Genomic DNA, 70,851 nt, shown 5'->3' on the forward strand with positions numbered 1-70,851 from the left:
CTACATTGCTTTGGTTAAAGAAAGACTTTATATCGTGCCTTTTATGACCACCGGACATCGCAAAACGGGAGTACGTTTGGAGTGGAGTCACTATTGCAATATTAACTGGCTGCTTGGTGCATATACAACTATGTAAAGCTGATGTAATGATTAAACATCTTTGCTTCGGACCTTCTTTGCCACAGGATATAATAAGGGACGTGGAAATGGATGATTGCAGAAGCTCTTGAAGAGCCATAAACCGGTTGCTCTCCAAAGTGGAGATGAACTGGAACTTGCAGTGGGAACTCCAATATGACCACGAACTAAATCAATATCAAATCTGTAATTTACATACTATTATATATAGAGTCAATAAAAAAATTTGAACTTCACCACATTATTCGCATTTGTCTCATTTTCTTGTCCATATTGGAGATCCCACTGCAAGCTCCAGTTCATCCCCACTTTGACAGAGCAATCGGGGTATGGGTGTTGAAGAGCTTTTGTCACCATCCATCACCACGTGACCTTATTATATTCTATGGCAAAGCAGGACTGAAGCAAATGAGTTTCATCTTTACATCAGCTTTACATTTCTTGATGTTCACTATAAAATCACACCATGAACAGTTGGGACCACTGCATATCTAATATTGTTGGCATTGAACTGTTTTTTTTTCTAATTTCATTGATTTTAAATACTAAAATCATTGAAGAAAGAATAGGAAATGTAAGACAAAATATAAATATTCGAAACAAACTTTCGTTAAAAGAAGGAAATATGTCATGCTTCATGTGCTTTACGTTATGTAAATCTTATCTGATAAATGTATATTTCTATGCTAAACATCTATGCCCTTTTGTTGAAGTGATGTTATAGATGATAATGATGGGCTCTCTTTGGTTGACGAAAATATCTATTTTGACCTTATCTAGCAGATTTCTGCAAAGGAGAGATGGAGGAAGCGAGGATGGAAAATTTGTGCATAGTTTTAAAGCAGGTGAAAGACATTTGTAGCTAAATGTGACTGTACATTAAGCACAAAGCAAGCTTCTTCAAATAACTATGGGGATGAATGAGCAGTTAATTGTGTTTCAAAGCAGTAAACCAGACGCCCCACCCATCCTTTCCTTCATGACTGTCTGTCCCATTTGTGACAGAGACTGTAATCCCCATATTGGACTGTTCAGTCATCTAAGAACTAACTTTTAGAGTGGAAGCAAGTCTTCCTCGATTTCCAGGGACTGCATATGATAATGGTAATCTAGTTTGGTGGTGCTGGCTGAGGTAGGTATATTGGCCAGCACACTTCGAGTGTTCCCTGCTTTTCTTTTGTAAAGTGCCTTTGGAATTTTTACACGAGCGGATGAGGCCTTGGTTTAAGCTTCCAGTTTCAGGGTGGGAAAGTAACCATTTCCTCCTCTCTGTGAGACATGCACAAATGATTTTATTTGATATAGCTGCACCAGCTAAGAAAAAGAGTATTGTTCTATCGGGAGCCTAACTAAGTCCACTTCATTTTCTCCCAGTGGATATTGCAAACTTCTATCCAAGTCGTTTAGGTCGAAATAGACACCTAGCACCAGCACTGCCACTCGCCACAAGGCGACCTCCGAAGCAATGCAATCAGCAGCTTGGGAAATCTACTAGTTGTCTTTAAGTTTCTCTGAAAACCAGTACTATTCTGCCTGGGACTTGCTCACATTCACTAACCAGATCCAAACACAGACATCCAGATATATGATCATACAGTCCATTGTAGCAATGAATAACACTTAATGAGGCAGAGAGAAGGTGCAAAAATAATTTATTGTAACATTGAAAAAATGAATTTATAAAAAACCTTTCGAACAAGGATCTAGTCAACTTATAAATATGATTCAATAAATATAAAAAAAATAACATGTTCTTGTAATTTACTTTCCTCACGGTGCAAAATCTTAACGCGGTATCGCAAAAATATATGAATATAATAACTAAAAATAATTTAACATCTTATTACATGATAATTTCATGATTCCTTCACATTAGCTCTTGAAATGAGAGTTGCTGTAACATTGTCGATGTTTTAAATAGCAATAACATTGGAATTGTAAAAATATTTGAATAAATACATCAATATCTCCCAGTAATGAGAAAATATTCTGTTTAAAATGTTCACTGCGTGACCTTCAGTTGCTTTTGCTGATTTTTGCTATTATGGTCTGAATCTGCTGTAAACGGGCCTTGGTCTGAGAGCAGACGATTTTCCAGGCACACTCGCCGAATCTCTGTAAAAGGCAGAAATATTGAAATGTATTACCGGGAATATACTGGGAGAAAAAGCAACAATCTATATTGCAAACTCATAGTACAGTTTTTACGGAAGGATAAGGATTACTTTGGTCCCGGGGAGCATTGGGACATGGCAAATCTCTTCATGCCGAATTCCTCTGACTGATGTTGCAGTGAAATGATTAATATTTCCAACAGATTTCACCGGAAATTCGCACCAGAGGAAATCTTCACAAATACACCGTTAGTGTCTCCTTGTAGGGCCTGGAGTCATCGGCAATTTACAGATTGAGGGATGTATATTTGGGATACCCACATGGTGCTTCACTCGGGATAAAACATTCAAATATTCATTCCCATACCTCCAGTTCTAAAAACTCCCTCAACTTCCCGAAGTATTCCTGAATTTCCTCGCTGTTGGAGTATGACAGAGGTTCCCTGACACATCCTCTCAGATCCTCCAGCTGCTGAATCAGTAGAATACGAAACCCTTCCAGCAGCGCAGCGTCCCAGGGCGCGGTGCTCAGATTCTGGGTGAAGGTCTTGTTGATTTGATCCAAAGTTTGATGGATAACCCGGATCTTGTCCTCGGCCTATAAAATACATAGCGTTACTTCACGGGAAAGCTCGGTGTTACTCAAAAGGTTACTTGACAATATAGAATATTGCGGTCTGTCCAAATATTATTTATACAATTAAAAGACTGGTCAATAAGTCAGGCACTGCTACAACAGAAATACATTCTGAACTGGATACTTACATTTAAGTTGTTTGAAAGTGTGATCAGATCGAGGGGTTGGGTCTGCAGTGCCACTCTCCTTGTCACACAGTGCCGGGGCAGTCTACCTCCCTGGAACACAGGAGAATTCCGCTTAATACAATTGGCCACACACACAAACTCTGGAGATGGGAGAGATGGCGATCAGTTCAAACTCACCATTTCAATCAGTTTGCCCAGAGTCTTTGTGTTGTGAATGCGCAGCCTCTCACAGCCCAGACTCATGGTCCCGGCCAACCAGGCCAACATAATCCAACATCTCCAAGCACACGAGAGCGCCATGTTCCAGCACACAGGGTGAAGCACCGAGCTGGAATTGCAGAGGGATAAAATCATTAGCGATCAGCATCCGACAAAAGTCATTTTAATGTGGGTTAGTAAGTGAACAAACTCGGCAGTGTCTTACCTGTTTAAGGTGAATCCTCTGACAGAGACAAGTGTCAATTGTTGTCAGCCTCAGGAGTGAAGTATCAGAGTAAGACCATGCCGAATATAAATGATCTGCTGTTTGCATCACAAAAGTGAAAAGGCAGGTTGGTACCCACAGGGAGATTTTCTGCCCACATTCGATTTTCAGATGCGAGGAATTCACCGTATAAAACAATCCCCAAGAAAAACTGTAAAAGCGGCTCCGATTTCGTCTTCAGTCTTTAGGCAGTCTTAGCAGTACCTCGGACTGGAGGATGTGGTTGTAGCCGCACTCGCGAACTGCCCTGCTCTGAATTGAGGAAATACCAAAACCCTGTTAAATCCGAAATGAAAGCTACACTGCACTGGGACAATCGGAGCATTTCTAACTGTTGTATTGACCAATGAATCCCCCAAAATCAGATTGTTCCAACTTTTTGAGAAACCGTCGGTGACCTGACGAGTAAAGCATCAGCTGTTTGCAATATTTAACAAATGAACGTCCCCTCCCTCTATGGGTGATCGTTATTCCCTGAGTTATATCCTTCAATTTCCCGAGTTGGGTCTCCCAATATTTTCCTCCTGGGGACGTCCCAGATCTGGCCGGCGGGCCGGAGCTCCATTATTCCGTCTCCCTTTCCCTTTCCCTTTTTTTGCGGAAAGATGAATCCCGCCCTTCAGCCTCCGCTCTTTAACCTTAAGGACTGGAGCCTGGTCCCTGTTTGGTAGATTGAGGGAAGCCTCAATTATGTTTTAAGCCCACCCTTTTCTCCTGATTCACTGGGGCACAGGGCAGCAGTGTTGCTCTATTGAAAAGTCTGAAGAAGACTTCGCAGACGCAACGTGAACTTGTCTGATGCTGAGCGACCTGCTGAGCACGTTCCCAGAGTTTTCTTTAACTTCCCGCTGCTCTCTAAGGCTGAATTGCTTTGAACGCGTGTAGTTGAGGCAGAGACCATTCCATCTCTTGAAACAAAGCACAGGAAGGAGCAATAGAGAGTCAGGCAGCATTTCAGCGGGATGCTTACCAGATACTCCTCCCCCACCCACCCCGGTGTTGGATGAACATTGGTTTTCCGATGGCTGGAGACTGGATTTTGTTGGTGATGTTGCCCGGGACATGAGCCAGGACTGCCAGTGGCTGCAGTACAGCAAGTTTTTAAAGGAATTCTCAAGAGTGAAATGGTGAGTTTAAAGAGAGAACATTTTTTAAATGGTGAGAAACTATGAAATGTTGGTTTTCAGAGAGATGTGTGTGTCCTCGTGCAACAAACACAGACAGCTGGCATTCAGATACAGCAAGCAATAATATGTTTTCCTTGATTGCAAGGGGTTTCGTTCATAAGAGTAAGGAAGACTTGCTGCAATTGTATAGGGCCTTGGTGAGACCATACCTGGAATACTGTGCACAGTTTTGGTCTCCTTATCTAAGGAAGGAGATTGAAGGCAGCACAACAAAGGTTGACTGGATTGATTCCTCAGATGAGAAGCTGTCCTATGAGGATAGATTGCGTAGATTGGACCTATACTCTCTAGAGTTTAGAAGAATGAGGGGTGCGGGGGGCGTGGGGGGCGGAATTGCGGTCAGAGGCTTCCTTCGAACGCAAGCATCCGACATCAAAAAAGTCTACGAAAGTACCTGGTGGTCTCAGAGGAACGTAGGATCCAAGCGGTGGCCTGCCGGCCTGGACCACCAATCACTGTGTAGTATTCTTATTGATAAAAATTGGTACTCGGTTTGTACGAGTTCCCATGACTATCAATGAGAATACCCTCCTAAAACACCGAAACACAACATAAAAATAAAACACCTCACATATTTAAAATTAATTAAAATTAAATGTAATTAAATGTTTTAGAAAAAAATATATTTTTTGAAAAGTTTAAAATGTGATTTAATAGGGTTGAAAATAAACTTACCTTAATAGACAGGGGGTTTTAATTTAAAAATGAGTGATTACATTTAATTTTTATATGTTTTAAAACTCTTTTATTGGTAAAAGTAAGCTATGTACCTGTTTTTCGCAGGCGTAAAACTTTGAAGGACATCCGCTGGGCATGAGTTGGACAAATAGCCCAATCTCTCCCGCGTGGATGTCCTTCTACTGGGGATGCGACGGATCTGTATGGAGAAACCTGGATCGATTGTAAAAGACGGATTTCGGCACATGCGCATCGCAACCCGGAAAGTGGCTTTTATGGGCCCTCACTGGGTCCATGCGCATTTTGTATGGACCCGATGAGATGACACCTTTCGGCCCTGAGTTGTGATCTCATTGAAACATACAAGGTTCTGAAGGGGATTGATGGGGTGGATACTGAGAGGTTGCTACCCCTGGCTGAGACATCTAGAACTTGAGTGTGCCGTCTCAGGATAAGCGGAAGGCCATTTAAGACCAAGACGAGGAGCAATTTCTTCACTCAGGGAGTTGTGAGTCTTTGCAATTCTCTGCCCCAGAGTGCTGTGGATGCTCAGTCTTTGAGTATGTTCAAGGCTGTGTAAACAGATTTTTGGACTCTCGGGGATTCAAGGGTTCTGGAGATTGGGCGGGAAAATGGAGTTGAGGTCAATGAATGGCGGCCTACTCCTGCTCTTATCTGGGGATTAGAGTAACCAATCTTAACTACTAGTTTCTAGGGCTAATCTCCTGTCGGGGAACGGCTGAGGTTGAATAGGTTTTATTACAAACTGCATCGACCCCGATGTGGGATATTTCCTTGGCGTAATTCACATTGAAGTATTAAAATAATGAAGAAATTGTGAAGAAACTGGGTACCAAAATCAAAAGGCCATTTGGGAAGATGAGAATACTACTGACGAACATCATTCTGGGAGAAGATCACCGATGTCATATTTTGGCAGGCCTGAAATTCAATGATCTTGCAAAGCATTGATACCAATGTCAATGGGAAGAGGTTTGAGCATCAATGCTAAATTTGTGCAATGTCATTCTGGTGTCGATGTCGGAACAGCCTCTGAAGCTAACTAGCCGGAATGCAGGATTGTGGAATTACATGGAATTGCACAGAATTTCTAGCACAGAAACTGATCATTCGGCCCACGTGCTTTATGCTGGTGTTTATGCTCCATCAAACGCTGTCTGCATAGCCAGCTATTCCTGCCTCCCTCTTGTGATTATGTAGCTTTTCCTTAAAAGCATCGATTCTATTTGACCTAACTTCTCGATGTTGGAGCATGTTCCACATTTTAACCACTCTCTGAGTGAAAACGAATGTCTTATTGATTTAAGAGAATGATTAGTAGTCTCCTGGATTCCAGTCGCCAAAGCAGTTTATCTCTCTGCTTCTTCTGATGCACAGACTGGTGAGACTCTGGCAGTCAGTCATACCATGTATTCGCCATTCAGATCTCCTTGAAAGGCATCAAGGGGTATGGGGAAAAAGATGGAATATGGTGTTGAGATGGAGATCAGCCATGAATATATTGAATGGCGGTGCAGATTCGAAGGACCCAATGGCTGACTACTGCTCCTATTTTCTATGTTTCTATATTTCCAAAGAATCATTCACTTTTAGGGGAATGTTCGTAAAATAGCTGGTGACAATGTACTCTTCCATTGTAGAGGGAGGGTTTTACCATTGGTAATTCAGCTCAGCGCTCTTTACATTGATGTACAATGTTTATGCAGAAAATGGCACACTAAAAGATTTTGTGAAACACAATTATATTCTGATAATTATCTACCACAAAGTTTACATTTCCACTAATGGCTTAAGAATAATCAAAGTGCATGACTGGAATTTGCATTAAGTTACCGAATTTTATTCCAGTGCTACATTGCTTTTGTTAAAGAAAGACGTTATATCGTGCCTTTTACGATCACCGGACATCGCAAAACGCTTTACAGTCAATGGAGTACGTTTGGAGTGGAGTCACTATTGTAATATTAACTGGCTGCTTGGTGCATATACAACTATGTAAAGCTGATGTAATGATTAAACATCTTTGCTTCAGGCCTTCTTTGCCACAGGATATAATAAGGTACGTGGAAATGGATGATTGCAGAAGCTCTTGAAGAGTCATAAGCCGGTTGCTCTGCAAAGTGGAGATGAACTGGAACTTGCAGTGGAAACTCCAATATAACCAAGAAGTAAATCAGTATCAAATCTGTAATTTACATACTATTTTATATATATAGTCAATAAAAAATTTGAACTTTCCCACATTATTCGCATTTGTCTCATTTTCTTGTCCATATTGGAGATCCCACTGCAAGCTCCAGTTCATCCCCACTTTGACAGAGCAATCGGGGTATGGGTGTTGAAGAGCATTTGTCACCATCCATCATCACGTGACCTTATTATATTCTGTGGCAAAGCAGGACTGAAGCAAATGAGTTTCATCTTTACATCAGCTTTACATTTCTTGATGTTCACTATAAAATCACACCATGAACAGTTGGGACCACTGCATATCTAATATTGTTGGCAGTAAACTGCTTTTTTTCTGATTTCATTGATTTTAAATACTGAAATCATTGAAGGAAGCATAGGAAATGTAAGACAAAACATAAATGTTCGAAACAAACTTTCGTTAAAAGAAGGAATTATGTCATGCTTCATGTGCTTTACGTTATGTAAATCTTATCTCATAAATGTACATTTCTATGCTAAACATCTATGCCCTTTTGTTGATGTGATGTTATAGATGATAATGATGGGCTTTCTTTGGTTGACGAAAATATCTGTTTTGACCTTATCTAGCGGATTTCTGCGAAGGACAGATGGAGGAAGCAAGGATGGAAAATTTGTGCATAGTTTTAAAGCTGGTGAAAGACATTTGTAGTTAAATGTGACTGTACATTAAGCACAAAGCAAGCTTCTGCAAATAACTGTGGGATGAATGAGCAGTTAATTGTGTTTCAAAGCAGTAAACCAAACTCCTCACCCATCCTTTCCTATATCGAGACTATCTGTCCCACCTGTGACAGAGACTGCAATCCCCATATTGGACTGTTCAGTCACCTAAGAACTAACTTTTAGAGTGGAAGCAAGTCTTCCTCGATTTCCAGGGACTGCATATGATAATGGTAATCTAGTTTGGTGGTGCTGGCTGAGGTAGGTATATTGGCCAGCACACTTCGAGTGTTCCCTGCTTTTCTTTTGTAAAGTGCCTTTGGAATTTTTACACGGGCGGATGAGGCCTTGGTTTAAGCTTCCAGTTTCAGGGTGGAAAAGTAACCATTTCCTCCTCTCTGTGAGACATGCACAAATGATTTTATTTGATATAACTGCACCAGCTAAGAAAAACAGTATTGTTCTTCCAGGAGCCAAACTAAGTCCACTTCATTGTCTCCCAGTGGATATTACAAACTTCTATCCAAGTCGTTTAGGTCGAAATAGCCACCTAGCACCAGCACTGCCACTCACCACAAGGCAACCTCCGAAGCAATGCAATCAACAGCTTGGGAAATCTACCAATTAGTTGTCTTTAAGTTTCTCTGAAAACCAGTACTTTTCTGCCTGGGACTTGCTCACATTCACAAACCAGATCTAAACACAGACATCCAGATATATGATCATACAGTCCATTGGAGCAATGAATAACACTTAATGAGGTTGAGAGAAGTTGCAAAAATAATTTATTGTAACATTGAAAAATTGTATTTATAAAAAAACCTTTCGAACAAGGATCTAGTCAACTTATAAATATGATTCAATAAATATAAAAAAATAACATGTTCTTGTAATTTACTTTCCTCACGGTGCAAAATCTTAACGCGGTATCGCAAAAATATATGAATATAATAACTAAAAATAATTTAACAGCTTATTACATGATAGTTTCATGATTCCTTCACATTAGCTCTTGAAATGAGAGTTGCTGTAACATTGTCGATGTTTTAAATAGCAATAACATTGGAATTGTAAAAATATTTGAATAAATACATCAATATCTCCCAGTAATGAGAAAATATTCTGTTTAAAATGTTCACTGCGTGACCTTCAGTTGCTTTTGCTGATTTTTGCTATTATGGTCTGAATCTGCTGTAAACGGGCCTTGGTCTGAGAGCAGACGATTTTCCAGGCACACTCGCCGAATCTCTGTAAAAGGCAGAAATATTGAAATGTATTACCGGGAATATACTGGGAGAAAAAGCAACAATCTATATTGCAAACTCATGGTACAGTTTTTACGGAAGGATAAGGATTACTTTGGTCCCGGGGAGCATTGGGACATGGCAAATCTCTTCATGCCGAATTCCTCTGACTGATGTTGCAGTGAAATGATTAATATTTTCCAACAGATTTCACCGGAAATTCGCACCAGAGGAAATCTTCACAAATACACCGATAGTGTCTCCTTGTAGGGCCTGGAGTCATCGGCAATTTACAGATTGAGGGATGTATATTTGGGATACCCACATGGTGCTTCACTCGGGATAAAACATTCAAATATTCATTCCCATACCTCCAGTTCTAAAAACTCCCTCAACTTCCCGAAGTATTCCTGAATTTCCTCGCTGTTGGAGTATGACAGAGGTTCCCTGACACATCCTCTCAGATCCTCCAGCTGCTGAATCAGTAGAATACGAAACCCTTCCAGCAGCGCAGCGTCCCAGGGCGCGGTGCTCAGATTCTGGGTGAAGGTCTTGTTGATTTGATCCAAAGTTTGATGGATAACCCGGATCTTGTCCTCGGCCTATAAAATACACAGCGTTACTTCACGGGAAAGCTCGGTGTTACTCAAAAAGTTACTTGACAATATAGAATATTGCGGTCTGCCCAAATATTATTTATACAATTAAAAACTGGTCAATAAGTCAGGCACTGCTACAACAGAAATACATTCTGAACTGGATACTTACATTTAAGTTGTTTGAAAGTGTGATCAGATCGAGGGGTTGGGTCTGCAGTGCCACTCTCCTTGTCACACAGTGCCGGGGCAGTCTACCTCCCTGGAACACAGGAGAATTCCGCTTAATACAATTGGCCACACACACAAACTCTGGAGATGGGAGAGATGGCGATCAGTTCAAACTCACCATTTCAATCAGTTTGCCCAGAGTCTTTGTGTTGTGAATGCGCAGCCTCTCACAGCCCAGACTCATGGTCCCGGCCAACCAGGCCAACATAATCCAACATCTCCAAGCACACGAGAGCGCCATGTTCCAGCACACAGGGTGAAGCACCGAGCTGGAATTGCAGAGGGATAAAATCATTAGCGATCAGCATCCGACAAGAGTCATTTTAATGTGGGTTAGTAAGTGAACAAACTCGGCAGTGTCTTACCTGTTTAAGGTGAATCCTCTGACAGAGACAAGTGTCAATTGTTGTCAGCCTCAGGAGTGAAGTATCAGAGTAAGACCATGCCGAATATAAATGATCTGCTGTTTGCATCACAAAAGTGAAAAGGCAGGTTGGTACCCACAGGGAGATTTTCTGCCCACATTCGATTTTCAGATGCGAGGAATTCACCGTATAAAACAATCCCCAAGAAAAACTGTAAAAGCGGCTCCGATTTCGTCTTCAGTCTTTAGGCAGTCTTAGCAGTACCTCGGACTGGAGGATGTGGTTGTAGCCGCACTCGCGAACTGCCCTGCTCTGAATTGAGGAAATACCAAAACCCTGTTAAATCCGAAATGAAAGCTACACTGCACTGGGACAATCGGAGCATTTCTAACTGTTGTATTGACCAATGAATCCCCCAAAATCAGATTGTTCCAACTTTTTGAGAAACCGTCGGTGACCTGACGAGTAAAGCATCAGCTGTTTGCAATATTTAACAAATGAAAGTCCCCTCCCTCTGTGGCGATCGTTATTCCCTGAGTTATATCCTTCAATTTCCCGAGTTGGGTCTCCCAATATTTTCCTCCTGGGGACGTCCCAGATCTGGCCGGCGGACCGGAGCTCCATTATTCCGTCTCCCTTTCCCTTTCCCTTTTTTTGCGGAAAGATGAATCCCGCCCTTCAGCCTCCGCTCTTTAACCTTAAGGACTGGAGCCTGGTCCCTGATTGGTAGATTGAGGGAAGCCTCAATTATGTTTTAAGCCCACCCTTTTCTCCTGATTCACTGGGGCACAGGGCAGCAGTGTTGCTCTATTGAAAAGTCTGAAGAAGACTTCGCAGACGCAACGTGAACTTGTCTGATGCTGAGCGACCTGCTGAGCACGTTCCCAGAGTTTTCTTTAACTTCCCGCTGCTCTCTAAGGCTGAATTGCTTTGAACGCGTGTAGTTGAGGCAGAGACCATTCCATCTCTTGAAACAAAGCACAGGAAGGAGCAATAGAGAGTCAGGCAGCATTTCAGCGGGATGCTTACCAGATACTCCTCCCCCACCCACCCCGGTGTTGGATGAACATTGGTTTTCCGATGGCTGGAGACTGGATTTTGTTGGTGATGTTGCCCGGGACATGAGCCAGGACTGCCAGTGGCTGCAGTACAGCAAGTTTTTAAAGGAATTCTCAAGAGTGAAATGGTGAGTTTAAAGAGAGAACATTTTTTAAATGGTGAGAAACTATGACATGTTGGTTTTCAGAGAGATGTGTGTGTCCTCGTGCAACAAACACAGACAGTTGGCATTCAGATATAGCAAGCAATAATATGTTTTCCTTGATTGCAAGGGGTTTCGTTCATAAGAGTAAGGAAGACTTGCTGCAATTGTATAGGGCCTTGGTGAGACCATACCTGGAATACTGTGCACAGTTTTGGTCTCCTTATCTAAGGAAGGAGATTGAAGGCAGCACAACAAAGGTTGACTGGATTGATTCCTCAGATGAGAAGCTGTCCTATGAGGATAGATTGTGTAGATTGGACCTATACTCTCTGGAGTTTAGAAGAATGAGGGGTGCGGGGGGGTGGGGGGCGAAATTGCGGTCAGAGGCTTCCTTCGAACGCAAGCATCCGACATCAAAAAAGTCTACGAAAGTACCTGGTGGTCTCAGATAAACGTAGGATCCAAGCGGTGGCCTGCCGGCCTGGACCACCAATCACTGTGTAGTATTCTTATTGATAAAAATTGGTACTCGGTTTGTACGAGTTCCCATGACTATCAATGAGAATACCCTCCTAAAACACGGAAACACAACATAAAAATAAAACACCTCACATATTTAAAATTAATTAAAATTAAATGTAATTAAATGTTTTAGAAAAAAATATATTTTTTGAAAAGTTTAAAATGTGTTTTAATACGGTTGAAAATAAACTTACCTTAATAGACAGGGGGTTTTAATTTAAAAATGAGTGATTAAATTTAATTTTTATATGTTTTAAAACTCTTTTATTGGTAAAAGTAAGCAATGTATCTGTTTTTCGCAGGCGTAAAACTTTGAAGGACATCCGCTGGGCATGAGTTGGACAAATAGCCCAATCTCTCCCGCGTGGATGTCCTTCTACTGGGGATGCGATTGATCTGCATGGAGAAACCTGGATCGATTGTAAAAGACGGATTTCGGCACATGCGCTTCGCAACCCGGAAAGTGGCTTTTATGGGCCCTCACTGGGTCCATGCGCATTTTGTATGGACCCGATGAGATGACACCTTTCGGCCCTGAGTTGTGATCTCATTGAAACATACAAGGTTCTGAAGGGGATTGATGGGGTGGATACTGAGAGGTTGCTACCCCTGGCTGAGACATCTAGAACTTGAGTGTGCCGTCTCAGGATAAGCGGAAGGCCATTTAAGACCAAGACGAGGAGCAATTTCTTCACTCAGGGAGTAGTGAGTCTTTGCAATTCTCTGCCCCAGAGGGCTGTGGATGCTCAGTCTTTGAGTATGTTCAAGGCTGTGTAAACAGATTTTTGGACTCTCGGGGATTCAAGGGTTCTGGAGATTGGGCGGGAAAATGGAGTTGAGGTCAATGAATGGCGGCCTACTCCTGCTCTTATCTGGGGATTAGAGTAACCAATCTTAACTACTAGTTTCTAGGGCTAATCTCCTGTCGGGGAACGGCTGAGGTTGAATAGGTTTTATTACAAACGGCATCGACCCCGATGTGGGATATTTCCTTGGCGTAATTCACATTGAAGTATTAAAATAATGAAGAAATTGCGAAGAAACTGGGTACCAAAATCAAAAGGCCATTTGGGAAGATGAGAATACTACTGACGAACATCATTCTGGGAGAAGATCACCGATGTCATATATTGGCAGGCCTGAAATTCAATGATCTTGCAAAGCATTGATACCAATGTCAATGGGAAGAGGTTTGAGCATCAATGCTAAATTTGTGCAATGTCATTCTAGTGTCGATGTCGGAACAGACTCTGAAGCTAACTAGCCGGAATGCAGGATTGTGGAATTACATGGAATTGCACAGAATTTCTAGCACAGAAACTGATCATTCGGCCCACGTGCTTTATGCTGGTGTTTATGCTCCATCAAACGCTGTCTGCATAGCCAGCTATTCCTGCCTCCCTCTTGTGATTATGTAGCTTTCCCTTAAAAGCATCGATTCTATTTGACCTAACTTCTCGATGTTGGAGCATGTTCCACATTTTAACCACTCTCTGAGTGAAAACGAATGTCTTATTGATTTAAGGAAATGATTAGTAGTCTCCTGGATTCCAGTCGCCAAAGCAGTTTGTCTCTCTGCTTCTTCAGATGCACAGACTGGTGAGACTCTGGCAGTCAGTCATACCATGTATTCGCCATTCAGATCTCCTTGAAAGGCATCAAGGGGTATGGGGAAAAAGATGGAATATGGTGTTGAGATGGAGATCAGCAATGAATACATTGAATGGCGGTGCAGATTCGAAGGACCCAATGGCTGACTACTGCACCTATTTTCTATGTTTCTATATTTCCAAAGAATCATTCACTTTTAGGGGAATGTTCGTAAAATAGCTGGTGACAATGTACTCTTCCATTGTAGAGGGAGGGTTTTACCATTGGTAATTCAGCTCAGCGCTCTTTACATTGATGTACAATGTTTATGCAGAAAATGGCACACTAAAAGATTTTGTGAAACACAATTATATTCTGATAATTATCTACCACAAAGTTTACATTTCCACTGATGGCTTAAGAATAATCAAAGTGCATGACTGGAATTTGCATTAAGTTACCGAATTTTATTCCAGTGCTACATTGCTTTTGTTAAAGAAAGACGTTATATCGTGCCTTTTACGATCACCGGACATCGCAAAACGCTTTACAGTCAATGGAGTACGTTTGGAGTGGAGTCACTATTGTAATATTAACTGGCTGCTTGGTGCATATACAACTATGTAAAGCTGATGTAATGATTAAACATCTTTGCTTCAGACCTTCTTTGCCACAGGATATAATAAGGTACGTGGAAATGGATGATTGCAGAAGCTCTTGAAGAGTCATAAGCCGGTTGCTCTGCAAAGTGGAGATGAACTGGAACTTGCAGTGGAAACTCCAATATAACCAAGAAGTAAATCAGTATCAAATCTGTAATTTACATACTATTTTATATATATAGTAAATAAAAAATTTGAACTTTCCCACATTATTCGCATTTGTCTCATTTTCTTGTCCATATTGGAGATCCCACTGCAAGCTCCAGTTCATCCCCACTTTGACAGAGCAATCGGGGTATGGGTGTTGAAGAGCATTTGTCACCATCCATCATCACGTGACCTTATTATATTCTGTGGCAAAGCAGGACTGAAGCAAATGAGTTTCATCTTTACATCAGCTTTACATTTCTTGATGTTCACTATAAAATCACACCATGAACAGTTGGGACCACTGCATATCTAATATTGTTGGCAGTAAACTGTTTTTTTTCTGATTTCATTGATTTTAAATACTGAAATCATTGAAGGAAGCATAGGAAATGTAAGACAAAACATAAATGTTCGAAACAAACTTTCGTTAAAAGAAGGAATTATGTCATGCTTCATGTGCTTTACGTTATGTAAATCTTATCTCATAAATGTACATTTCTATGCTAAACATCTATGCCCTTTTGTTGATGTGATGTTATAGATGATAATGATGGGCTTTCTTTGGTTGACGAAAATATCTGTTTTGACCTTATCTAGCGGATTTCTGCGAAGGACAGATGGAGGAAGCAAGGATGGAAAATTTGTGCATAGTTTTAAAGCTGGTGAAAGACATTTGTAGTTAAATGTGACTGTACATTAAGCACAAAGCAAGCTTCTGCAAATAACTGTGGGATGAATGAGCAGTTAATTGTGTTTCAAAGCAGTAAACCAAACTCCTCACCCATCCTTTCCTATATCGAGACTATCTGTCCCACCTGTGACAGAGACTGCAATCCCCATATTGGACTGTTCAGTCACCTAAGAACTAACTTTTAGAGTGGAAGCAAGTCTTCCTCGATTTCCAGGGACTGCATATGATAATGGTAATCTAGTTTGGTGGTGCTGGCTGAGGTAGGTATATTGGCCAGCACACTTCGAGTGTTCCCTGCTTTTCTTTTGTAAAGTGCCTTTGGAATTTTTACACGGGCGGATGAGGCCTTGGTTTAAGCTTCCAGTTTCAGGGTGGAAAAATAACCATTTCCTCCTCTCTGTGAGACATGCACAAATGATTTTATTTGATATAACTGCACCAGCTAAGAAAAACAGTATTGTTCTTCCAGGAGCCAAACTAAGTCCACTTCATTGTCTCCCAGTGGATATTACAAACTTCTATCCAAGTCGTTTAGGTCGAAATAGCCACCTAGCACCAGCACTGCCACTCACCACAAGGCAACCTCCGAAGCAATGCAATCAACAGCTTGGGAAATCTACCAATTAGTTGTCTTTAAGTTTCTCTGAAAACCAGTACTTTTCTGCCTGGGACTTGCTCACATTCACAAACCAGATCTAAACACAGACATCCAGATATATGATCATACAGTCCATTGGAGCAATGAATAACACTTAATGAGGTTGAGAGAAGTTGCAAAAATAATTTATTGTAACATTGAAAAATTGTATTTATAAAAAAACCTTTCGAACAAGGATCTAGTCAACTTATAAATATGATTCAATAAATATAAAAAAATAACATGTTCTTGTAATTTACTTTCCTCACGGTGCAAAATCTTAACGCGGTATCGCAAAAATATATGAATATAATAACTAAAAATAATTTAACAGCTTATTACATGATAGTTTCATGATTCCTTCACATTAGCTCTTGAAATGAGAGTTGCTGTAACATTGTCGATGTTTTAAATAGCAATAACATTGGAATTGTAAAAATATTTGAATAAATACATCAATATCTCCCAATAATGAGAAAATATTCTGTTTAAAATGTTCACTGCGTGACCTTCAGTTGCTTTTGCTGATTTTTGCTATTATGGTCTGAATCTGCTGTAAACGGGCCTTGGTCTGAGAGCAGACGATTTTCCAGGCACACTCGCCGAATCTCTGTAAAAGGCAGAAATATTGAAATGTATTACCGGGAATATACTGGGAGAAAAAGCAACAATCTATATTGCAAACTCATGGTACAGTTTTTACGGAAGGATAAGGATTACTTTGGTCCCGGGGAGCATTGGGACATGGCAAATCTCTTCATGCCGAATTCCTCTGACTGATGTTGCAGTGAAATGATTAATATTTTCCAACAGATTTCACCGGAAATTCGCACCAGAGGAAATCTTCACAAATACACCGATAGTGTCTCCTTGTAGGGCCTGGAGTCATCGGCAATTTACAGATTGAGGGATGTATATTTGGGATACCCACATGGTGCTTCACTCGGGATAAAACATTCAAATATTCATTCCCATACCTCCAGTTCTAAAAACTCCCTCAACTTCCCGAAGTATTCCTGAATTTCCTCGCTGTTGGAGTATGACAGAGGTTCCCTGACACATCCTCTCAGATCCTCCAGCTGCTGAATCAGTAGAATACGAAACCCTTCCAGCAGCGCAGCGTCCCAGGGCGCGGTGCTCAGATTCTGGGTGAAGGTCTTGTTGATTTGATCCAAAGTTTGATGGATAACCCGGATCTTGTCCTCGGCCTATAAAATACACAGCGTTACTTCACGGGAAAGCTCGGTGTTACTCAAAAAGTTACTTGACAATATAGAATATTGCGGTCTGCCCAAATATTATTTATACAATTAAAAACTGGTCAATAAGTCAGGCACTGCTACAACAGAAATACATTCTGAACTGGATACTTACATTTAAGTTGTTTGAAAGTGTGATCAGATCGAGGGGTTGGGTCTGCAGTGCCACTCTCCTTGTCACACAGTGCCGGGGCAGTCTACCTCCCTGGAACACAGGAGAATTCCGCTTAATACAATTGGCCACACACACAAACTCTGGAGATGGGAGAGATGGCGATCAGTTCAAACTCACCATTTCAATCAGTTTGCCCAGAGTCTTTGTGTTGTGAATGCGCAGCCTCTCACAGCCCAGACTCATGGTCCCGGCCAACCAGGCCAACATAATCCAACATCTCCAAGCACACGAGAGCGCCATGTTCCAGCACACAGGGTGAAGCACCGAGCTGGAATTGCAGAGGGATAAAATCATTAGCGATCAGCATCCGACAAGAGTCATTTTAATGTGGGTTAGTAAGTGAACAAACTCGGCAGTGTCTTACCTGTTTAAGGTGAATCCTCTGACAGAGACAAGTGTCAATTGTTGTCAGCCTCAGGAGTGAAGTATCAGAGTAAGACCATGCCGAATATAAATGATCTGCTGTTTGCATCACAAAAGTGAAAAGGCAGGTTGGTACCCACAGGGAGATTTTCTGCCCACATTCGATTTTCAGATGCGAGGAATTCACCGTATAAAACAATCCCCAAGAAAAACTGTAAAAGCGGCTCCGATTTCGTCTTCAGTCTTTAGGCAGTCTTAGCAGTACCTCGGACTGGAGGATGTGGTTGTAGCCGCACTCGCGAACTGCCCTGCTCTGAATTGAGGAAATACCAAAACCCTGTTAAATCCGAAATGAAAGCTACACTGCACTGGGACAATCGGAGCATTTCTAACTGTTGTATTGACCAATGAATCCCCCAAAATCAGATTGTTCCAACTTTTTGAGAAACCGTCGGTGACCTGACGAGTAAAGCATCAGCTGTTTGCAATATTTAACAAATGAAAGTCCCCTCCCTCTGTGGCGATCGTTATTCCCTGAGTTATATCCTTCAATTTCCCGAGTTGGGTCTCCCAATATTTTCCTCCTGGGGACGTCCCAGATCTGGCCGGCGGACCGGAGCTCCATTATTCCGTCTCCCTTTCCCTTTCCCTTTTTTTGCGGAAAGATGAATCCCGCCCTTCAGCCTCCGCTCTTTAACCTTAAGGACTGGAGCCTGGTCCCTGATTGGTAGATTGAGGGAAGCCTCAATTATGTTTTAAGCCCACCCTTTTCTCCTGATTCACTGGGGCACAGTGCAGCAGTGTTGCTCTATTGAAAAGTCTGAAGAAGACTTCGCAGACGCAACGTGAACTTGTCTGATGCTGAGCGACCTGCTGAGCACGTTCCCAGAGTTTTCTTTAACTTCCCGCTGCTCTCTAAGGCTGAATTGCTTTGAACGCGTGTAGTTGAGGCAGAGACCATTCCATCTCTTGAAACAAAGCACAGGAAGGAGCAATAGAGAGTCAGGCAGCATTTCAGCGGGATGCTTACCAGATACTCCTCCCCCACCCACCCCGGTGTTGGATGAACATTGGTTTTCCGATGGCTGGAGACTGGATTTTGTTGGTGATGTTGCCCGGGACATGAGCCAGGACTGCCAGTGGCTGCAGTACAGCAAGTTTTTAAAGGAATTCTCAAGAGTGAAATGGTGAGTTTAAAGAGAGAACATTTTTTAAATGGTGAGAAACTATGACATGTTGGTTTTCAGAGAGATGTGTGTGTCCTCGTGCAACAAACACAGACAGTTGGCATTCAGATATAGCAAGCAATAATATGTTTTCCTTGATTGCAAGGGGTTTCGTTCATAAGAGTAAGGAAGACTTGCTGCAATTGTATAGGGCCTTGGTGAGACCATACCTGGAATACTGTGCACAGTTTTGGTCTCCTTATCTAAGGAAGGAGATTGAAGGCAGCACAACAAAGGTTGACTGGATTGATTCCTCAGATGAGAAGCTGTCCTATGAGGATAGATTGTGTAGATTGGACCTATACTCTCTGGAGTTTAGAAGAATGAGGGGTGCGGGGGGGTGGGGGGCGAAATTGCGGTCAGAGGCTTCCTTCGAACGCAAGCATCCGACATCAAAAAAGTCTACGAAAGTACCTGGTGGTCTCAGATAAACGTAGGATCCAAGCGGTGGCCTGCCGGCCTGGACCACCAATCACTGTGTAGTATTCTTATTGATAAAAATTGGTACTCGGTTTGTACGAGTTCCCATGACTATCAATGAGAATACCCTCCTAAAACACGGAAACACAACATAAAAATAAAACACCTCACATATTTAAAATTAATTAAAATTAAATGTAATTAAATGTTTTAGAAAAAAATATATTTTTTGAAAAGTTTAAAATGTGTTTTAATACGGTTGAAAATAAACTTACCTTAATAGACAGGGGGTTTTAATTTAAAAATGAGTGATTAAATTTAATTTTTATATGTTTTAAAACTCTTTTATTGGTAAAAGTAAGCAATGTATCTGTTTTTCGCAGGCGTAAAACTTTGAAGGACATCCGCTGGGCATGAGTTGGACAAATAGCCCAATCTCTCCCGCGTGGATGTCCTTCTACTGGGGATGCGATTGATCTGCATGGAGAAACCTGGATCGATTGTAAAAGACGGATTTCGGCACATGCGCTTCGCAACCCGGAAAGTGGCTTTTATGGGCCCTCACTGGGTCCATGCGCATTTTGTATGGACCCGATGAGATGACACCTTTCGGCCCTGAGTTGTGATCTCATTGAAACATACAAGGTTCTGAAGGGGATTGATGGGGTGGATACTGAGAGGTTGCTACCCCTGGCTGAGACATCTAGAACTTGAGTGTGCCGTCTCAGGATAAGCGGAAGGCCATTTAAGACCAAGACGAGGAGCAATTTCTTCACTCAGGGAGTAGTGAGTCTTTGCAATTTTCTGCCCCAGAGGGCTGTGGATGCTCAGTCTTTGAGTATGTTCAAGGCTGTGTAAACAGATTTTTGGACTCTCGGGGATTCAAGGGTTCTGGAGATTGGGCGGGAAAATGGAGTTGAGGTCAATGAATGGCGGCCTACTCCTGCTCTTATCTGGGGATTAGAGTAACCAATCTTAACTACTAGTTTCTAGGGCTAATCTCCTGTCGGGGAACGGCTGAGGTTGAATAGGTTTTATTACAAACGGCATCGACCCCGATGTGGGATATTTCCTTGGCGTAATTCACATTGAAGTATTAAAATAATGAAGAAATTGCGAAGAAACTGGGTACCAAAATCAAAAGGCCATTTGGGAAGATGAGAATACTACTGACGAACATCATTCTGGGAGAAGATCACCGATGTCATATTTTGGCAGGCCTGAAATTCAATGATCTTGCAAAGCATTGATACCAATGTCAATGGGAAGAGGTTTGAGCATCAATGCTAAATTTGTGCAATGTCATTCTAGTGTCGATGTCGGAACAGACTCTGAAGCTAACTAGCCGGAATGCAGGATTGTGGAATTACATGGAATTGCACAGAATTTCTAGCACAGAAACTGATCATTCGGCCCACGTGCTTTATGCTGGTGTTTATGCTCCATCAAACGCTGTCTGCATAGCCAGCTATTCCTGCCTCCCTCTTGTGATTATGTAGCTTTCCCTTAAAAGCATCGATTCTATTTGACCTAACTTCTCGATGTTGGAGCATGTTCCACATTTTAACCACTCTCTGAGTGAAAACGAATGTCTTATTGATTTAAGGAAATGATTAGTAGTCTCCTGGATTCCAGTCGCCAAAGCAGTTTGTCTCTCTGCTTCTTCAGATGCACAGACTGGTGAGACTCTGGCAGTCAGTCATACCATGTATTCGCCATTCAGATCTCCTTGAAAGGCATCAAGGGGTATGGGGAAAAAGATGGAATATGGTGTTGAGATGGAGATCAGCAATGAATACATTGAATGGCGGTGCAGATTCGAAGGACCCAATGGCTGACTACTGCACCTATTTTCTATGTTTCTATATTTCCAAAGAATCATTCACTTTTAGGGGAATGTTCGTACAATAGCTGGTGACAATTACTCTTCCATTGTAGAGGGAGGGTTTTACCATTGGTAATTCAGCTCAGCGATCTTTACATTGATGTACAATGTCTATGCAGAAAATGGCGCGCTAAAAGATTTTGAGAAACACAATTATATTCTGATAATTATCTACCACAAAGTTTACATTTCCACTGATGGCTTAAGAATAATCAAAGTGCATGACTGGAATTTGTATTAAGTTACCGAATTTTATTCCAGTGCTGCATTGCTTTTGTTAAAGAAAGACGTTATATCGTGCCTTTTACGATCACCGGACATCGCAAAACGCTTTACAGTCAATGGAGTACGTTTGGAGTGGAGTCACTATTGTAATATTAACTGGCTGCTTGGTGCATATACAACTATGTAAAGCTGATGTAATGATTAAACATCTTTGCTTCAGACCTTCTTTGCCACAGGATATAATAAGGTACGTGGAAATGGATGATTGCAGAAGCTCTTGAAGAGTCATAAGCCGGTTGCTCTGCAAAGTGGAGATGAACTGGAACTTGCAGTGGAAACTCCAATATAACCAAGAAGTAAATCAGTATCAAATCTGTAATTTACATACTATTTTATATATATAGTAAATAAAAAATTTGAACTTTCCCACATTATTCGCATTTGTCTCATTTTCTTGTCCATATTGGAGATCCCACTGCAAGCTCCAGTTCATCCCCACTTTGACAGAGCAATCGGGGTATGGGTGTTGAAGAGCATTTGTCACCATCCATCATCACGTGACCTTATTATATTCTGTGGCAAAGCAGGACTGAAGCAAATGAGTTTCATCTTTACATCAGCTTTACATTTCTTGATGTTCACTATAAAATCACACCATGAACAGTTGGGACCACTGCATATCTAATATTGTTGGCAGTAAACTGTTTTTTTTCTGATTTCATTGATTTTAAATACTGAAATCATTGAAGGAAGCATAGGAAATGTAAGACAAAACATAAATGTTCGAAACAAACTTTCGTTAAAAGAAGGAATTATGTCATGCTTCATGTGCTTTACGTTATGTAAATCTTATCTCATAAATGTACATTTCTATGCTAAACATCTATGCCCTTTTGTTGATGTGATGTTATAGATGATAATGATGGGCTTTCTTTGGTTGACGAAAATATCTGTTTTGACCTTATCTAGCGGATTTCTGCGAAGGACAGATGGAGGAAGCAAGGATGGAAAATTTGTGCATAGTTTTAAAGCTGGTGAAAGACATTTGTAGTTAAATGTGACTGTACATTAAGCACAAAGCAAGCTTCTGCAAATAACTGTGGGATGAATGAGCAGTTAATTGTGTTTCAAAGCAGTAAACCAAACTCCTCACCCATCCTTTCCTATATCGAGACTATCTGTCCCACCTGTGACAGAGACTGCAATCCCCATATTGGACTGTTCAGTCACCTAAGAACTAACTTTTAGAGTGGAAGCAAGTCTTCCTCGATTTCCAGGGACTGCATATGATAATGGTAATCTAGTTTGGTGGTGCTGGCTGAGGTAGGTATATTGGCCAGCACACTTCGAGTGTTCCCTGCTTTTCTTTTGTAAAGTGCCTTTGGAATTTTTACACGGGCGGATGAGGCCTTGGTTTAAGCTTCCAGTTTCAGGGTGGAAAAGTAACCATTTCCTCCTCTCTGTGAGACATGCACAAATTATTTTATTTGATATAACTGCACCAGCTAAGAAAAACAGTATTGTTCTTCCAGGAGCAAAACTAAGTCCACTTCATTGTCTCCCAGTGGATATTACAAACTTCTATCCAAGTCGTTTAGGTCGAAATAGCCACCTAGCACCAGCACTGCCACTCACCACAAGGCAACCTCCGAAGCAATGCAATCAACAGCTTGGGAAATCTACCAATTAGTTGTCTTTAAGTTTCTCTGAAAACCAGTACTTTTCTGCCTGGGACTTGCTCACATTCACAAACCAGATCTAAACACAGACATCCAGATATATGATCATACAGTCCATTGGAGCAATGAATAACACTTAATGAGGTTGAGAGAAGTTGCAAAAATAATTTATTGTAACATTGAAAAATTGTATTTATAAAAAAACCTTTCGAACAAGGATCTAGTCAACTTATAAATATGATTCAATAAATATAAAAAAATAACATGTTCTTGTAATTTACTTTCCTCACGGTGCAAAATCTTAACGCGGTATCGCAAAAATATATGAATATAATAACTAAAAATAATTTAACAGCTTATTACATGATAGTTTCATGATTCCTTCACATTAGCTCTTGAAATGAGAGTTGCTGTAACATTGTCGATGTTTTAAATAGCAATAACATTGGAATTGTAAAAATATTTGAATAAATACATCAATATCTCCCAGTAATGAGAAAATATTCTGTTTAAAATGTTCACTGCGTGACCTTCAGTTGCTTTTGCTGATTTTTGCTATTATGGTCTGAATCTGCTGTAAACGGGCCTTGGTCTGAGAGCAGACGATTTTCCAGGCACACTCGCCGAATCTCTGTAAAAGGCAGAAATATTGAAATGTATTACCGGGAATATACTGGGAGAAAAAGCAACAATCTATATTGCAAACTCATGGTACAGTTTTTACGGAAGGATAAGGATTACTTTGGTCCCAGGGAGCATTGGGACATGGCAAATCTCTTCATGCCGAATTCCTCTGACTGATGTTGCAGTGAAATGATTAATATTTTCCAACAGATTTCACCGGAAATTCGCACCAGAGGAAATCTTCACAAATACACCGATAGTGTCTCCTTGTAGGGCCTGGAGTCATCGGCAATTTACAGATTGAGGGATGTATATTTGGGATACCCACATGGTGCTTCACTCGGGATAAAACATTCAAATATTCATTCCCATACCTCCAGTTCTAAAAACTCCCTCAACTTCCCGAAGTATTCCTGAATTTCCTCGCTGTTGGAGTATGACAGAGGTTCCCTGACACATCCTCTCAGATCCTCCAGCTGCTGAATCAGTAGAATACGAAACCCTTCCAGCAGCGCAGCGTCCCAGGGCGCGGTGCTCAGATTCTGGGTGAAGGTCTTGTTGATTTGATCCAAAGTTTGATGGATAACCCGGATCTTGTCCTCGGCCTATAAAATACACAGCGTTACTTCACGGGAAAGCTCGGTGTTACTCAAAAAGTTACTTGACAATATAGAATATTGCGGTCTGCCCAAATATTATTTATACAATTAAAAACTGGTCAATAAGTCAGGCACTGCTACAACAGAAATACATTCTGAACTGGATACTTACATTTAAGTTGTTTGAAAGTGTGATCAGATCGAGGGGTTGGGTCTGCAGTGCCACTCTCCTTGTTACACAGTGCCGGGGCAGTCTACCTCCCTGGAACACAGGAGAATTCCGCTTAATACAATTGGCCACACACACAAACTCTGGAGATGGGAGAGATGGCGATCAGTTCAAACTCACCATTTCAATCAGTTTGCCCAGAGTCTTTGTGTTGTGAATGCGCAGCCTCTCACAGCCCAGACTCATGGTCCCGGCCAACCAGGCCAACATAATCCAACATCTCCAAGCACACGAGAGCGCCATGTTCCAGCACACAGGGTGAAGCACCGAGCTGGAATTGCAGAGGGATAAAATCATTAGCGATCAGCATCCGACAAGAGTCATTTTAATGTGGGTTAGTAAGTGAACAAACTCGGCAGTGTCTTACCTGTTTAAGGTGAATCCTCTGACAGAGACAAGTGTCAATTGTTGTCAGCCTCAGGAGTGAAGTATCAGAGTAAGACCATGCCGAATATAAATGATCTGCTGTTTGCATCACAAAAGTGAAAAGGCAGGTTGGTACCCACAGGGAGATTTTCTGCCCACATTCGATTTTCAGATGCGAGGAATTCACCGTATAAAACAATCCCCAAGAAAAACTGTAAAAGCGGCTCCGATTTCGTCTTCAGTCTTTAGGCAGTCTTAGCAGTACCTCGGACTGGAGGATGTGGTTGTAGCCGCACTCGCGAACTGCCCTGCTCTGAATTGAGGAAATACCAAAACCCTGTTAAATCCGAAATGAAAGCCACACTGCACTGGGACAATCGGAGCATTTCTAACTGTTGTATTGACCAATGAATCCCCCAAAATCAGATTGTTCCAACTTTTTGAGAAACCGTCGGTGACCTGACGAGTAAAGCATCAGCTGTTTGCAATATTTAACAAATGAAAGTCCCCTCCCTCTGTGGCGATCGTTATTCCCTGAGTTATATCCTTCAATTTCCCGAGTTGGGTCTCCCAATATTTTCCTCTTGGGGACGTCCCAGATCTGGCCGGCGGGCCGGAGCTCCATTATTCCGTCTCCCTTTCCCTTTCCCTTTTTTTGCGGAAAGATGAATCCCGCCCTTCAGCCTCCGCTCTTTAACCTTAAGGACTGGAGCCTGGTCCCTGATTGGTAGATTGAGGGAAGCCTCAATTATGTTTTAAGCCCACCCTTTTCTCCTGATTCACTGGGGCACAGGGCAGCAGTGTTGCTCTATTGAAAAGTCTGAAGAAGACTTCGCAGACGCAACGTGAACTTGTCTGATGCTGAGCGACCTGCTGAGCACGTTCCCAGAGTTTTCTTTAACTTCCCGCTGCTCTCTAAGGCTGAATTGCTTTGAACGCGTGTAGTTGAGGCAGAGACCATTCCATCTCTTGAAACAAAGCACAGGAAGGAGCAATAGAGAGTCAGGCAGCATTTCAGCGGGATGCTTACCAGATACTCCTCCCCCACCCACCCCGGTGTTGGATGAACATTGGTTTTCCGATGGCTGGAGACTGGATTTTGTTGGTGATGTTGCCCGGGACATGAGCCAGGACTGCCAGTGGCTGCAGTACAGCAAGTTTTTAAAGGAATTCTCAAGAGTGAAATGGTGAGTTTAAAGAGAGAACATTTTTTAAATGGTGAGAAACTATGAAATGTTGGTTTTCAGAGAGATGTGTGTGTCCTCGTGCAACAAACACAGACAGTTGGCATTCAGATATAGCAAGCAATAATATGTTTTCCTTGATTGCAAGGGGTTTCGTTCATAAGAGTAAGGAAGACTTGCTGCAATTGTATAGGGCCTTGGTGAGACCATACCTGTAATACTGTGCACAGTTTTGGTCTCCTTATCTAAGGAAGGAGATTGAAGGCAGCACAACAAAGGTTGACTGGATTGATTCCTCAGATGAGAAGCTGTCCTATGAGGATAGATTGTGTAGATTGGACCTATACTCTCTAGAGTTTAGAAGAATGAGGGGTGCGGGGGGTGGGGGGCGAAATTGCGGTCAGAGGCTTCCTTCGAACGCAAGCATCCGACATCAAAAAAGTCTACGAAAGTACCTGGTGGTCTCAGATAAACGTAGGATCCAAGCGGTGGCCTGCCGGCCTGGACCACCAATCACTGTGTAGTATTCTTATTGATAAAAATTGGTACTCGGTTTGTACGAGTTCCCATGACTATCAATGAGAATACCCTCCTAAAACACCGAAACACAACATAAAAATAAAACACCTCACATATTTAAAATTAATTAAAATTAAATGTAATTAAATGTTTTAGAAAAAAATATATTTTTTGAAAAGTTTAAAATGTGTTTTAATAGGGTTGAAAATAAACTTACCTTAATAGACAGGGGGTTTTAATTTAAAAATGAGTGATTAAATTTAATTTTTATATGTTTTAAAATTCTTTTATTGGTAAAAGTAAGCAATGTATCTGATTTTCGCAGGCGTAAAACTTTGAAGGACATCCGCTGGGCATGAGTTGGACAAATAGCCCAATCTCTCCCGCGTGGATGTCCTTCTACTGGGGATGCGATGGATCTGTATGGAGAAACCTGGATCGATTGTAAAAGACGGATTTCGGCACATGCGCATCGCAACCCGGAAAGTGGCTTTTATGGGCCCTCACTGGGTCCATGCGCATTTTGTATGGACCCGATGACATGACACCTTTCGGCCCTGAGTTGTGATCTCATTGAAACATACAAGGTTCTGAAGGGGATTGATGGGGTGGATACTGAGAGGTTGCTACCCCTGGCTGAGACATCTAGAACTTGAGTGTGCCGTCTCAGGATAAGCGGAAGGCCATTTAAGACCAAGACGAAGAGAAATTTCTTCACTCAGGGAGTTGTGAGTCTTTGCAATTCTCTGCCCCAGAGGGCTGTGGATGCTCAGTCTTTGAGTATGTTCAAGGCTGTGTAAACAGATTTTTGGACTCTCGGGGATTCAAGGGTTCTGGAGATTGGGCGGGGAAATGGATTTGAGGTCAATGAATGGCGGCCTACTCCTGCTCTTATCTGGGGATTAGAGTAACCAATCTTAACTACTAGTTTCTAGGGCTAATCTCCTGTCGGGGAACGGCTGAGGTTGAATAGGTTTTATTACAAACGGCATCGACCCCGATGTGGGATATTTCCTTGGCGTAATTCACATTGAAGTATTAAAATAATGAAGAAATTGTGAAGAAACTGGGTACCAAAATCAAAAGGCCATTTGGGAAGATGAGAATACTACTGACGAACATCATTCTGGGAGAAGATCACCGATGTCATATTTTGGCAGGCCTGAAATTCAATGATCTTGCAAAGCATTGATACCAATGTCAATGGGAAGAGGTTTGAGCATCAATGCTAAATTTGTGCAATGTCATTCTGGTGTCGATGTCGGAACAGCCTCTGAAGCTAACTAGCCATGCAGGATTGTGGAATTACATGGAATTGCACAGAATTTCTAGCACAGAAACTGATCATTCGGCCCACGTGCTTTATGCTGGTGTTTATGCTCCATCAAACGCTGTCTGCATAGCCAGCTATTCCTGCCTCCCTCTTGTGATTATGTAGCTTTTCCTTAAAAGCATCGATTCTATTTGACCTATCTTCTCGATGTTGGAGCATGTTCCACATTTTAACCACTCTCTGAGTGAAAACGAATGTCTTATTGATTTAAGAGAATGATTAGTAGTCTCCTGGATTCCAGTCGCCAAAGCAGTTTATCTCTCTGCTTCTTCTGATGCACAGACTGGTGAGACTCTGGCAGTCAGTCATACCATGTATTCGCCATTCAGATCTCCTTGAAAGGCATCAATGGGTATGGGGAAAAAGATGGAATATGGTGTTGAGATGGAGATCAGCCATGAATATATTGAATGGCGGTGCAGATTCGAAGGACCCAATGGCTGACTACTGCTCCTATTTTCTATGTTTCTATATTTCCAAAGAATCATTCACTTTTAGGGGAATGTTCGTACAATAGCTGGTGACAATGTACTCTTCCATTGTAGAGGGAGGGTTTTACCATTGGTAATTCCGCTCAGCGCTCTTTACATTGATGTACAATGGTTATGCAGAAAATGGCGCGCTAAAAGATTTTGTGAAACACAATTATATTCTGATAATTATCTACCACAAAGTTTACATTTCCACTGATGGCTTAAGAATAATCAAAGTGCATGACTGGAATTTGCATTAAGTTACCGAATTTTATTCCAGTGCTACATTGCTTTTGTTAAAGAAAGACGTTATATAGTGCCTTTTACGATCACCGGACATCGCAAAACGCTTTACAGTCAATGGAGTACGTTTGGAGTGGAGTCACTATTGTAATATTAACTGGCTGCTTGGTGCATATACAACTATGTAAAGTTGATGTAATGATTAAACATATTTGCTTCACACCTTCTTTTCCACAGGATATAATAAGGTACGTGGAAATGGATGATTGCAGAAGCTCTTGAAGAGTCATAAGCCGGTTGCACTGCAAAGTGGAGATGAACTGGAACTTGCAGTGGAAACTCCAATATAACCAAGAAGTAAATCAGTACCAAACCTGTAATTTACATACTATTTTATATATATAGTTAATAAAAAATTTGAACTTTCCCACATTATTCGCATTTGTCTCATTTTCTTGTCCATATTGGAGATCCCACTGCAAGCCCCAGTTCATCCCCACTTTGACAGAGCAATCGGGCTATGGGTGTTGAAGAGCATTTGTCACCATCCATCACCACGTGACCTTATTATATTCTGTGGCAAAGCAGGACTGAAGCAAATGAGTTGCATCTTTACATCAGCTTTACATTTCTTGATGTTCACTATAAAATCACACCATGAACAGTTGGGACCACTGCATATCTAATATTGTTGGCAGTAAACTGTTTTTTTTCTGATTTCATTGATTTTAAATACTGAAATCATTGAACGAAACATAGGAAATGTAAGACAAAACATAAATGTTCGAAACAAACTTTCGTTAAAAGAAGGAATTATGTCATGCTTCATGTGCTTTATGTTATGTAAATATTATCTCATAAATGTACATTTCTATGCTAAACATCTATGCCCTTTTGTTGATGTGATGTTATAGATGATAATGATGGGCTTTCTTTGGTTGACGAAAATATCTGTTTTGACCTTATCTAGCGGATTTCTGTGAAGGACAGATGGAGGAAGCAAGGATGGAAAATTTGTGCATAGTTTTAAAGCTGGTGAAAGACATTTGTAGTTAAATGTGACTGTACATTAAGCACAAAGCAAGCTTCTGCAAATAACTGAGGGATGAATGAGCAGTTAATTGTGTTTCAAAGCAGTAAACCAGACTCCCCACCCATCCTTTCCTATATCGAAACTATCTGTCCCACCTGTGACAGAGACTGTAATCCCCATATTGGACTGTTCAGTCACCTAAGAACTAACTTTTAGAGTGGAAGCAAGTCTTCCTCGATTTCCAGGGACTGCATATGATAATGGTAATCTAGTTTGGTGGTGCTGGCTGAGGTAGGTATATTGGCCAGCACACTTCGAGTGTTCCCTGCTTTTCTTTTGTAAAGTGCCTTTGGAATTTTTACACGGGCGGATGAGGCCTTGGTTTAAGCTTCCAGTTTCAGGGTGGAAAAGTAACCATTTCCTCCTCTCTGTGAGACATGCACAAATGATTTTATTTGATATAACTGCACCAGCTAAGAAAAACAGTATCCCAGTGGATATTACAAACTTCTATCCAAGTCGTTTAGGTCAAAATAGACACCTAGCACCATCACTGCCACTCACCACAAGGCGACCTCCGAAGCAATGCAATCAACAGCTTGGGAAATCTACCAATTAGTTGTCTTTAAGTTTCTCTGAAAACCAGTACTTTTCTGCCTGGGACGTGCTCACATTCACAAACCAGATCCAAACACATACATCCAGATATATGATCATACAGTCCATTGTAGCAATGAATAACACTTAATGAGGCAGAGAGAAGTTGCAAAAATAATTTATTGTAACATTGAAAAATTGTATTTATAAAAAACCTTTCGAACAAGGATCTAGTCAACTTATAAATATGATTCAATAAATATAAAAAAAATAACATGTTCTTGTAATTTACTTTCCTCACGATGCAAAATCTTAACGCGGTATCGCAAAAATATATGAATATAATAACTAAAAATAATTTAACATCTTATTACATGATAATTTCATGATTCCTTCACATTAGCTCTTGAAATGAGAGTTGCTGTAACATTGTCGATGTTTTAAATAGCAATAACATTGGAATTGTAAACATATTTGAATAAATACATCAATATCTCCCAGTAATGAGAAAATATTCTGTTTAAAATGTTCATTGCGTGACCTTCAGTTGCTTTTGCTGATTTTTGCTATTATGGTCTGAATCTGCTGTAAACGGGCCTTGGTCTGAGAGCAGACGATTTTCCAGGCACACTCGCCGAATCTCTGTAAAAGGCAGAAATATTGAAATGTATTACCGGGAATATACTGGGAGAAAAAGCAACAATCTATATTGCAAACTCATGGTACAGTTTTTACGGAAGGATAAGGATTACTTTGGTCCCGGGGAGCATTGGGACATGGTAAATCTCTTCATGCCGAATTCCTCTGACTGATGTTGCAGTGAAATGATTAATATTTTCCAACAGATTTCACCGGAAATTCGCACCAGAGGAAATCTTCACAAATACACCGATAGTGTCTCCTTGTAGGACCTGGAGTCATCGGCAATTTACAGATTGAGGGATGTATATTTGGGATACCCACATGGTGCTTCACTCGGGATAAAACATTCAAATATTAATTCCCATACCTCCAGTTCAAAAAACTCCCTCAACTTCCCGAAGTATTCCTGAATTTCCTCGCTGTTGGAGTATGACAGAGGTTCCCTGACACATCCTCTCAGATCCTCCAGCTGCTGAATCAGTAGAATACAAAACCCTTCCAGCAGCGCAGCGTCCCAGGGTGCGGTGCTCAGATTCTGGGTGAAGGTCTTGTTGATTTGATCCAAAGTTTGATGGATAACCCGGATCGTGTCCTCGGCCTATAAAATACACAGCGTTACTTCACGGGAAAGCTCGGTGTTACTCAAAAGGTTACTTGACAATATAGAATATTGCGGTCTGCCCAAATATTATTTATACAATTAAAAGACTGGTCAATAAGTCAGGCACTGTTACAACAGAAATACATTCTGAACGGGATACTTACATTTAAGTTGTTTGAAAGTGTGATCAGATCGAGGGGTTGGGTCTGCAGTGCCACTCTCCTTGTCACACAGTGCCGGGGCAGTCTACCTCCCTGGAACACAGGAGAATTCCGCTTAATACAATTGGCCACACACACAAACTCTGGAGATGGGAGAGATGGCGATCAGTTCAAACTCACCATTTCAATCAGTTTGCCCAGAGTCTTTGTGTTGTGAATGCGCAGCCTCTCACAGCCCAGACTCATGGTCCCGGCCAACCAGGCCAACATAATCCAACATCTCCAAGCACACGAGAGCGCCATGTTCCAGCACACAGGGTGAAGCACCGAGCTGGAATTGCAGAGGGATAAAATCATTAGCGATCAGCATCCGACAAAAGTCATTTTAATGTGGGTTAGTAAGTGAACAAACTCGGCAGTGTCTTACCTGTTTAAGGTGAATCCTCTGACAGAGACAAGTGTCAATTGTTGTCAGCCTCAGGAGTGAAGTATCAGAGTAAGACCATGCCGAATATAAATGATCTGCTGTTTGCATCACAAAAGTGAAAAGGCAGGTTGGTACCCACAGGGAGATTTTCTGCCCACATTCGATTTTCAGATGCGAGGAATTCACCGTATAAAACAATCCCCAAGAAAAACTGTAAAAGCGGCTCCGATTTCGTCTTCAGTCTTTAGGCATTCTTAGCAGTACCTCGGAGTGGAGGATGTGGTTGTAGCCGCACTCGCGAACTGCCCTGCTCTGAATTGAGGATATACCAAAACCCTGTTAAATCCGAAATGAAAGCTACACTGCACTGGGACAATCGGAGCATTTCTAACTGTTGTATTGACCAATGAATCCCCCAAAATCAGATTGTTCCAACTTTTTGAGAAACCGTCGGTGACCTGACGAGTAAAGCTGTTTGCAATAGTTAACAAATGAACCTCCCCTTCCTCTGTGGGCGATCGTTATTCCCTGAGTTATATCCTTCAATTTCCCTAGTTGGGTCTCCCAATATTTTCCTCCTGGGGACGTCCCAGATCTGGCCGGCGGGCCGGAGCTCCATTATTCCGTCTCCCTTTCCCTTTCCCTTTTTTTGCGGAAAGATGAATCCCGCCCTTCAGCCTCCGCTCTTTAACGTTAAGGACTGGAGCCTGGTCCCTGATTGGTAGATTGAGGGAAGCCTCAATTATGTTTTAAGCCCACCCTTTTCTCCTGATTCACTGGGGCACAGGGCAGCAGTGTTGCTCTATTGAAAAGTCTGAAGAAAACTTCGCAGACGCAACGTGAACTTGTCTGATGCTGAGCGACCTGCTGAGCACGTTCCCAGAGTTTTCTTTAACTTCCCGCTGCTCTCTAAGGCTGAATTGCTTTGAACGCGTGTAGTTGAGGCAGAGACCATTCCATCTCTTGAAACAAAGCACAGGAAGGAGCAATAGAGAGTCAGGCAGCATTTCAGCGGGATGCTTACCAGATACTCCTCCCCCACCCACCCCGGTGTTGGATGAACATTGGTTTTCCGATGGCTGGAGACTGGATTTTGTTGGTGATGTTGCCCGGGACATGAGCCAGGACTGCCAGTGGCTGCAGTACAGCAAGTTTTTAAAGGAATTCTCAAGAGTAAAATGGTGAGTTTAAAGAGAGAACATTTTTTAAATGGTGAGAAACTATGAAATGTTGGTTTTCAGAGAGATGTGTGTGTCCTCGTGCAACAAACACAGACAGTTGGCATTCAGATATAGCAAGCAATAATATGTTTTCCTTGATTGCAAGGGGTTTCGTTCATAAGAGTAAGGAAGACTTGCTGCAATTGTATAGGGCCTTGGTGAGACCATACCTGGAATACTGTGCACAGTTTTGGTCTCCTTATCTAAGGAAGGAGATTGAAGGCAGCACAACAAAGGTTGACTGGATTGATTCCTCAGATGAGAAGCTGTCCTATGAGGATAGATTGTGTAGATTGGACCTATACTCTCTAGAGTTTAGAAGAATGAGGGGTGCGGGGGGGTGGGGGGCGGAATTGCGGTCAGAGGCTTCCTTCGAACGCAAGCATCCGACATCAAAAAAGTCTACGAAAGTACCTGGTGGTCTCAGAGGAACGTAGGATCCAAGCGGTGGCCTGCCGGCCTGGACCACCAATCACTGTGTAGTATTCTTATTGATAAAAATTGGTACTCGGTTTGTACGAGTTCCCATGACTATCAATGAAAATACCCTCCTAAAACACCAAAACACAACATAAAAATAAAACACCTCACATATTTAAAATTAATTAAAATTAAATGTAATTAAATGTTTTAGAAAAAAATATATTTTTTGAAAAGTTTAAAATGTGTTTTAATAGGGTTGAAAATAAACTTTCCTTAATAGACAGGGTGTTTTCATTTAAAAATGAGTGATTAAATTTAATTTTTATATGTTTTAAAACTCTTCTATTGGTAAAAGTAAGCTATGTACCTGTTTTTCGCAGGCGTAAAACTTTGACGGACATCCGCTGGGCATGAGTTGGACAAATAGCCCAATTTCTCCCGCGTGGATGTCCTTCTACTGGGGATGCGATGGATCTGTATGGAGAAACCTGGATCGATTGTAAAAGACGGATTTCGGCACATGCGCATCGCAACCCGGAAAGTGGCTTTTATGGGCCCTCACTGGGTCCATGCGCATTTTGTATGGACCCGATGAGATGACACCTTTAGGCCCTGAGTTGTGATCTCATTGAAACATACAAGGTTCTGAAGGGGATTGATGGGGTGGATACTGAGAGGTTGCTACCCCTGGCTGAGACATCTAGAACTTGAGTGTGCCGTCTCAGGATAAGCGGAAGGCCATTTAAGACCAAGACGAAGAGCAATTTCTTCACTCAGGGAGTTGAGTCTTTGCAATTCTCTGCCCCAGAGGGCTGTGGATGCTCAGTCTTTGAGTATGTTCAAGGCTGTGTAAACAGATTTTTGGACTCTCGGGGATTCAAGGGTTCTGGAGATTGGGCGGGAAAATGGAGTTGAGGTCAATGAATGGCGGCCTACTCCTGCTCTTATCTGGGGATTAGAGTAACCAATCTTAACTACTAGTTTCTAGGGCTAATCTCCTGTCGGGGAACGGCTGAGGTTGAGTAGGTTTTATTACAAACTGCATCGACCCCGATGTGGGATATTTCCTTGGCGTAATTCACATTGAAGTATTAAAATAATGAAGAAATTGTGAAGAAATTGGGTACCGAAATCAAAAGGCCATTTGGGAAGATGAGAATACTATTGACGAACATCATTCTGGGAGAAGATCACCGATGTCATATTTTGGCAGGCCTGAAATTCAATGATCTTGCAAAGCATTGATACCAATGTCAATGGGAAGAGGTTTGAGCATCAATGCTAAATTTGTGCAATGTCATTCTGATGTCGATGTCGGAACAGCCTCTGAAGCTAACTAGCCGGAATGCAGGATTGTGGAATTACATGGAATTGCACAGAATTTCTAGCACAGAAACTGATCATTCGGCCCACGTGCTTTATGCTGGTGTTTATGCTCCATCAAACACTGTCTGCATAGCCAGCTATTCCTGCCTCCCTCTTGTGATTATGTAGCTTTCCCTTAAAAGCATCGATTCTATTTGACCTAACTTCTCGATGTTGGAGCATGTTCCACATTTTAACCACTCTCTGAGTGAAAACGAATGTCTTATTGATTTAAGAGAATGATTAGTAGTCTCCTGGATTCCAGTCGCCAAAGCAGTTTGTCTCTCTGCTTCTTCTGATGCACAGACTGGTGAGACTCTGGCAGTCAGTCATACCATGTATTCGCCATTCAGATCTCCTTGAAAGGCATCAATGGGTATGGGGAAAAAGATGGAATATGGTGTTGAGATTGAGATCAGCCATGAATATATTGAATGGCGGTGCAGATTCGAAGGACCCAATGGCCGACTACTGCTCCTATTTTCTATGTTTCTATATTTCCAAAGAATCATTCACTTTTAGGGGAATGTTCGTACAATAGCTGGTGACAATGTACTCTTCCATTGTAGAGGGAGGGTTTTACCATTGAAAATTCAGCTCAGCGCTCTTTACATTGATGTACAATGTCGATGCAGAAAATGGCGCGCTAAAAGATTTTGTGAAACACAATTATATTCTGATAATTATCTACCACAAAGTTTACATTTCCACTGATGGCTTAAGAATAATCAAAGTGCATGACTGGAATTTGCATTAAGTTACCGAATTTTATTCCAGTGCTACATTGCTTTTGTTAAAGAAAGACGTTATATAGTGCCTTTTACGATCACCGGACATCGCAAAACGCTTTACAGTCAATGGAGTACGTTTGGAGTGGAGTCACTATTGTAATATTAACTGGCTGCTTGGTGCATATACAACTATGTAAAGCTGATGTAATGATTAAACATCTTTGCTTCAGACCTTCTTTGCCACAGGATATAATAAGGTACGTGGAAATGGATGATTGCAGAAGCTCTTGAAGAGTCATAAGCCGGTTACTCTGCAAAGTGGAGATGAACTGGAACTTGCAGTGGAAACTCCAATGTAACCAAGAAGTAAATCAGTATCAAATCTGTAATTTACATACTATTTTATATATATAGTCAATAAAAAATTTGAACTTTCCCACATTATTCGCATTTGGACAGATGGAGGAAGCAAGGATGGAAAATTTGTGCATAGTTTTAAAGCTGGTGAAATACATTTGTAGCTAAATGTGACTGTACATTAAGCACAAAGCAAGCTTCTGCAAATAACTGTGGGATGAATGAGCAGTTAATTGTGTTTCAAAGCAGTAAACCAAACTCCCCACCCATCCTTTCCTATATCGAGACTATCTGTCCCACCTGTGACAGAGACTGTAATCCCCATATTGGACTGTTCAGTCACCTAAGAACTAACTTTTAGAGTGGAAGCAAGTCTTCCTCGATTTCCAGGGACTGCATATGATAATGGTAATCTAGTTTGGTGGTGCTGGCTGAGGTAGGTATATTGGCCAGCACACTTCGAGTGTTCCCTGCTTTACTTTTGTAAAGTGCCTTTGGAATTTTTACACGGGCGGATCAGGCCTTGGTTTAAGCTTCCAGTTTCAGGGTGGAAAAGTAACCATTTCCTCCTCTCTGTGAGACATGCACAAATGATTTTATTTGATATAACTGCACCAGCTAAGAAAAACAGTATTGTTCTTCCAGGAGCCAAACTAAGTCCACTTCATTGTCTCCCAGTGGATATTACAAACTTCTATCCAAGTCGTTTAGGTCGAAATAGACACCTAGCACCAGCACTGCCACTCACCACAAGGCAACCTCCGAAGCAATGCAATCAACAGCTTGGGAAATCTACCAATTAGTTGTCTTTAAGTTTCTCTGAAAACCAGTACTTTTCTGCCTGGGACGTGCTCACATTCACAAACCAGATCCAAACACAGACATCCAGATATATGATCATACAGTCCATTGTAGCAATGAATAACACTTAATGAGGCAGAGAGAAGTTGCAAAAATAATTTATTGTAACATTGAAAAATTGTATTTATAAAAAACCTTTCGAACAAGGATCTAGTCAACTTATAAATATGAATCAATAAATATAAAAAAAATAACATGTTCTTGTAATTTACTTTCCTCACGGTGCAACATCTTAACGCGGTATCGCAAAAATATATGAATATAATAACTAAAAATAATTTAACATCTTATTACATGATAATTTCATGATTCCTTCACATTAGCTCTTGAAATGAGAGTTGCTGTAACATTGTCGATGTTTTAAATAGCAATAACATTGGAATTGTAAAAATATTTGAATAAATACATCAATATCTCCCAGTAATGAGAAAATATTCTGTTTAAAATGTTCACTGCGTGACCTTCAGTTGCTTTTGCTGATTTTTGCTATTATGGTCTGAATCTGCTGTAAACGGGCCTTGGTCTGAGAGCAGACGATTTTCCAGGCACACTCGCCGAATCTCTGTAAAAGGCAGAAATATTGAAATGTATTACCGGGAATATACTGGGAGAAAAAGCAACAATCTGTATTGCAAACTCATGGTACAGTTTTTACGGAAGGATAAGGATTACTTTGGTCCCGGGGAGCATTGGGACATGGCAAATCTCTTCATGCCGAATTCCTCTGACTGATGTTGCAGTGAAATGATTTATTTTCCAACAGATTTCACCGGAAATTCGCACCAGAGGAAATCTTCACAAATACACCGATAGTGTCTCCTTGTAGGGCCTGGAGTCATCGGCAATTTACAGATTGAGGGATGTATATTTGGGATACCCACATGGTGCTTCACTCGGGATAAAACATTCAAATATTCATTCCCATACCTCCAGTTCTAAAAACTCCCTCAACTTCCCGAAGTATTCCTGAATTTCCTCGCTGTTGGAGTATGACAGAGGTTCCCTGACACATCCTCTCAGATCCTCCAGCTGCTGAATCAGTAGAATACGAAACCCTTCCAGCAGCGCAGCGTCCCAGGGCGCGGTGCTCAGATTCTGGGTGAAGGTCTTGTTGATTTGATCCAAAGTTTGATGGATAACCCGGATCTTGTCCTCGGCCTATAAAATACACAGCGTTACTTCACGGGAAAGATCGGTGTTACTCAAAAGGTTACTTGACAATATAGAATATTGCGGTCTGCCCAAATATTATTTATACAATTAAAAGACTGGTCAATAAGTCAGGCACTGCTACAACAGAAATACATTCTGCACTGGATACTTACATTTAAGTTGTTTGAAAGTGTGATCAGATCGAGGGGTTGGGTCTGCAGTGCCACTCTCCTTGTCACACAGTGCCGGGGCAGTCTACCTCCCTGGAACACAGGAGAATTCCGCTTAATACAATTGGCCACACACACAAACTCTGGAGATGGGAGAGATGGCGATCAGTTCAAACTCACCATTTCAATCAGTTTGCCCAGAGTCTTTGTGTTGTGAATGCGCAGCCTCTCACAGCCCAGACTCATGGTCCCGGCCAACCAGGCCAACATAATCCAACATCTCCAAGCACACGAGAGCGCCATGTTCCAGCACACAGGGTGAAGCACCGAGCTGGAATTGCAGAGGGATAAAATCATTAGCGATCAGCATCCGACAAGAGTCATTTTAATGTGGGTTAGTAAGTGAACAAACTCGGCAGTGTCTTACCTGTTTAAGGTGAATCCTCTGACAGAGACAAGTGTCAATTGTTGTCAGCCTCAGAAGTGAAGTATCAGAGTAAGACCATGCCGAATATAAATGATCTGCTGTTTGCATCACAAAAGTGAAAAGGCAGGTTGGTACCCACAGGGAGATTTTCTGCCCACATTCGATTTTCAGATGCGAGGAATTCACCGTATAAAACAATCCCCAAGAAAAACTGTAAAAGCGGCTCCGATTTCGTCTTCAGTCTTTAGGCAGTCTTAGCAGTACCTCGGAGTGGAGGATGTGGTTGTAGCCGCACTCGCGAACTGCCCTGCTCTGAATTGAGGAAATACCAAAACCCTGTTAAATCCGAAATGAAAGCTACACTGCACTGGGACAATCGGAGCATTTCTAACTGTTGTATTGACCAATGAATCCCCCAAAATCAGATTGTTCCATCTTTTTGAGAAACCGTCGGTGACCTGACGAGTAAAGCATCAGCTGTTTGCAATATTTAACAAATGAACGTCCCCTCCCTCTGTGGGCGATCGTTATTCCCTGAGTTATATCCTTCAATTTCCCTAGTTGGGTCTCCCAATATTTTCCTCCTGGGGACGTCCCAGATCTGGCCGGCGGGCCGGAGCTCCATTATTCCGTCTCCCTTTCCCTTTCCCTTTTTTTGCGGAAAGATGAATCCCGCCCTTCAGCCTCCGCTCTTTAACCTTAAGGACTGGAGCCTGGTCCCTGATTGGTAGATTGAGGGAAGCCTCAATTATGTTTTAAGCCCACCCTTTTCTCCTGATTCACTGGGGCACAGGGCAGCAGTGTTGCTCTATTGAAAAGTCTGAAGAAAACTTCGCAGACGCAACGTGAACTTGTCTGATGCTGAGCGACCTGCTGAGCACGTTCCCAGAGTTTTCTTTAACTTCCCGCTGCTCTCTAAGGCTGAATTGCTTTGAACGCGTGTAGTTGAGGCAGAGACCATTCCATCTCTTGAAACAAAGCACAGGAAGGAGCAATAGAGAGTCAGGCAGCATTTCAGCGGGATGCTTACCAGATACTCCTCCCCCGCCCACCCCGGTGTTGGATGAACATTGGTTTTCCGATGGCTGGAGACTGGATTTTGTTGGTGATGTTGCCCGGGACATGAGCCAGGACTGCCAGTGGCTGCAGTACAGCAAGTTTTTAAAGGAATTCTCAAGAGTGAAATGGTGAGTTTAAAGAGAGAACATTTTTTAAATGGTGAGAAACTATGAAATGTTGGTTTTCAGAGAGATATGTGTGTCCTCGTGCAACAAACACAGAAAGCTGGCATGCAGATATAGCAAGCAATAATATGTTTTCCTTGATTGCAAGGGGTTTCGTTCATAAGAGTAAGGAAGACTTGCTGCAATTGTATAGGGCCTTGGTGAGACCATACCTGGAATACTGTGCACAGTTTTGGTCTCCTTATCTAAGGAAGGAGATTGAAGGCAGCACAACAAAGGTTGACTGGATTGATTCCTCAGATGAGAAGCTGTCCTATGAGGATAGATTGCGTAGATTGGACCTATACTCTCTAGAGTTTAGAAGAATGAGGGCTGCGGGGGGTGGGGGGCGGAATTGCGGTCAGAGGCTTCCTTCGAACGCAAGCATCCGACATCAAAAAAGTCTACGAAAGTACCTGGTGGTCTCAGAGGAACGTAGGATCCAAGCGGTGGCCTGCCGGCCTGGACCACCAATCACTGTGTAGTATTCTTATTGATAAAAATTGGTACTCGGTTTGTACGAGTTCCCATGACGATCAATGAGAATACCCTCCTAAAACACCGAAACACAACATAAAAATAAAACACCTCACATATTTAAAATTAATTAAAATTAAATGTAATTAAATGTTTTAGAAAAAAATATATTTTTTGAAAAGTTTTAAATGTGTTTTAATAGGGTTGAAAATAAACTTACCTTAATAGACAGGGGGTTTTAATTTAAAAATGAGTGATTAAATTTAATTTTTATATGTTTTAAAACTCTTTTATTGGTAAAAGTAAGCTATGTATCTGTTTTTCGCAGGCGTAAAACTTTGAAGGACATCCGCTGGGCATGAGTTGGACAAATAGCCCAATCTCTCCCGCGTGGATGTCCTTCTACTGGGGATGCGATGGATCTGTATGGAGAAACCTGGATCGATTGTAAAAGACGGATTTCGGCACATGCGCATCGCAACCCGGAAAGTGGCTTTTATGGGCCCTCACTGGGTCCATGCGCATTTTGTATGGACCCGATGAGATGACACCTTTCGGCCCTGAGTTGTGATCTCATTGAAACATACAAGGTTCTGAAGGGGATTGATGGGGTGGATACTGAGAGGTTGCTACCCCTGTCTGAGACATCTAGAACTTGAGTGTGCCGTCTCAGGATAAGCGGAAGGCCATTTAAGACCAAGACGAGGAGCAATTTCTTCACTCAGGGAGTTGTGAGTCTTTGCAATTCTCTGCCCCAGAGGGCTGTGGATGCTCAGTCTTTGAGTATATTCAAGGCTGTGTAAACAGATTTTTGGACTCTCGGGGATTCAAGGGTTCTGGAGATTGGGCGGGAAAATGGAGTTGAGGTCAATGAATGGCGGCCTACTCCTGCTCTTATCTGGGGATTAGAGTAACCAATCTTAACTACTAGTTTCTAGGGCTAATCTCCTGTCGGGGAACGGCTGAGGTTGAATAGGTTTTATTACAAACGGCATCGACCCCGATGTGGGATATTTCCTTGGCGTAATTCACATTGAAGTATTAAAATAATGAAGAAATTGCGAAGAAACTGGGTACCAAAATCAAAAGGCCATTTGGGAAGATGAGAATACTACTGACGAACATCATTCTGGGAGAAGATCACCGATGTCATATTTTGGCAGGCCTGAAATTCAATGATCTTGCAAAGCATTGATACCAATGTCAATGGGAAGAGGTTTGAGCATCAATGCTAAATTTGTGCAATGTCATTCTGGTGTCGATGTCGGAACAGACTCTGAAGCTAACTAGCCGGAATGCAGGATTGTGGAATTACATGTAATTGCACAGAATTTCTAGCACAGAAACTGATCATTCGGCCCACGTGCTTTATGCTGGTGTTTATGCTCCATCAAACGCTGTCTGCATAGCCAGCTATTCCTGCCTCCCTCTTGTGATTATGTAGCTTTCCCTTAAAAGCATCGATTCTATTTGACCTAACTTCTCGATGTTGGAGCATGTTCCACATTTTAACCACTCTCTGAGTGAAAACGAATGGCTTATTGATTTAAGGGAATGATTAGTAGTCTCCTGGATTCCTGTCGCCAAAGCAGTTTGTCTCTCTGCTTCTTCTGATGCACAGACTGCTGAGACTCTGGCAGTCAGTCATACCATGTATTCGCCATTCAGATCTCCTTGGAAGGCATCAAGGGGTATGGGGAAAAAGATGGAATATGGTGTTGAGATGGAGATCATCCATGAATATATTGAATGGCGGTACAGATTCGAAGGACCCAATTGCCGACTACTGCTCCTATTTTCTATGTTTCTATATTTCCAAAGAATCATTCACTTTTAGGGGAATGTTCGTACAATAGCTGGTGACAATGTACTCTTCCATTGTAGAGGGAGGGTTTTACCATTGGTAATTCCGCTCAGCGCTCTTCACATTGATGTACAATATCTATGCAGAAAATGGCGCGCTAAAAGAATTTGTGAAACACAATTATATTCTGATAATTATCTACCACAAAGTTTACATTTCCACTGATGGCTTAAGAATAATCAAAGTGTATGACTGGAATTTGCATTAAGTTACCGAATTTTATTCCAGTGCTACATTGCTTTTGTTAAAGAAAGACGTTATATAGTGCCTTTTACGATCACCGGACATCGCAAAACGCTTTACAGTCAATGGAGTACGTTTGGAGTGGAGTCACTATTGTAATATTAACTGGCTGCTTGGTGCATATACAACTATGTAAAGCTGATGTAATGATTAAACATCTTTGCTTCAGACCTTCTTTGCCACAGGATATAATAAGGTACGTGGAAATGGATGATTGCAGAAGCTCTTGAAGAGTCATAAGCCGGTTGCTCTGCAAAGTGGAGATGAACTGGAACTTGCAGTGGAAACTCCAATATAACCAAGAAGTAAATCAGTATCAAATCTGTAATTTACATACTATTTTATATATATAGTCAATAAAAAATTTGAACTTTCCCACATTATTCGCATTTGTCTCATTTTCTTGTCCATATTGGAGATCCCACTGCAAGCTCCAGTTCATCCCCACTTTGACAGAGCAATCGGGGTATGGGTGTTGAAGAGCATTTGTCACCATCCATCACCACGTGACCTTATTATATTCTGTGGCAAAGCAGGACTGAAGCAAATGAGTTTCATCTTTACATCAGCTTTACATTTCTTGATGTTCACTATAAAATCACACCATGAACAGTTGGGACCACTGCATATCTAATATTGTTGGAAGTAAACTGTTTTTGTTCTGATTTCATTGATTTTAAATACTGAAATCATTGAAGGAAGCATAGGAAATGTAAGACAAAACATAAATGTTCGAAACAAACTTTCGTTAAAAGAAGGAATTATGTCATGCTTCATGTGCTTTACGTTATGTAAATCGTATCTCATAAATGTACATTTCTATGCTAAACATCTAAACCCTTTTGTTGATGTGATGTTATAGATGATAATGATGGGCTTTCTTTGGTTGACGAAAATATCTGTTTTGACCTTATCTAGCGGATTTCTGCGAAGGACAGATGGAGGAAGCAAGGATGGAAAATTTGTGCATAGTTTTAAAGCTGGTGAAAGACATTTGTAGCTAAATGTGACTGTACATTAAGCACAAAGCAAGCTTCTGCAAATAACTGTGGGATGAATGAGCAGTTAATTGTGTTTCAAAGCAGTAAACCAAACTCCCCACCCATCCTTTCCTATATCGAGACTATCTGTCCAACCTGTGACAGAGACTGTAATCCCCATATTGGACTGTTCAGTCACCTAAGAACTAACTTTTAGAGTGGAAGCAAGTCTTCCTCGATTTCCAGGGACTGCATATGATAATGGTAATCTAGTTTGGTGGTGCTGGCTGAGGTAGGTATATTGGCCAGCACACTTCGAGTGTTCCCTGCTTTACTTTTGTAAAGTGTCTTTGGAATTTTTACACGGGTGGATCAGGCCTTGGTTTAAGCTTCCAGTTTCAGGGTGGAAAAGTAACCATTTCCTCCTCTCTGTGAGACATGCACAAATGATTTTATTTGATATAACTGCACCAGCTAAGAAAAACAGTATTGTTCTTCCAGGAGCCAAACTAAGTCCACTTCATTGTCTCCCAGTGGATATTACAAACTTCTATCCAAGTCGTTTAGGTCGAAATAGACACCTAGCACCAGCACTGCCACTCACCACAAGGCAACCTCCGAAGCAATGCAATCAACAGCTTGGGAAATCTACCAATTAGTTGTCTTTAAGTTTCTCTGAAAACCAGTACTTTTCTGCCTGGGACGTGCTCACATTCACAAACCAGATCCAAACACAGACATCCAGATATATGATCATACAGTCCATTGTAGCAATGAATAACACTTAATGAGGCAGAGAGAAGTTGCAAAAATAATTTATTGTAACATTGAAAAATTGTATTTATAAAAAACCTTTCGAACAAGGATCTAGTCAACTTATAAATATGAATCAATAAATATAAAAAAAATAACATGTTCTTGTAATTTACTTTCCTCACGGTGCAACATCTTAACGCGGTATCGCAAAAATATATGAATATAATAACTAAAAATAATTTAACATCTTATTACATGATAATTTCATGATTCCTTCACATTAGCTCTTGAAATGAGAGTTGCTGTAACATTGTCGATGTTTTAAATAGCAATAACATTGGAATTGTAAAAATATTTGAATAAATACATCAATATCTCCCAGTAATGAGAAAATATTCTGTTTAAAATGTTCACTGCGTGACCTTCAGTTGCTTTTGCTGATTTTTGCTATTATGGTCTGAATCTGCTGTAAACGGGCCTTGGTCTGAGAGCAGACGATTTTCCAGGCACACTCGCCGAATCTCTGTAAAAGGCAGAAATATTGAAATGTATTACCGGGAATATACTGGGAGAAAAAGCAACAATCTATATTGCAAACTCATGGTACAGTTTTTACGGAAGGATAAGGATTACTTTGGTCCCGGGGAGCATTGGGACATGGCAAATCTCTTCATGCCGAATTCCTCTGACTGATGTTGCAGTGAAATGATTAATATTTCCAACAGATTTCACCGGAAATTCGCACCAGAGGAAATCTTCACAAATACACCGATAGTGTCTCCTTGTAGGGCTTGGAGTCATCGGCAATTTACAGATTGAGGGATGTATATTTGGGATACCCACATGGTGCTTCACTCGGGATAAAACATTCAAATATTCATTCCCATACCTCCAGTTCTAAAAACTCCCTCAACTTCCCGAAGTATTCCTGAATTTCCTCGCTGTTGGAGTATGACAGAGGTTCCCTGACACATCCTCTCAGATCCTCCAGCTGCTGAATCAGTAGAATACGAAACCCTTCCAGCAGCGCAGCGTCCCAGGGCGCGGTGCTCAGATTCTGGGTGAAGGTCTTGTTGATTTGATCCAAAGTTTGATGGATAACCCGGATCTTGTCCTCGGCCTATAAAATACACAGCGTTACTTCACGGGAAAGATCGGTGTTACTCAAAAGGTTACTTGACAATATAGAATATTGCGGTCTGCCCAAATATTATGTATACAATTAAAAGACTGATCAATAAGTCAGGCACTGCTACAACAGAAATACATTCTGAACTGGATACTTACATTTAAGTTTTTGGAAAGTGTGATCAGATCGAGGGGTTGGGTCTGCAGTGCCACTCTCCTTGTCACACAGTGCCGGGGCAGTCTACCTCCCTGGAACACAGGAGAATTCCGCTTAATACAATTGGCCACACACACAAACTCTGGAGATGGGAGAGATGGCGATCAGTTCAAACTCACCATTTCAATCAGTTTGCCCAGAGTCTTTGTGTTGTGAATGCGCAGCCTCTCACAGCCCAGACTCATGGTCCCGGCCAACCAGGCCAACATAATCCAACATCTCCAAGCACACGAGAGCGCCATGTTCCAGCACACAGGGTGAAGCACCGAGCTGGAATTGCAGAGGGATAAAATCATTAGCGATCAGCATCCGACAAAAGTCATTTTAATGTGGGTTAGTAAGTGAACAAACTCGGCAGTGTCTTACCTGTTTAAGGTGAATCCTCTGACAGAGACAAGTGTCAATTATTGTCAGCCTCAGAAGTGAAGTGTCAGATTAAGACCATGCCGAATATAAATGATCTGCTGTTTGCATCACAAAAGTGAAAAGGCAGGTTGGTACCCACAGGGAGATTTTCTGCCCACATTCGATTTTCAGATGCGAGGAATTCACCGTATAAAACAATCCCCAAGAAAAACTGTAAAAGCGGCTCCGATTTCGTCTTCAGTCTTTAGGCAGTCTTAGCAGTACCTCGGACTGGAGGATGTGGTTGTAGCCGCACTCGCGAACTGCCCTGCTCTGAATTGAGGAAATACCAAAACCCTGTTAAATCCGAAATGAAAGCTACACTGCACTGGGACAATCGGAGCATTTCTAACTGTTGTATTGACCAATGAATCCCCCAAAATCAGATTGTTCCAACTTTTTGAGAAACCGTCGGTGACCTGACGAGTAAAGCATCAGCTGTTTGCAATATTTAACAAATGAACGTCCCCTCCCTCTATGGGCGATCGTCATTCCCTGAGTTATTTCCTTCAATTTCCCTAGTTGGGTCTCCCAATATTTTCCTCCTGGGGACGTCCCAGATCTGGCCGGCGTGCCGGAGCTCCATTATTCCGTCTCCCTTTCCCTTTCCCTTTTTTTGCGGAAAGATGAATCCCGCCCTTCAGCCTCCGCTCTTTAACCTTAAGGACTGGAGCCTGATCCCTGATTGGTAGATTGAGGGAAGCCTCAATTATGTTTTAAGCCCACCCTTTTCTCCTGATTCACTGGGGCACAGGGCAGCAGTGTTGCTCTATTGAAAAGTCTGAAGAAAACTTCGCAGACGCAACGTGAACTTGTCTGATGCTGAGCGACCTGCTGAGCACGTTCCCAGAGTTTTCTTTAACTTCCCGCTGCTCTCTAAGGCTGAATTGCTTTGAACGCGTGTAGTTGAGGCAGAGACCATTCCATCTCTTGAAACAAAGCACAGGAAGGAGCAATAGAGAGTCAGGCAGCATTTCAGCGGGATGCTTACCAGATACTCCTCCCCCACCCACCCCGGTGTTGGATGAACATTGGTTTTCCGATGGCTGAAGACTGGATTTTGTTGGTGATGTTGCCCGGGACATGAGCCAGGACTGCCAGTGGCTGCAGTACAGCAAGTTTTTAAAGGAATTCTCAAGAGTGAAATGGTGAGTTTAAAGAGAGAACATTTTTTAAATGGTGAGAAACTATGAAATGTTGGTTTTCAGAGAGATGTGTGTGTCCTTGTGCAAGAAACATAGGCAGCTGGCATGCACATATAGCAAGCAATAATATGTTTTCCTTGATTGCAAGGGGTTTCGTTTATAAGAATAAGGAAGACTTGCTGCAATTGTATAGAGCCTTGTTGAGACCATACTTGGAATACTGTGCACAGTTTTGGTCTCCTTATCTAAGGAAGGATATTGAAGGCAGCACAACATAGGTTGACTGGATTGATTCCTCAGATGAGAAGCTGTCCTATGAGGATAGATTGTGTAGATTACACCTATACTCTCTGGAGTTTAGAAGAATGAGGGGTGCGGGGGTGGGAATTGCGGTCAGAGGCTTCCTTCGAACGCAAGCATCCGACATCAAAAAAGTCTACGAAAGTACCTGGTGGTCCCAGAGGAACGTAGGATCCAATCGGTGACCTGCCGGCCTGGACCACCGATCACTATGTAGTTTTCTTATTGATAAAAATTGGCACTCGGTTTGTACGAGTTCCCATTACTATCAATGGGAATAACCTCCTAAGACACCGAAACAGAACATAATAAATCAAACACCTCACATATTTAAAATTAATTAAAATTCAATGTAATTAAATGTTTTAGAAAAAAATATATTTTTGGAATTTTTTAAAATGTGTTTTAATAGGGTTGAAAATAAACTTACCTTAATAGACAGAGGGTTTTAATTTAAAAATGAGTGATTAAATTTAATTTTTATATGTTTTAAAACTCTTCTACTGGTAAAGGTAAGCTTTGTGCCTGTTTTTAGCAGGCGTAAAACTTTGAAGGACATCCGCTGGGCATGAGTTGGACAAATAGCCCAATCTCTCCCGCGTGGATGTCCTTCAACTGGGGATGCGATGGATCTGTATGGAGAAATCTGGATAGATTGTAAAAGACGGATTTCGGCACATGCGCATCGCAACCCGGAAAGTGCCTTTTGTGGGCCCTCACTGGGTCCATGCGCACTTTGTATGGACCCGATGAGATGACACCTTTCGGCCCTGAGTTGTGATCTCATTGAAACATACAAGGTTCTGAAGGGGATTGATGGGGTGGATACTGAAAGGTTGGTACCCCTGGCTGAGACATCTAGAACTTGAGTGTGCCGTCTCAGGATAAGCGGAAGGCCATTTAAGACCAAGACGAGGAGAAATTTCTTCACTCAGGGAGTTGTGAGTCTTTGCAATTCTCTGCCCCAGAGGGCTGTGGATGCTCAGTCTTTGAGTATATTCAAGGCTGTGTAAATAGATTTTTGGACTCTCGGGGATTCAAGGATTCTGGAGATTGGCCGGGAAAATGGAGTTGAGGTCAATGAATGGCGGCCTACTCCTGCTCTTATCTGGGGATTAGAGTAACCAATCTTAACTACTAGTTTCTAGGGCTAATCTCCTGTCGGGGAACGGCTGAGGTTGAATAGGTTTTATTACAAACTGCATCGACCGATGTGGGATATTTCCTTGGCGTAATTCACATTGAAGTATTAAAATAATGAAGAAATTGTGAAGAAACTGGGTACCAAAATCAAAAGGCCATTTGGGAAGATGAGAATACTACTGACGAACATCATTCTGGGAGAAGATCACCGATGTCATATTTTGGCAGGCCTGAAATTCAATGATCTTGCAAAGCATTGATACCAATGTCAATGGGAAGAGGTTTGAGCATCAATGCTAAATTTGTGCAATGTCATTCTGGTGTCGATGTCGGAACAGACTCTGAAGCTAACTAGCCGGAATGCAGGATTGTGGAATTACATGGAATTGCACAGAATTTCTAGCACAGAAACTGATCATTCGGCCCACGTGCTTTATGCTGGTGTTTATGCTCCATCAAACGCTGTCTGCATAGCCAGCTATTCCTGCCTCCCTCTTGTGATTATGCAGCTTTCCCTTAAAAGCATCGATTCTATTTGACCTAACTTCTCGATGTTGGAGCATGTTCCACATTTTAACCACTCTCTGAGTGAAAACGAATGGCTTATTGATTTAAGGGAATGATTAGTAGTCTCCTGGATTCCTGTCGCCAAAGCAGTTTGTCTCTCTGCTTCTTCTGATGCACAGACTGCTGAGACTCTGGCAGTCAGTCATACCATGTATTCGCCATTCAGATCTCCTTGGAAGGCATCAAGGGGTATGGGGAAAAAGATGGAATATGGTGTTGAGATGGAGATCATCCATGAATATATTGAATGGCGGTGCAGATTCGAAGGACCCAATGGCCGACTACTGCTCCTATTTTCTATGTTTCTATATTTCCAAAGAATCATTCACTTTTAGGGGAATGTTCGTACAATAGCTGGTGACAATGTACTCTTCCATTGTAGAGGGAGTGTTTTACCATTGGTAATTCCGCTCAGCGCTCTTTACATTGATGTACAATATCTATGCAGAAAATGGTGCGCTAAAAGAATTTGTGAAACACAATTATATTCTGATAATTATCTACCACAAAGTTTACATTTCCACTGATGGCTTAAGAATAATCAAAGTGTATGACTGGAATTTGCATTAAGTTACCGAATTTTATTCCAGTGCTACATTGCTTTTGTTAAAGAAAGACGTTATATAGTGCCTTTTACGATCACCGGACATCGCAAAACACTTTACAGTCAATGGAGTACGTTTGGAGTGGAGTCACTATTGTAATATTAACTGGCTGCTTGGTGCATATACAACTATGTAAAGCTGATGTAATGATTAAACATCTTTGCTTCCGACCTTCTTTGCCACAGGATATAATAAGGTACTTGGAAATGGATGATTGCAGAAGCTCTTGAAGAGTCATAAGCCGGTTGCTCTGCAAAGTGGAGATGAACTGGAACTTGCAGTGGAAACTCCAATATAACCAAGAAGTAAATCAGTATCAAATCTGTAATTTACATACTATTTTATATATATAGTCAATAAAAAATGTGAACTTTCCCACATTATTCGCATTTGTCTCATTTTCTTGTCCATATTGGAGATCCCACTGCAAGCTCCAGTTCATCCCCACTTTGACAGAGCAATCGGGGTATGGGTGTTGAAGAGCATTTGTCACCATCCATCACCACGTGACCTTATTATATTCTGTGGCAAAGCAGGACTGAAGCAAATGAGTTTCATCTTTACATCAGCTTTACATTTCTTGATGTTCACTATAAAATCACACCATGAACAGTTGGGACCACTGCATATCTAATATTGTTGGCAGTAAACTGCTTTTTTTCTGATTTCATTGATTTTAAATACTGAAATCATTGAAGGAAGCATAGGAAATGTAAGACAAAACATAAATGTTCGAAACAAACTTTCGTTAAAAGAAGGAATTATGTCATGCTTCATGTGCTTTACGTTATGTAAATCTTATCTCATAAATGTACATTTCTATGCTAAACATCTATGCCCTTTTGTTGATGTGATGTTATAGATGATAATGATGGGCTTTCTTTGGTTGACGAAAATATCTGTTTTGACCTTATCTAGCGGATTTCTGCGAAACACAGATGGAGGAAGCAATGATGGAAAATTTCTGCATAGTTTTAAAGCTGGTGAAAGACATTTGTAGTTAAATGTGACTGTACATTAAGCACAAAGCAAGCTTCTGCAAATAACTGTGGGATGAATGAGCAGTTAATTGTGTTTCAAAGCAGTAAACCAGACTCCCCACCCATCCTTTCCTTCATCGAGACTATCTGTCCCACCTGTGACAGAGACTGTAATCCCCATATTGGACTGTTCAGTCACCTAAGAACTAACATTTAGAGTGGAAGCAAGTCTTCCTCGATTTCCAGGGACTGCATATGATAATGGTAATCTAGTTTGGTGGTGCTGGCTGAGGTAGGTATATTGGCCAGCACACTTCGAGTGTTCCCTGCTTTTCTTTTGTAAAGTGCCTTTGAAATTTTTACACGGGCGGATGAGGCCTTGGTTTAAGCTTCCAGTTTCAGGGTGGAAAAGTAACCATTTCCTCCTCTCTGTGAGACATGCACAAATGATTTTATTTGATATAACTGCACCAGCTAAGAAAAACAGTATTGTTCTTCCGGGAGCCAAACTAAGTCCACTTCATTGTCTCCCAGTGGATATTACAAACTTCTATCCAAGTCGTTTAGGTCGAAATAGACACCTAGCACCAGCACTGCCACTCACCACAAATCAACCTCCGAAGCAATGCAATCAACAGCTTGGGAAATCTACTAGTTAGTTGTCTTTAAGTTTCTCTGAAAACCAGTACTTTTCTGCCTGGGACTTGCTCACATTCACAAACCAGATCCAAACACAGACATCCAGATATATGATCATACAGTCCATTGGAGCAATGAATAACACTTAATGAGGCCGAGAGGAGGTGCTAAAATAATTTATTGTAACATTGAAAAATTGTATTTATAAAAAACCTTTCGAACAAGGATCTAGTCAACTTATAAATATGATTCAATAAATATAAAAAAATAAATAACATGATCTTGCAATTTACTTTCCTCACAGAGCAAAATTTTAACGCGGTATCGCAAAAATATATGAATATAATAACTAAAAATAATTTAACATCTTATTACATGATAGTTTCATGATTCCTTCACATTAGCTCTGGAAATGAGAGTTGCTGTAACATTGTCGATGTTTTAAATAGCAATAACACTGGAATTGTAAAAATATTTGAATAAATACATCAATATCTCCCAGTAATGAGAAAATATTCTGTTTAAAATGTTCGCTGCGTGACCTTCAGTTACTTTTGTTGATTTTTGCGATTATGGTCTGGATCTGCTGTAAACAGGCCTTGGTCTGAGAGCAGACGATTTTCCAGGCACACTCGCCGAATCTCTGTAAAAGGTAGAAATATTGAAATGTATTACCGGGAATATACTGGGAGAAAAAGCAACAATCTATATTGGAAACTCATGGTACAGTTTTTACGGAAGGATAAGGATTACTTTGGTCCCCGGGAGCATTGGGACATGGCAAGACTGCAAAAGCGGCTCCGAGTTCGCTTTCAGCCCAAATGTCTTCGGCTGTACTCGGAGTGGAGGATGTGGTTGTAGCCGCACTCGCGAACTGCCCTGCTCTGAATTGAGGAAATATCAAACCCTGTTAAATCCGAAATGAAAGCAACACTGCACTGGGACAATCGGAGCATTTCTCGCTGTTTCATTTGTGAATGAATCCTCCAAAAATCAATTGTTCCAACTTTTTGAGAAGCCGTCGACGGTCGGACGGGTCAACCATCAGCTGTTTGCAATATTTAACAAATGAAGCTCCCCTCCCACTGTGGGCGATCGTTATTCCCTGAGTTATTTCCTTTACTTTCCCTCGCTGGGTCTCCGAATGTTTTGCTCCTGCGGATGTCCCAGATCTGGCCGCTGGGCCGAAGCTCCATTATTCCGTCTCCCTTTCCCTTTCCCTTTCCCTTTTTTTGCGGAAAGATGAACCCCGCCCTCCAGCCTCCGCTCTTCAACCTGAAGGACTGGAGCAGCCGCAAGCCTGGTCCCTGATTGGTAGATTCAAGGACGCCTCAATTCTGTTTTAAGCCCACCCTCTCCTCCTGACTCACTGGAGCAGGGCAGCAGTGTTCTTGTATTGAAAAGTCTGAAGAAAAATTCGCAGACGGAACGTGAACTTGTCTGATCTCTTCCAAGATGCTGAACGACCTGCTGAGCAAGTTCCCAGAGTTTTCTGCTTTAACTTCCCGCCGCTGAAATGCTTTGCACGCCAAGTAATTGAGGCAGAGACCATTCCATCTCTTGAAACAAAGCACAGGAAGGAGCAATAGAGATTCAGGCAGTGTTTAAGGGGGATGCAGCTTACCAGATATTCCTCCCCCACCCACCCTGGTGCTGGATGAACATTGATTTTCCGAATGGCTGGAGACTGGCTATTGTTGGTGATGTTACCCGGGACCTGAGCGACCTGCTGAGCGTTTCCAGAGTACCCGGAGTTTTCTGTTTTAACTTCCCGCCGCTGTCTAAGGCTGAAATGCTTTGTAAGCGAGTACTTGAGGGAGAGATCATTCCATCTCTTCAGGTACATACTTGAAGCTGAAGTTAGAGGGTGATGGGGTTAGAACAAAGGATTAGCTTTGGATTGGTCCATATGTCAGCAGTTTTAGGACAATAAAAAAGCCGATTGTGCTGTGACTGCTGGCAGACATCATTGAACGATTAGAAACTACGTTACCGTGATAAAACAAGCTTTTAAATAAAAATGACCTGTTTAGAGAAAGACTAAGGGGTTAACATTGTCTACATTCTTCATTTATTTCTACACAGTGAACATAAATGGAATGAAATTCTTGAGGAGCCCCATTCTTGTACAGGTTTACAGTGTGTTGTGCACTTGTGAGGCACTGCACACACCTCGTACTCTTTGAGCATTTTATTTTTAAAGCTTAAACAGATGGTCTCTTCAACGTCGCAGTTACACCGTGACCAAGATTTCAAGCACTCCCAAATTGACAACCTGACAGATTAACTGGCCGTTCAATACACTTGCTGTTCATAGGAACTTGATGTGTGCAAATTGTCTCCTGTTTGCTTATATGAAAGCAATTATTGGTAACTATGACTTGAACCCAGATAGCTACAATTCTATGTACAGAAGCAAGATCACATCTATCCGGAGAAATTACGTCTACGCTACCTCCTGTTTAAATCCCTTTTTGATATATTGCTCAACACCTAAACTCTTCCAAGTTTGAAAGGGGCATTCTTTCTCAACATTTGGATATGAGGAAAGAAAGAAGAAAGAAAATAAGTATAGTGAAAAATAACATCCATTGAACAGATCCGTCTGGAGAAGGCCTGGAGAGAGGACCGGAGCAACAACAGGGAGACTCAAGAGGTAGAGAACACTGAACAACAACAGCAACAACAACTGTATTTATATAGCGCCTTTAACGTAGTGAAATCTCCCAAGTTGCTTCACAGGAATATTATGCGATAACAAATTGACACCGAGCCACATACCGTAGAAATGAGTACAGGTGACCAAAAGCTTCGTCAAATAGGTAGGTTTTAAGGAAGGTCTTGCAGGAGGAAAGCGTGATAGAGAGGCAGAGAAGTTTAGGGAGTGAGTTCCAGAGCTTGACGCCTAGGCAACAGAAGGCACGGCCACCAATGGTTGGGGGATTATAATCAGGGATGCTCAGGAGGGCAGAATTAGCGGAGCGCAGACATCTTGGGTGGTGGGGTTATGAAGCACCAAAATAGATCCCCGTTTATAACACAACTTGTTAAATCAGTTAGTAGCTGAGCCATTCAGGACAGGAAGGTTGCAGAATCAATTCCGGTTGTGCTGAGTTAGGGTCTCAGCTGCGATAGTGGTGGAGGAACTGGAATTGGCCTCAGCGCCTGGTCACTATCCATTGATGCCTTTTCGGAATGTGTGTGTGTGTTCCACACGCTCGAGGGCTTCCGCGACGGATGGGCACCGGAGGGACTGGTGTGCATCATTACAACCAGGAATAACATTTTAATTTGATTTATTTAAGGTTCCTTTAAATGTATTTTAAAATTAATTTACAGGTTTGAGTGGTTGTGCCCTTTTAACATGGTTGAATTCAATTGGCAAATCGCCGGTATTTTAAAAAGTTGTGAGCTAGAAGCTGATTAAGCAGTTGCCGATTGTTAATCCCTCCAAAGGTAGATCTTAGGCACTAGTTTGCAGAAGCACAGAGCTGTGTGTTCTGTGAGGATGATTCCGGACCAACAGCCGCCTGGCTCACATCCTGCCTATGTAATCAGTGACTTTGCAACGTATAATTCGAGCCATTCCGACTGCCGACTCCAGAAAGGAGAGAGCTCACTCCTCTCTCTCATAGGTTAAGACCTCACCGCTCCCCCCCTCCCCCGATTTCATGCCCCATCCTCCAGCCAATGTCCTGACCCCCCCCCCCCCCAGGCCAAGTTCTTGCCCCATCCCAGCCCAAGTTCATGAATCATCCCCCAGCCCACGTTCCTGACACATCCCCCAGCCCAAATTCCTGCCCTATCCGAGCCCAAATTTCTGATCCCCCCCAACCCAAGTTCCTGACACCCCAGCCGAAGTTACAGCCCAAGTTCTTGACCTTATTTCCCCCACCCCCATCCCTGTCCACCGCACCATAGATGGGGTATTGTGTGTGGGTCACAGATTATTAACAGTTTTATTGGGTATGAAGTGAATAGTGACAGTGTCGTGACTTCTGGATTTCATCCACTCCAATGATGTCACTTGTCACACATGCACCAAGCTTTCCAAGAAATCAACCAGGTATCGGGGGAGGAGAGGGAGCATGTGGTGTGGGTGTAAAGGGGGTGGGTTGGAACAATATGATCCATCTTCCCTGAGTTCCGTCTCTCTCTCCCCTCCGATCCCCTCTCCCAATCCCCCCTCTCTCCCCGTCTCTCTCACTCCCCCAGTCTCTCTCTCTCTCTCTCTCCACCAGACTCTCTCTCCCCCCAATCTCTCTCTCTCTCTCTCCCAATCTCTCTCTCCCAATCTCTCTCTCTCTATCTTCCCCAATCTCTCTCTCTCCCCCCCAATCTCTCTCTCTCCCTCTCTCTCTCCCAGTCTTTTTCTCTCTCTTCCCCCATCCCAGTCTCTCACTATATCCAATATTTTCCCTCCCACAGAAGGCCATTAAAAGCCCGAGAAGCAGCTCCGGCGGCAATGAGCTCCATGCAGCTTGTGGTTTGGCGCACTTCCAGCTTCCTCGAATGGCGCACTGCGCATAGAAAGTCTCGTTCCTTCCCCCCACTCCCTTCCAAGATCATATGGGAGGTTCAGACTCTCTCCATTGAGGGCGTCCTTTTGAAATGTGCGAGCAGCTTCTAACGGCTTTATTTTTGGGAAAGCAATTAATTCCTCTCTGCCCACTTTACAGACCGTACCCTTTTGGACCATTGTTGTCAGAATTGTCCAACTTGTGGAGTCAAAGCCCATACAGGTAGATTTACAAACAGTTTCCAAAAAAAATACCTGCTATTTTCCACTATATCAGTGGACGACAGTAACAAATGACATAGGATCAGAATTCACCTGGAAAAACGTGTTTGAATGGTTTAACTGGGAGTGAAATTCATCCCAGTGCTCTTCACATTGTTGTATAATATCTATGCAATAAAAGGCATGTGGGTAGCATTTGTGAAACACAATTATAATCTGATCATTATCTATCACACAGTTTATATTTTCACTTACAGGTTAAGAATAATGAAAGTGCACAACTGCAGTTTGTATTTAGTTGGTTAATTTTATTCGACTGCTATATTGCTTTGGTTAGTTGGTTTCTTGGGACTGGATTTTTGGTTGAATTGCACCTCTGTTAACACCCCGGAGGGGCGGTAAAGGGTGTTGAAATGCTTACCACCCGGGTGGCCAGCTTCTAGTACCCTGCCGGCAAATTTGCTGCCGGTTTGCGGCAACGCAAGACATTACACCTGGCTCTGTAGTTTCATTCAGATCATGACGTTAATCGTCGTGCAACATCCACGCTGGTGCCCCAGTCGCTAAATTAGGTGGTAACGCCTCATTTAACATCCGCCCCAAGTCACGTCTGAAAAACCAGGTGATCCCACAGTCGAATAGGCGCTATTTGTAGCGTATTTAAATTGAGGGAGGAGGATTCTAAATCGGAGAGCACATTGACATTAAAGCGGCAGATTTATCTGCCATGACAGGGTCCGTACAACTTCAGTGAAATAATTTAATGGGGGCATTACTAGTTCGCCAGCGTCTCCTACTCCATGCTCTTGTTAGGCAGCATCAAGATAAAAGGGCTGTTGGCCATGTCAGGCCACACTGAGTGTAAAGTAGCCAAGTTTGCTGACGATACAAAGATGCGAGGAAAAGCAATGTGTGAGGAGGACACAATAAATCTGCAAAAGGACATAGACAGGCTAAGTGAGTGGGCAAACATTTGGCAGATGGAGTATAATGTTGGAAAGTGTAAGGTCATGCGCTTTGGCAGAAAAAAAATCAAAGAGCAAGTTATTGATTAAATGGAGAAAGATTGCAAAGTGCCGCAGTGCAGTACAGCAGGACCTCCGGATACTTGTGCATGAAACACAAAAGGATAGTATGCAGGTACAGCAAGTGATCAGGAAGGCCAATGGTATCTTGGCCTTTATTGCAAAGGACTGGAGTATAAAAGCAGGGAAGGCTTACTACAGCTATATAAGGTATTGGTGAGGTCACACCTGAAATACTGCATGCAGTTTTGGTTTCCATATTTACGAAAGGATATACTTGCTTTGGAGGCAGTTCAGAGAAGGTTCACTAGGTTGATGCCGTGGATGAGGGGGTTGACTTATGAGGAAAGGTTGTGTAGATTGGGCCTCTACTCATTGGAATTCAGAAGAATGAGAGGTGATCTTATTGAAACGTATTAAAACAGAGATGAGGACAAATTTCTTCTCTCAGAGGGTTGTGAATCTGTGGAATTCGCTGCCTAAGAGCTGTGGAAGCTGTGACATTGAATACATTTAAGACACCAATAGACAGTTTCTTAAACGATAAGGGGATAAGGGGTTATGGGGAGTGGGCAGGGAAGTGGAGCTGAGTCCATGATCAGATCAGCTGTAATCTTATTGAATGGTGGAGCAGGCACGAGGGGCCATATGGTCTACTGCTGTTCCTATTTCTTATGTTCTTATGTTCTTATGAGGCGAAGCCGTAGACATCTGGACAGGAGGCTTTACACCCCATGGGTTTACAGGCAGCAACGCTCATACCTCTAGCTCTCTGAAGAGCAGTGTATGAGAAGGCTGCATTTCGGAAAGGAAGTGCTGACAGAGATATTCCATCTCCTGCAGGTAGACCTGCAGCCTAACATTGGCACCAAGACTGTGCTGCCTGTCGCAGTGAAGGTCACTGTGGCACTGGCCTTTTATGCCTCCGGCTCCTTCCAGGCTGCATCAGGAGGCATATGCAGAATCTTTCAATATGCTGCATATTACTGCATTTGCCTTGTTACAAAAGCTCTCTACGCCCTCAGAATGGACTTCATAACATTCCCAATGAGCAGGGAGAGCCAGAATGAGCAGGCATGTGGTTTGGGAGGAATGCGGGCTTTCCGAGGGCTCAAGGAACCATTGACTCTACGCGTGGCCTTGCGAGCACCATTCCACAATGCAAAGGTATTTAGAAACCGAAAGGGATACCACTCCTTAAATGTGTAGCTGGTGTGCGACCACACGCAGTGCATCCTCGCAGTGAATGCCCGCTATCCAGAGAATGCACATGATGCTTTCATCCTGCGTGAAAGCATTGTAGTACAATTGTTTCGGCCATCATGGGAAAGGCACAGCTGTCTGCTCAAGGACAAAGGATATGGCCTAACCACCTGAACAATGACCCCCTCCACAACCTCACCACAGAAGCAGAGCATCGCTACAATGAGAGCCATAAGGCCGCCTGCAACATAATTGAGCAGACAATAGGGGTGCTCAAGCAGCATTTCCGATGCATGGACCGATTTGGAGGCCGCCTTCAATGCTCCCCTTAACAGGTGTTGCAATTCATTGTTGTGTGCTGCATGCTGCACAATTTGGCCATCATGAGGGATTGCAGCCCCACCTTGGTAGGAGGAGGACGAGGAACAGGAGCCTGGTGAGGCCCCGAATCACCAGGCATACCAGGAGCACCATCCACGGAGGAGGCAGCGGGTGATGCTGCCGGTACATGAGCCACATGTCAGTGGCTCATAATGCATCGGTTCTCTTGAATGGAGGAAGCTGAGGAATGCAGCTAATAATGACCACGCTAAGTGACATGATAATGGCTCACCTCCGTTAAACTCTACAATGATACACAAGACACCAATGCAAAATGGACAAAGTAACATTTTACCAATGACACCAATGTCGTCGCCTCTACCAACACAACCAACCCCGCTGCCCCCCTCCCCCTAGCAAGTATCAAAACAAAACACAATGAAGTGCAACAATGTAACTACATATTTACAGACATTATTTACTTTGGGATTGCATCTGTCCATGCTGGGCAAAGTTGTCACTCAAACTTTGCTTGACATTTCCCACCCCTCACCTTTACCCCTCTGCCACGCCAAGTGCTCCTCCTCAATGTGGCCTTAGTGCCTACAGCAAGGCTGCTTGAGGGCTACTGTGTGTGGGGCACACAGTCCAGACGGCCTACCAGGATGCCCTGGACCAGCTCTGGGCCTGGAAGGCCTATCTGCGGACTACACCACCTGTGGTTGCAGTCTGTGATGGCTCGGCGTAGAAGGCGGAGTGGCAGTGGTGGTAGCTGGAATGCTGTCATCTTGAGGAAGGACAGCACCTTCTATTTCTAGTTGACCACTGTCACTCTTCACGGGGCGGAGCGACAGCATCCGGAGCACGATGTGTGAGCACAACTTGTGGCCTGCTTTGGCACCGTCACTTTCCCGTCGGACTGTGGGGAACACAGAGAGGATGGCAGCAGTCGGTGATTGCATGGCATCACTCTGCGACTGACTCAGAGCACACTGAGCCTGAAACGCAGCACTATGCGAGTTCATGCCAGCAATCACTGACAGCGTCACATCACAGAGTTCTTGTGTCGCTTGGGCCTTTGATGCGATTGCTGCTGCCACGTCAACCATGGCACACGCCATCCCCTCTGGAACCCCACTATCACTCGCTTAGCCCATATCCCTCTGTGAGTGGGCAAGGATGGGCTCGTTGGACTCCTCAGTGGCACGAGCAATGCTTGAGGTGGCCTCCACCACACTTACAGCAAGTGCGTCGATGCCCTGTGGGACCTTCTCTATTGGACCCATGAGGTCGAGGTGCATTTGAGTGGTCTCCCTGGACAGAGCCACCAACTCCAGGTCCATGTCTGCCTGTCTCTCAGTAGGACTTCTGAGCCAATTTATCCTCCAAGGAGCTGGCCTCTGAGCTTCCCCACCCGCTGGGTGTTTCTGTATGCCACTGGGGCCAGGAGCCTCAGAGTCATCAAACCCCTAAAACTCAGGCTCGTCCACCGATGTGGTCTCCTCACTCGCTGGGATTGATGGCATCTCCCGCTCAGTGAGCACACTGTCGTCCCCTCCCTCGTCATCTTACCCATCGCCCAATGTTGACGGCTCAGGGGCAAGCTGCTGTGTTTGTGGCTGATCATCTGTAACCACAAAGCAACAGACATGTGGTTAGCAGCAGGAGAGGGGGAGGACCATAAGAGGAAGGCGGCATTGGATATCTATATTTAAAGGGGGTGGGTCAATTGATATCAGATGTCAAAGAACTCATATATATTGCTAACACCAGTGACATACCATCACTACCCATAGGGGGCTCTGCCTCACTGCCCACCACCATGCCAGCTGGGGTGCCCATGCAGGCCGACACTTGCTGTTCGACCTCAGTGATGTGCTGCAGATCAGGTTCTCCACCTCTGGTGCGCTGCTACTCCCGGTGACTGAGTGCCAATTTAATCTGCAATAAGATCAAGAAGAAGGTGTGAGTGAGTCTGCATCTCATCATGTGGCACATGTGCCTTTCATAGTAGAGTCGCTGCTATTGTGTGAAAGTGTAAAGATGTGCATTATAATCTGCGTGGTTGTGCACAGAGCATGTGGGAAGGCTGGGAGGAGGTGAGAGCCACCTTGGATTGTGGTTCAGGGTGACGTTTGGCAAATGCATATCAAGAGTCAAATGGTAGCGTGAGGAGGGGGGAGAATGAATAGGGGGCAAGAGGGTCTGTCCTGCCTGAATGCGCAGGGCATGGCTGGTGAACTGAGCCTGTAGCTTTCAGGTGGATTCACCAACCCGCACCATGGCCTGCAACACATAGAGAAGGGGCAGCTTCCTCAAAGACTTTACACTGTGTGAGACAGAGATCTTGCAACCATGGCAGGGGTGCATTAATGTAAAGGGTACTCACCCTGATGACCCTCGTGAGGTCATTAAACTTCTTGCGACATTGCGTCTGTCGCAGATGCCTCCTATGCTATTTCCCACCAAATCTTCAGAACACACTTGGCACGGGCCTCCTTCCTCCAGCAAGATGCAAGGCAGGCCACCTCCTCTCTATGGCCTGTATAAATGCCTCAGCGGCCATGGCAGAGAAGCGGCGTGCTCTCTGGCATCCTACCTGCTCCTCCATTTTCCCACTCTGCTCAAATTGCACAGGTGGAACTGAATGTGTGCAAACTTATAGAGTTGCGCTGTAAACTTTCAGTTGGGCTCGGGAACTATAGCAGACCTCTGCGCATGCACAAGTAAAGTTATGTTTTTTGCGCGGCAGTTTTTGGTTGGAGGGGGCGCAGAGCACAGGTGTGTAATGCCTGATTTAGTGCCCCTGATCATTGCAGCTGAATTTTGGGCAAATTTCCCGGATGGAGGCGCAAACTTTATAAGGCACAAAATTTACCGAACCGCTACCATTAGCGCTCTAAGAAGCCTCCAACCGAAATTCCAGCCCTCGTTGCTGATATAACTATGTGTAACATTAAATTAATATCATTTATATACTATTATCTTATAATAACTTTTATTTATTTAGCGCCTTTAATGTTGTAAAACGTCCCAAGGCACTTCACAGCAAAACATAACAGATAAATTTGACACCGAGCCACCAAAGAAGAAATTAAGGCAGATGATCAAGAGCTTGGTTAAAGAGGTAGGTTTTAAGGAGCGTCTTAAAGGAGGAAAGAGAGGTAGAGAGGTAGAGAGGCGGAGAGGTTTGGGGAGGGAGTTCTAGAGCTTAGGGCCCAGGTAGCTGAAGGCTGATGGTTGAGCAGTTATAATGAGGGATGTTCAAGAGGGCAGAATTTGAGGAGCGCAGACATCTTGTGGGGTTGAGGCTGAAAAAGATTACAGAGATAGGGAGGGGCAAGGCCATGGAGTGATTTGTAAACAAGGATGAGAATTTTGAAATCGAGGCATTGTTTACCCCGGAGCCAATGTAGCTCAGAAAGCACAGGGGAGTTGGGTGATCATGACCTATATAGTCATAATACACAGGATGCGGTGTGACAGTCTCCTTCAAAGTCTTCAGTTTGAGTTAATAAAATAGCTGAAGGTGTTATCACGATTTCCTCGTACCTCAGACTCGAAACTTTATATCTGCCTCTGACGGATGTATAGACCGAGTCCTTCGAGATACCGCTGGCTATTTGTGAAAGGGTTGGAGATGAAGAAAAAAGGGGACTGCCCTTGTTACGAAAGGATTTATGATGGTGAGGTCAGGCGGGGAAAGTCACTCAGGGCCCTGTGTATTTCTCCATTTCTCTCGTGCCATCTGCCTCCATTACTCATGGTGTTAATTCAAGTCACTGGCTTTCACCGCCATGTTGGGATTTGCTATCAAAATAAGAGGGAAATTCTGTTTCCAAAATGGAGGTCGCAGACCTGGAATTTTAGTCCAGTCCGACCGAGTGTGCACAAAATGACCTGTAGTGAGTGCTGCGCTGGTTCAATTCATGTTAAGCGAAAGGTTGATGGGATGGAGCAGATGCTGGGTGGCATTCAGCACATAATTTAAATTTAGGATAAAAACAGAAAATGCGAGAAATACTCAGCAGGTCAGGCAGCATCTGTGGAGAGAGAAACAGAGTTAACGTTACAGGTCAGTGACCTTTCATCAAAACTGGAATATTTCCAGCATTTTCTGGTTTTATTTCAGATTCCAACATCCGCAGTACTTTGCTTATGTAAATTTTGGACTTAATAAATTCTTCTTTATGTAAGGTGTAGTAGAGCTATTAATAATACCTAATTTTTATACAGAAAAAATACTTGTGTTGTGTTACAGGTGATCTATGGAATTTTTATAACACATGACAGGGGCCACAGATGCAAAATGATTGGGAGCTCCTGCCAGAGATGATCTCAGACAAAAAAGTTGAACTGTACAGTGGTAATTGTGGAGTCAGTATGATGGTAGAGAAATAGAGTTGGGTGTATGGGAAGGAAGGGAGGGAGGGAAGGAGGGAGGAAGGAAGGAAGGAAGGAAATGAATAACCAGATAATCTTTTTTTTATTTATTCATTCATGGGATGTGAGCATCGCTGCAAGGCCAGCATTTATTGCCCATCCCTAATTGCCCTTGAGAAGATGGTGATGAGTTGCCCTCTTGAACCGCTGCAGTCTGTGTGGTGAAGGTATTCCCACAGTGCTGTTAGGTAGAGAGTTCAAGGATTTTGTCCCAGCGCCGATGAAGGAATAGTGATAAATTTCCAAGTCAGGATGGTGTGTAACTTGGAGGTGGTGGTGTTTCTATACGCCTGCTGCCCTTGCCCTTCTAGGTGATAGAGGTCAGGGGTTTGGAAAGTGCTGTCAAAGAAGCCTTGGAAAGTTGCCGCAGTGCATCTTGTAGATGGTGCACACTGCAGTCATATTGGGCTGGTGATGGGGGAGTGAATGTTTAAGGAGGTGAATGGGGTGCCAATCAAGTGGGCTGTTTTGTTCTGGATGGTGTCGAGCTTCTTAAGTGTTGTTGGAGTGGCACACATCCAGGCAAGTGGAGAGTATTACATCACACTCCTGAATTGTGCCTTGTAGGTGGTGGAGAGACTTTAGGGATTCAGGAGGTGAGTCATTCGCACAGAATACCCAGCCTCTGACCTGCTCTTGTAGCCATAGTATTTATATGGCTGGTCCAGTTAAGTTTCTGGTCAATGGTAACCCCCAGGATGTTGATGATAGGGGATTCAATAATGGTATAGCCATTGAATGTCATGGGGAGGTTGTTAGACTTTCCCTTTTTGGAGATGGTCATTGCCTGGCACTTGTGTGGCATTAATGTTACTGTTTGGTGATGTGATTGAGGAGGTATGTTGACCAGCACACTAGAAGAACTCCCTTCTCTTCTTCGACTAATGCCATTGGATCTTTTAAATTCACCTGAGCAAGAAGACAAGGCTTAGTTTAACATTTCATCTGAAATAGAATATTTTCTGGAAAAGCAGCATTCCTCCATAAATTAATTGTAGAATCAGTCTCAATTATTTTCTTAAATCCTAGATTGGTGTTTGAATCCACAACCTTCTGACTCAGAGGTGACAGTGCTCCCAATTCACTCAATTTGACACATTTAAAAGCTAACTCTGTGCCTATGGATGACCGTGAAGGAGGCCACATCAATGCTAAATGGAAGAGCACCAAGGATGAATGTGCAGGAGAGTGAGAAGTGGCCATTGCAGATATGTTGGCTACTTTGGGAAAGGTAGGAATGGAACAAAGTTGTCATGGAAGTGAAATTTAGAGAAGATATGATAGAGAAGGATGGCATGGTCAAACCTGCCAAACACCATGGGGAGTCATAGAAGCCAAGGAGGAATATAGCACCACTATTGAAGTCACAAGGGATGTCATTAGTGACTTTGACCACAATAGTTTCATTTCTGTGGGACAGGTAGAAACCAGACCAAAGGGAGAAGTGGGCACAGACTAATTATACAGAAAATAGCAACCAGAATGATTGAGGGGATGGAGGGATTGGATTATTTGGAGTTATCCTGTAAATTGGCCATCTTCTCATTGCAAAACAGAAGGTTTAGAGGTGATGTGATTGTCATTATTAGGATTCTAAATGGAATAGATAATATTGATTATGACAATCTATTTCACCTTCTTCAGGACAGTAAAATCAGAGAACATGACCTGCGCTTGAAGGGTGGGTAGGTGGTGGTGGGTGGGGGGGAGGGGGAGCGGGGAGCGGGAGGTAAATTCGAAACTAATCTACAGAAACAATATTTCACCGAATGTGAACAATCCACAGAACAGGCCCCTAGCAAGATGGTGCAAGCTGATGGTATTGATTCATTTGAATGCAAATTAGATATAATTATTTCAATAAATAACTTTTTTGGATAAATATATGAGTAATTTGAAACATAACATTTGTTAAATGCAACATGCTTGGGAGGGTAAAGGTAACTTTGGATGTATGGCTCCCAAAGCTCTCAATCACTGGGGTTTTTCCTTGCTTCATGTCTGTGTCTGTTCTAGGCTACTTGAAAGAGACTGATTGCTATGCTCCATTATCTTTGTATCATGTGATTACCAGGCAAACTAAAAGACAAACTGAATGGACCATGGTCATTTTTTATCTAGCAATTCCTGTGTTCCTGTGTGATAATGGCACATCGCCACCCAGAGGAATTGAGGAGCACAGCAATTAGGCCGCTGTGCCATTTTTCTTTGAGAACAGAGACAAAGCACTTGACTATTCTAAATATCACTGAGTTAGACACAAAAAACACTTTGATTACAGAATTGCTACTTGATTACCCAGTCTTTGGGAAACATCCCAGAACCGCCCATCAGCAGACTCTGTGGGCACAGATCCCTGGTGATCTAGTGGTTAGGATTCGGCCCTCATATGTGACCTGAAGTTGATGCCTGGTCAGGGAATTCATTTTATTCACTGACTGGTGGGTGGAGAGTGACTAATTGGCACAGATAATAATATTATAGAAACATAGAAAGTAGGTGCAGGAGTAGGCCATTCGGCCCTTCGAGCCTGCACCACCATTCAATAAGATCATGGTTGATCATTCACCTCAGTACCCCTTTCCTGCTTTCTCTCCATACCCCTTGATCCCTTTAGCCGTAGGGCCATATCTAACTCCCTCTTGAATAGATCCAACGAACTGGCATCAACAACTCTCTGCGGTAGAGAATTCCATAGGTTAACAACTCTCTGAGTGAAGAAGTTTCTCCTCATCTCGATCCTAAATGGCTTACCCCTTATTCTTAGATTATGATTTAGCATTATAAGTTTCTCTTGGTTTAATTTGACCTTATGTTATATTAGTGGAGCCTCCTTAAATGAAAGGGAACTTGTAGAGCTGTTTTTCTGTAAGTGAAACTGGGGCAGCCCAGCGTCAGCCTTTTAGGCATCCCCTTCCAGAACAGAGTTAGACTGCCAGCAGTGGGGACGGTGCAATGTCGAGACGAAAGCACTGCGTGCCCCCAGCTCACCACCCCCCACCGTCCAATGAAGAGAATAGGAACCAGCAGCCTTCAGAAGCTCCGAGTGAGAACGCCAATTCTCCCTGTCCCGCCTCCACTCGCTCCAGGAAGAAGCGGGGAGGAGCAGACATTGCCCACACAAGCCAGGTCCAATTATTTGCATATTGATATTGACTTTCTTTCGGATGGAATTGAAAACAGCTGTGGAAGCCCAAATCTTAGTCAGACGTTGGTAGTTTGGTCTCACTTACACCGACACATGTCTGAACTCATGAAACCTGCATTGGTCGGGACTAACCTTCGGGTACTTTCTACTAATTGCCGACGGCTCCAGATATTAGTTTATTGGGTGACGTACTCTCACGGGTACTTTTTCTCCTGGACATTTGCTTCTCTCTCCAGATCTGAAAATGAATGTGGTATATTTTTCACTTTTGTGATGTAAACAGTGCTGTACACGTAAGATGGTTTATCTGGGGACTGGTTGGCGTCTCTCTCCAATTGCATACTGCACCGAATCCCATCTCCAGCAGGTAAGAGGCTCTGAGATTTGTTGATTGACTGAGTGACTGAACATGTATTTTTCCCCCCCCGATGCTGAACATGGGCATTTTATTCACTGACATTTCAGGTCAGATTTGCTTTGGAGAATGGCCTTGGCTTGTATTTGGCAACTTGTTCTTCTGTTTCTCCTGTTTCCCGGGACCTCGACTCAGGACAACCGAATGAGGCTGAAACTCCATCGACATCTTACCAGCAATACTCTGAAAATGTTGGATGCGATGGTGAGTTTACCGGACAGAATCCAATCCCACTTAATTGCCCGAATCAATGTGATGTTTTAAATTTCAAAATATACTTTATTCATATAAAAATTTGTACAGTACATTCAAAAGCAGTTCAGTACATTTAGCTGCGGTCAGCAATCCCATACACGATATTTGGATGCTGACGGCAGTAGTTCGATACATTTCTTTGCTTTTCAGTTCAAGTACAATTCGGTACAATACGGGATACATTGTAGTACATTCAACAAATTACATGTGTCACGGAATGGGTGACGGTACATTTACACTTTTCCTTTCCAATGTGCATCACGAAACAGACCTTGCACTGTACATGGCACTACATAGGTACACTGCCCGACGCAATGTGATGGTATTAACACCGACTCTGCTCTGTTTCAGGGGGGGACCTTCCGAATTTATTGTAGGGACCAAGGAATGGAAATCAAGGCACCTGATCTGATTGGTATGGCAGCAGATTCAAAGGTAAGTGGCACACTTTCTATAATGACATGTAGAATAAAACAAAGTGGGAGTGTCATTTGATAATGCTCCGCAGGAAGTTGAATACCATCTTTTGATGAGACTGCAAAAGAAAGATAGACTTGTTTTTACGGTTGCGTTTATTTCCAACATCGGATTTCTGATTGGTTCCCTTGGAGGACAAGGCACCCAGCAGGTTCTCTGGAATGTGTCATTAGATCTTGCCTGCCTAAGTAATCAATTACTTTGCAAAGTGTAATTCGAGATATTCTGAGTGGCAGACGCCAGACAGAACAGAGCTCACAGAACAGACAAGGCTCACCCTCGCGGGTTAAGATCTTCTCCCACCCCAAACAAGTTCCTAAACTTCCTCCCACTCCCTCGAGTTTCTGACATTTCCCTCCACAACAAGTTACTGACCTTGACTTTCTCCTCAAGTTCCTGATCTTCTCTTCCTGGCCAAGTGCGTGACACCCTCACTGAGTTCCTGACCTCCTCCCTACCCAAGTTTCTGACCTACACCTGCCCAAGTTCCTGATCTCTCCCCCCGCCCCCCCCCCCAAGTTCCTGACTTCCCACCCCCACCTCCCAAGTTTCTGACCTTCTACCCCCATAGATGAGGCTTTGTGAGTGGGTCACGAATTGTTAATAGGTTTATTGGGTGAATAGTGAACAGTGTCATGACTTCCGGATTTTTCCCAGTCCATTGATGTCACTTGCCACACGCGCTGAGCTTTCTGAGAAATCAACCAGGCCTAGGAGAAGGAGAGAGAGAATGTGGTGGGGGTGGGGTTGGAAGAATGTGATCCATTTACCATCGTGATCACATTCTCACTCTCATTTCCCCCCCCCCCCCCACATGTAGACCAGGATGATGTTCTTCCCCCATCCCCACTGTGCTATCCATGCTCTTTAACTCCCCCCCCCCCCGTGTTCCTGACCTTCTCTCCCACCTGACTTCCTGATCTCCTCTCCCCTCCCCTCTGATCCTCTCTCCCACACACTCTCTCTCCTCTCCGATACCCTCTCTCTCTCACCCCTCTGCTCTCTCCCTCTCCCATCTCTTTCCCCTCAGATGCACATTTTCTCTCTTCCCTCCTTTCTATACATGCTCCAATCTCCTCTCTCTCTCCCCCCTCCAATTCCCTCTCTCTCTCTCCCTCTGATTCCCTCTTGCTCTCTGCACTCCGATTCCCTCTCTCCCCCTCAGATCTACTCTCTCTCCCCCCTCCCATTCCCTCCCTGCCTCCCTTCTTTCGATCCTCTCCCCCCTCCGATTCCCTATCTCTTCCCCCCTCCGATTCCCTCTCCCTGCCCCCTCCTATTTCATCTCACTATACCCCCTCTGATTTCCTCTCTCCCCTTTCTATCCACACTCTCTCTCCCACCACCCGGCCACCAACATATCCAGTAACCTTCTCCCACAGAGCTGAGGAAAGTGTGGCCGCAACTGTTGGGTACTGCGCATGCGCAGCTTCGGTGAACTGCATGCATGTGCAGAAAGGGATCGAGTGCACATGTCTGGCTCTGGGATACAGTGCGCTTGTGTAAAAGACCACAAAATTGTTCATGCAGATAATCACTCTGTTTTTATATAGTGTCGTTCATGACCTCAGGATGTCCCAATGTGATTTATAGCCAATTAAATACTTCTGAAGCATAGTCACTGTTGTAATGTAGGAAATGCAATGTTGATTGAGGGATAAATATTGGTCAGAAGTGGACACCAAGGAGAACTCTCATGCTCTTCTATGTAATAGTGCCATGGGATCTTTTATGTCTACCTGAGAGGGCAGACGGGGCCTCAGTTTAACATCTCATCTGAAAGACACCACCTCTGAAAGTGCAGTACTCCCTCAGTACTGCATTAGAGTGCAAAGTCAGCTTAGACTTTGTGCTCAAGTCTCTGGAGTAGGATTATGAACCACAACCTCTGACACAGAGGTGGGAATGCTACACATTGAGCCACAGCTAGAATTCTGTGCTACATTTAACATTGCAGAATAGAGCTGGACCTTTTACATTGATAACACGAATAGTTTTGTAGTGCATGTGCTGCAATGTTCACTGAGAGACACCAAAAAGAAAATAGATTCAAGTTTTGGGTTCAAAATGAACAAGGGAGGAAGAATTATTTTGGCCTGTATGTGTACAACATTTCAAACACATTCTTTTTGAATGCATTTGCAATATCACAAAACACAGTGACCAGAACAATTCCTCCGCTCCTGAGCTTGTTGGCTATTTTAAGAAGTGGAAGGTGCAAACCACAGTGTAATTATGAACAAAGAGCGTTTTCAGTACATAACATTTAAATTTAAAAGTAAAACATGACTACTCAGCAGCGTTGTCATACAGATTGGTAAGATGAAGGTTCATGCTCACGATTGCCCACATGGTGGGGTCTATTTTGACCTTTGGGCAACTGACTGGTGGAGCACACTGTTCATCCACCCATTACTACGACTTTGTGGCCCTGGCTTCATTTAAATCTGACAGTCAACCTGCGGGATGCCAAACAGACAGCACATTAGATTGAGGCCTCAGAATTAGGCCGGGGCGGCCACCAGCAAGATATGCTTTGGGAGGTGTGCGGGGGGTGGGGGGGAGCGGGGGGGTGGTGGGGGGGCAGTGGGAGTGGTGTTTCTGGGGCAGCTGCAGACCAGATTGTTTTTGTGGGCCACACTCCTGCTCCTCCAGGACCCATAAAAAAGAATTCAACACTTACCTTTGCTGGGCCTCCTTGGTTTTATCGCCCATGGAATTGGTCAGTGTGTGCAAGGTGCCTAGAACAATATTTTATCTCACTACAACACCCCTTTACTTACTTCTAATACGGAATTGTTATGATGCTTAATTTTGCAAATAGAATAATTAAATGCAAAATAAGGTTACAAATCCATGCGCTTCGTACAATTGTTGTATTTTGATTACATTATTCGGTTTCATGCAAAGCATTGTCCATCCACACCAGGCATAATTATCTTCAAAATGTGTTCATTGTATTTATTAATTCCTTAAATAACTACAGAGAGCACAAATCAAGCTCAGTTCCTGCTCCAAATTGCTATCCA

The 70,851-nt window shown here is 42.8% G+C and overlaps 6 protein-coding genes and 1 long non-coding RNA gene across 7 annotated transcripts in view; 1 reads left to right on the forward strand and 6 right to left on the reverse strand.

The window, feature by feature from the left end:
* Positions 1–9,410: 9,410 nt before the first annotated feature.
* On the reverse strand, positions 9,411–10,573 carry LOC139233666 (interferon alpha-13-like). The gene is made up of 4 exons (XM_070864070.1): positions 10,451–10,573; positions 10,274–10,363; positions 9,877–10,107; positions 9,411–9,509 (listed from the first exon to the last, which is right to left on the reverse strand). Exons 1-4 carry the CDS (start codon positions 10,571–10,573, stop codon positions 9,411–9,413), a joined length of 543 nt encoding a protein of 180 aa, XP_070720171.1.
* A 6,091-nt stretch (positions 10,574–16,664) lies between these two features.
* On the reverse strand, positions 16,665–17,827 carry LOC139233667 (interferon alpha-13-like). Its single transcript, XM_070864072.1, has 4 exons — positions 17,705–17,827; positions 17,528–17,617; positions 17,131–17,361; positions 16,665–16,763 (listed from the first exon to the last, which is right to left on the reverse strand). Exons 1-4 carry the CDS (start codon positions 17,825–17,827, stop codon positions 16,665–16,667), a joined length of 543 nt encoding a protein of 180 aa, XP_070720173.1.
* A 6,090-nt stretch (positions 17,828–23,917) lies between these two features.
* LOC139233668 (interferon alpha-13-like) lies at positions 23,918–25,080 on the reverse strand. Its single transcript, XM_070864073.1, has 4 exons — positions 24,958–25,080; positions 24,781–24,870; positions 24,384–24,614; positions 23,918–24,016 (listed from the first exon to the last, which is right to left on the reverse strand). The coding sequence occupies exons 1-4, from the start codon at positions 25,078–25,080 to the stop codon at positions 23,918–23,920; spliced, it is 543 nt and encodes a 180-aa protein (XP_070720174.1).
* Positions 25,081–37,836: 12,756 nt separating this feature from the next.
* On the reverse strand, positions 37,837–38,998 carry LOC139233669 (interferon alpha-13-like). Its single transcript, XM_070864074.1, has 4 exons — positions 38,876–38,998; positions 38,699–38,788; positions 38,301–38,531; positions 37,837–37,935 (listed from the first exon to the last, which is right to left on the reverse strand). The coding sequence occupies exons 1-4, from the start codon at positions 38,996–38,998 to the stop codon at positions 37,837–37,839; spliced, it is 543 nt and encodes a 180-aa protein (XP_070720175.1).
* Positions 38,999–45,089: 6,091 nt separating this feature from the next.
* Positions 45,090–46,252, reverse strand: LOC139233670 (interferon alpha-13-like). The gene is made up of 4 exons (XM_070864075.1): positions 46,130–46,252; positions 45,953–46,042; positions 45,555–45,785; positions 45,090–45,188 (listed from the first exon to the last, which is right to left on the reverse strand). The coding sequence occupies exons 1-4, from the start codon at positions 46,250–46,252 to the stop codon at positions 45,090–45,092; spliced, it is 543 nt and encodes a 180-aa protein (XP_070720176.1).
* Positions 46,253–70,016: 23,764 nt separating this feature from the next.
* LOC139233671 (uncharacterized) overlaps positions 70,017–70,851 on the reverse strand; it is a 37,427-nt gene continuing 36,592 nt past the window's right edge. Inside the window, exon 3 of the long non-coding RNA XR_011588196.1 lies at positions 70,017–70,281. This is a non-coding gene — a long non-coding RNA (uncharacterized lncRNA). The remainder of the gene's footprint in view (positions 70,282–70,851) is intronic.
* Positions 70,536–70,851, forward strand: part of LOC139234002 (interferon beta-like) — a 3,758-nt gene continuing 3,442 nt past the window's right edge. Inside the window, exon 1 of the mRNA XM_070864787.1 lies at positions 70,536–70,544. Coding sequence (XP_070720888.1) covers positions 70,536–70,544 — 9 coding nt within the window. The remainder of the gene's footprint in view (positions 70,545–70,851) is intronic.

The sequence above is a fragment of the Pristiophorus japonicus genome, chromosome 21 (genome assembly GCF_044704955.1).
Source record: "Pristiophorus japonicus isolate sPriJap1 chromosome 21, sPriJap1.hap1, whole genome shotgun sequence".
In the NCBI taxonomy this organism is placed as follows: domain Eukaryota; kingdom Metazoa; phylum Chordata; class Chondrichthyes; family Pristiophoridae; genus Pristiophorus; species Pristiophorus japonicus.

Bases quoted from the DNA above. Each gene is read 5' to 3' on its own strand.
- LOC139233666 (XM_070864070.1), bottom strand. From the start codon at position 10,573: ATGGCGCTCTCGTGTGCTTGGAGATGTTGGATTATGTTGGCCTGGTTG. The intron at 10,364-10,450 runs GTGAGTTTGAAC...CCTGTGTTCCAG, and splicing joins TGGGCAAACTGATTGAAATG to GGAGGTAGACTGCCCCGGCA. The intron at 10,108-10,273 runs GTAAGTATCCAG...TGTATTTTATAG, and splicing joins CACTTTCAAACAACTTAAAT to GCCGAGGACAAGATCCGGGT.
- LOC139233667 (XM_070864072.1), bottom strand. From the start codon at position 17,827: ATGGCGCTCTCGTGTGCTTGGAGATGTTGGATTATGTTGGCCTGGTTG. The intron at 17,362-17,527 runs GTAAGTATCCAG...TGTATTTTATAG, and splicing joins CACTTTCAAACAACTTAAAT to GCCGAGGACAAGATCCGGGT. The intron at 16,764-17,130 runs GTATGGGAATGA...TGCCTTTTACAG, and splicing joins GGGAGTTTTTAGAACTGGAG to AGATTCGGCGAGTGTGCCTG.
- LOC139233668 (XM_070864073.1), bottom strand. From the start codon at position 25,080: ATGGCGCTCTCGTGTGCTTGGAGATGTTGGATTATGTTGGCCTGGTTG. The intron at 24,871-24,957 runs GTGAGTTTGAAC...CCTGTGTTCCAG, and splicing joins TGGGCAAACTGATTGAAATG to GGAGGTAGACTGCCCCGGCA. The intron at 24,615-24,780 runs GTAAGTATCCAG...TGTATTTTATAG, and splicing joins CACTTTCAAACAACTTAAAT to GCCGAGGACAAGATCCGGGT.
- LOC139233669 (XM_070864074.1), bottom strand. From the start codon at position 38,998: ATGGCGCTCTCGTGTGCTTGGAGATGTTGGATTATGTTGGCCTGGTTG. The intron at 38,532-38,698 runs GTAAGTATCCAG...TGTATTTTATAG, and splicing joins CACTTTCAAACAACTTAAAT to GCCGAGGACAAGATCCGGGT. The intron at 37,936-38,300 runs GTATGGGAATGA...TGCCTTTTACAG, and splicing joins GGGAGTTTTTAGAACTGGAG to AGATTCGGCGAGTGTGCCTG.
- LOC139233670 (XM_070864075.1), bottom strand. From the start codon at position 46,252: ATGGCGCTCTCGTGTGCTTGGAGATGTTGGATTATGTTGGCCTGGTTG. The intron at 45,786-45,952 runs GTAAGTATCCAG...TGTATTTTATAG, and splicing joins CACTTTCCAAAAACTTAAAT to GCCGAGGACAAGATCCGGGT. The intron at 45,189-45,554 runs GTATGGGAATGA...TGCCTTTTACAG, and splicing joins GGGAGTTTTTAGAACTGGAG to AGATTCGGCGAGTGTGCCTG.